This window comes from Adiantum capillus-veneris, chromosome 15 (assembly GCF_014529385.1).
Source record: "Adiantum capillus-veneris isolate H3 chromosome 15, ASM1452938v2, whole genome shotgun sequence".
Taxonomy (NCBI): domain Eukaryota; kingdom Viridiplantae; phylum Streptophyta; class Polypodiopsida; order Polypodiales; family Pteridaceae; genus Adiantum; species Adiantum capillus-veneris.
In genome coordinates, this window is record NC_140945.1 from 52,321,803 (window position 1) to 52,393,891 (window position 72,089).

The 72,089-nt window shown below is 43.2% G+C and overlaps 2 protein-coding genes across 6 annotated transcripts; both read right to left on the reverse strand.

The window, feature by feature from the left end:
* Window positions 1-26,241: 26,241 nt before the first annotated feature.
* On the reverse strand, window positions 26,242-55,087 carry LOC147440654 (uncharacterized). 5 transcript variants are annotated; one of them, XR_015184275.1, is made up of 7 exons: window positions 54,906-55,086; window positions 54,747-54,838; window positions 54,552-54,618; window positions 27,190-27,220; window positions 26,976-27,116; window positions 26,558-26,626; window positions 26,242-26,465 (listed from the first exon to the last, which is right to left on the reverse strand). XR_015184275.1 is itself a non-coding variant. In XM_086482519.1 (7 exons), the coding sequence occupies exons 1-6, from the start codon at window positions 54,945-54,947 to the stop codon at window positions 26,584-26,586; spliced, it is 411 nt and encodes a 136-aa protein (XP_086338645.1). In that variant the 5' UTR covers window positions 54,948-55,087; the 3' UTR covers window positions 26,242-26,476; window positions 26,558-26,583. The 5 variants fall into 5 exon arrangements, 4 of the variants coding, with proteins under 4 accessions (XP_086338645.1, XP_086338643.1, XP_086338644.1 ...); XM_086482519.1 differs by having other exon boundaries at window positions 26,242-26,476; window positions 26,558-26,621; window positions 54,906-55,087; XM_086482517.1 differs by having other exon boundaries at window positions 26,242-26,476; window positions 26,558-26,583.
* On the reverse strand, window positions 43,587-47,809 carry LOC147440655 (uncharacterized). Its single transcript, XM_086482515.1, has 2 exons — window positions 44,235-47,809; window positions 43,587-44,146 (listed from the first exon to the last, which is right to left on the reverse strand). Exon 1 carries the CDS (start codon window positions 46,420-46,422, stop codon window positions 45,598-45,600), a length of 825 nt encoding a protein of 274 aa, XP_086338641.1. The 5' UTR covers window positions 46,423-47,809; the 3' UTR covers window positions 43,587-44,146; window positions 44,235-45,597.
* Window positions 55,088-72,089: the final 17,002 nt, after the last annotated feature.

Here is a 72,089-nt window from a genome sequence, read left to right on the forward strand (position 1 = left end):
GTTTGTGGGCCCATGCAAACTCCGTCCTTGGGCAATTACCTGTACTTCGTGACTTTCATTGATGATTACTCCAGGCATGCATGGGTATTTCCGCTTAAAGCGAAGTCCGAAGTTTTTATGTGCTTCAAACAATTTCTGGCTATGGCTGAAAATGTCTCGAAATGTACTATGGGCACCCTCCGTTCCGATCGAGAGGGGGAGTATATGTCTCATGAATTTAATGCATTTCTGGCTAGTCGTGGGATAAAACACCAATGTACATTCCCTTATACGCCTCAGCAAAATGGTGTTGCTGAGAGGAAAAACTGGTCACTGACGGAAATGGCATGATGTATGGTCAAAAGTCAAGCTTTACCGCATTCCTTTTGTCTTGACGCCATCATGTGTGCCACTTATGTACTTAACAGGTGTCCTACGAAAGCTTTGCAGTCTATTACTCCATATGAAGTGTGGCATGATAGAAAGCCTTCTATTGAGCACATGCGTGTTTTTGGTTGTTTGGCATATGCTTTGGTGCCACAAGTGCAGCGCAGAAAATTGGATGAGAAGGCTGTCATTTGTATTTTTGTTGGTTATAGTGCTGAAAGCAAAGGTTACAGGTTGTATCATCCGCAAACAAAACGTATTCTGGTTTCTCGGGATGTAGTGTTTGTGGAAGATTCTGTTCAGCCCTTGCTGTCATGTACTAGAGACAGTAATGTAAGCTCATACGACATTTATGACACTTTGTTGCCTCTTTTCAGTGGTGGAAATACGAATGTAAGTTCCAATGAGGCAAATGTACAGCCTATGGGGGTTTCTAAAAATGTTTTAGATCAGCCTATTACTGATGCAAATGTACATGATGTACTTGATGAGGAAAGGGCTGAAAATGAGCAGGCTAGAGGTATGCCAAAATGGCTGGTGCACACTTTGCGTGACAGTAAATTGGATGCACCTTTGTCTAGTCGTACTCATTCAGGCTCTCGCCATGCATCTTATGCATCAAATTGTTATGCTTTGGCTGTGTCTAGCTTACATGATGTTGAGGAGCCTCTGACTTTTGATGAAGCACAGAATTCAAAAAATTGGATGGCTGCCATGCAATCAGAATATGATTCACTTATAGACAATGACGCGTGGACTTTATGCCATTGGTACGAAGTGGGTTTACAAGTTGAAACGCAAGCTGGATGGTGAGATTGATCGCCATAAGGCTCGACTTGTTGCAAAGGGTTATGCACAGCAAAAAGCCATAGATTATGAAGAAACTTTTGCTCCCACTTGTCGTATGACTACTGTGCGTTTTCTATGTGCATTGGCAGCTCATTTTGGTTGGGATGTACATCAATCAGACATTGTTACTGCTTTCTTGAATGGTGACATATTTGAAGAAGTTTATGTAACGCAGCCTCGCGGTTTTGTCATAAAAGGACAAGAGGACAAAGTGTGCAAATGTAACAAGGCTTTGTATGGGTTGAAGCAATCTCCTCGTGCTTGGTATGAGAAAGCTGACACTCATTTGGTCAAACAAGGCTTTCGTAACAGTCCAACAGAAAGCACATTGTATGTAAAGCGTGAGGGTGATGTATTTCTCATCGTGGTTCTTTATGTTGATGATTTGCTGATCACTGGACCAAATGAGAGACATATTGCTGAATTCAAGGCTGATTTGAATGCTACTTTCAAGATGAAAGATTTGGGGGTGTTGCATCATTACTTGGGTATACAGTTTAAGCAGTGTGATGGTGGTATTGCCTTGTGTCAGAAAAGTTACATAGAGACATTGCTATGTAAGTTTGGACTAGAGGATTGCAAACCTATTGCCACTCCCATGGAAACATGTTTGAAGTTGAGTCTACATGATGCTGGCAATCCTGCTGATGTCACTCTTTACCAAACTGCTGTTGGCTGCCTCATTTATGTATGCAACACGAGGCCAGATATTCAGTTTGCAGTCTCACAGGTCAGCAGATTTATGCATAGCCCAGGGTCTAAGCATTGGCAGGCAGTCAAGAGGATTTTCCGCTACCTTAGTGGCACTTTACATCTTGGCTTGTTTTATCCCAAGGGGGGATCATTGCCGCCAGAGTTACATGCTTTTTCGGACTCAAATTGGGCTGGTTGTTTTGACACGCGAGTGTCCACATCAGGTTTTTGTTTCATGCTTGGAAGTTCATGTATATCATGGTTGAGCAAGAAGCAACCTACTGTGGCCACTTCGAGTTGTGAGGCTGAGTACAGGGCAGACATCACAGCTACGGTTGAGTGTGTATGGCTCAGACGCCTTATGGCTGATTTGGGTGTTGGACAGGACACTGCCAACACTATCTACACTGACAGTCAGAGCGCATTGGCAGTTGCGAGGAACCCAGTTTTTCATGCTCGTACAAAGCACATTGAGGTGCATTACCACTATGTCAGGGAGAGGCTCTCAGCAGGAGAGATCAGCTTGGCTTATGTGCCAACACAGGACAACCTTGCAGATCTTTTCACAAAGGCATTGTCTCATGAGAAGCTTGAAGCTTTCTGCAAAGCTTTGGGCTTACTCCCCTTTGTCGACTGATCCTGTCCTCAGGGCATGGCACTTCCCTTTACTCATGTGCCAGCTCTCGTTCACCGCATCACTCCAGGGGGGATTTGTTACCATATACATGTGGTAGTGATGTGTGTGAACACACTAGGACCGCTGGGGCATTTTTTCCCTCTTTAGGAGGTTTTTTCCCCCGTGCATTGTATATACGCCCATCACTCTAGGGCTATCTATCTTTCCATTGCACACTAAGTAACACACTCTCTATAGTGTGCCTTGAGCTTCCTTCGTCTTCTCCAAGCTGTGTGTGTTTCTCTGCAACCCTAATTCCAACAATCCTTATCAGCGAAATCTAGTGCAAGAGGTCATCGAATGTGACAATCTAGTGTAGTAAGAGAATGGAAACTTGCCCACATCTATTTTCATATTTGAGTCTTTGAAGATTCCATATGCTTGACAATACCTTTAGCAAAGGCAACCCAATCCACCGATTGAAGAAAACCACGTGTGAAGGCCTTTGTGGCCTCCATGCTATAATTACTTGGAGGCTCTTGGTAAAAAGAGGTCAATAGGGTGTAAAAATTCCTCCAATACTCCATCTTAACCTTCTTATAGCTTATCTAGCTTTCCCTTCTAGTCACCTCAATAAACACCCACAACCAATTTGCATCTACACAATTATCCTCCAAAAGCGCTAAGGTTGTAAACTGCAGTAGTTTGTGCCCTACTCATGCAAAATTTGGACTTTCTTTTGAACTCAACATGTGGCGGGTTGCGAATGAGACATCACAAGAGGGCTACTTGTAGGACCTTGTAGGTTAAATTCACTCACCCATGCTTAGTTAATTTAATTCTTGTGTTTTCAATAACATGCTAGTTTTAAACGGACTGCATGTATGAGGTTTATCCATGACCCTAAGAAACATGCAAAAATCATGGTAAACATCCACTAGAGACTATAAATGACATCCACACTTATTTATGTTGGCTTACAAAGCCTTATAACTTCTACTAATGTACAATCTTCTTCAAAGACATTATCCGATATTGTGTTGCTAAGACATGCATTACTTTCTTCAAGGGCACTATGATGTGGTACATATCTGCTAACCTTCATACTTGACTATTTTACTCTCATTGACTTGATGAGGCAGTAGGCCCATACTCAATGGTCTTATTGCCTTAACATTGAGTATGGTGCTTGGGTAAGGGTTGGCACACACACACACACACACTTGGTCACTTCATCTACCTGTGGTTGCTACATCTGAATACATACACACACTTATAATTGAACTATTGATGTAGCTTATGCATTTATTGTCTTGTGGGTGATTACCTTCGGTAGTTAATTTGCACTTCCTCGATGGGTGATTTTGGCTCATGATATGCTTAATGGAGTTGATCAGTATAATGTCTTGTGGTGTTCACCATGATTCTTTACCTTTTAATCTCCTCTATGAATGTAATTGTTGATGATTATCATAAGTCTTTATTACCTTGCACTTTCTACCTCTAGTTGGAGTGGCCTTGTGATGCTCTGATCATAATAGTATCTCGGGTCTCCTTGATTTTAAAGCATTAGATTTCTTGACCTCTTAATTGGCTCGTATTTCTTCACACTCAAGGGTTGCATGCCCAATAGGACTATCCCCTTAATAAAACTCCCAAGCTCTTATTTTGATTCATTCTTGGCAAGAATCATGCATTCATTTTGGCCTTGCTACTTGGGTTAATGAATCCCTCCCTTGTCGTGATACTCTACAACTTGTTTGTCTACCTTGTTCTTCTACACTATGGGTACATTGTCGCTTTAATACCTACCTCCCCTCCTGCAATGGACTACTAACATCACTCTGAAAGGTAACATTCCTTCTCTACTACCATCATTTTGGAATGCTCTCACAATTAATAGATGAGATTTCTCTCCCTTGCTCTTAGCTTCCATGATATGGGTGGGTTGTCCTCTTCCATTATACATTATATTGATAGCTCTGCTCTACCCTTATTACATGGCTCAATACTTCTTATACTGCATACATGGTGTCATGCTAATGTAGGCTTTTCCTTGATGGAGTGTGCACCCACTCTCATGAAGTAAGTATATAGGCATGCATTCTCTTTAATATCCTTTGATTGGTAGCACTTATTGTTGTTGAGAAGACAGAGGAAGAGAAGAATAGGGAGACGATGTACAGAGTGTGGAATCCCAAAGTGTCTAGAATACACACAGAGGACGATATATATATAGAGGGGACCCAAGGCTATATTTAGAGTAGCTTCACATATAAGCTCAATAGCCACGCTCAATCAAGGGTCCCTAACTGTGGATGAGAAACCCTTGGGTACTCAAGGGGGGGATCCACAACCCTATATATACCCACCGTTATATTAATATATTTTTTGATTTTTTAAAAAAATATAAGGAGCTACATTACTCCTATTATTATATACAACGATGGTCTTTAAAGCTCAATGAAATACTCTGATTTACTCTTCAAATACTTCAAAGCATGCTTTAGAACATCTTTAGATTCGATGAATGTATACCATCTTTGAGATACTTCATTTTGTCTCTGAGTTGTATATAATCTCTAAGGGATATGCTAGGAACCACCGGATGTAGCAATACACCACACCGTGATCTCCGACATACCTCCCGCTTGAGACCGACACCAAGATAGGACTCCTCCAGCTCTTTGATGCCAACACAAGGGGGTGATAATATTCACTTTCGCTCATATGGATCCCTTAGCTCCAAAGCACCTTTGCTTACCGGTTCAACTTTCTAATCGAAATCATCATATAAATTTGAACTTAACCCTCCAAGGTCAATTGGTGGGAGTTCTCTAGTTCACCCTTGGTTCAAGGTCACTGACGCCCTTTTTTTTGCGGCTATGGATAAGCACAGTTGCCAGAGTGTTCCCCTATGATGAGTGAATTTAATATATTGCAAAGCCCTCATTCCTGAGTTTGATTTCTGCTTCGTAGATTGGAGTCCCTTATAACATATTTGTCTTAACAGACAACATAAAATTAGGTTCAACTTTCCGGCCAACAATTAACCCTCCAGAATCCACCCTCCCACCGAACCGTTTGGTAAATGCACCTTCCCAAGGTAGTACTATGATACTAGAAATTAGTATTTCAATCATGTCAAACCCAGAATGCATTTCAAACGTTTGAAAGGAGCATACAAATTGTTGCTTACCCTTGCAAGCGTACATTTATCAGGTCGTTCCCACCTTTTCTTTTTTAAAAATACTCACGTAATAGTGTATGAATGATTATCAAATTCTTCTTTAAAAAGGAATTTAGGAAAACCTTTGCTACCGTGGAGAGGATTATTTATGTAGCTAGAAGAGGGTTATGGTCTTGGGACTTTCCAATTGATAAGAGGGGGGGATACCTTAATTGGAAGGAAGTTCCCACTTCCAATGAAAAACTCCTTTGATTAAGATAGGGCTACCCTTTAAAACTTAAATCTCGTTGAGGGAATTCTAGTATTAACTTAATTGGTATCACTAAACAAATCTTACACACATGCTCTTTTTCTCTTTGAAAGAAGAAAAATCCTATTTCTTAAATTTTAAAAAAAACTGTGAACTTCTTACACAACGGCAACCTCTAAATTATATCACTAATTCACTACCACATGTCACTAAAAACTGAGCATGTAGCAAGTGACTCCTACAAAATAAACATCTTGTATGAGTGAGAGTCTAAGCTCTACACAACATACAAAGCTTACACAATTTGACCCTAAAAAACAAACTTCAATCAAATTTAATAAAAAATTAAGTTGATTTTAAACAAAGGTAATTTTAAACTATTCTAGATTTTAATGATTTTTGAATCATTAAAAAAAATAATTTATTTCTCTGATTATGACATAGAGTACCTTTTGTGATGAATATTGGTCTCAATAAGGCACGTTGCCCCTATATATAGATTTTTTTTTCGATCACTGTATTCTTCGATCAAAAGTGCAAAGTATTTTTTGATCGAAAATATTTTTGATCGAAGTATTTTTCAATCGAAAAACCGGAAAAATATACGATTATCCATTTTTGCTAACGTGGCATCGTATAATATGCCCGTATAATATGGTGCAATGTATAATATGCCCATATATGGCATGTTATCTATATCCTATGTAACGTATGCAACTTAGTTCAAGAGCGAACCAGTTTTCCAAGGTTTTGACATTGCATATATACCATTTGTGGATCTATCTGTTGAGACATTGAGTGTCTGTCTATGCTTTATGCGGTATTGGTGAGAATTGTTTTTAATGGTCAACAACAGCTAGAGACGAGGAATCTATTAAAACCATTCTCCCTGCAATGGGGTGTGGTAGTCAACATCAGCCAGGGACAAAGGATTTAATATACCCAACCCCTTCTTGCAGTGCGACGCGGTGGTCAGCAACAGCCAGAAACAAAGGATTTAAAATACCAAACCCCTCCCTACAGTGCGACGTGGTGGTCGGCAGCAGCCAGAGACGGGGAATCTATTAAACCCAATCAATCTGCAGGAACAATGCGATGGTCAGTAGCAGTCATTTTAGAAGTGTAAAATGGCATTTTAATTCATGATATATTTTTTTATTTGCAATTATATATGTCAAAGTTATATCTATTCTGGATCTATCTTAATTTTATTTGCTTCATGTATTTTCATACTTCAGTGATGGTAAAGACAAAGTATTGCGTCAACATCGCAAAATCATTTGTGATGCTCTTATTTTATCTCTCTATGGAGCTTCAAACAATCATTTGCATTGGGCATTTGATCCACTTAAGGCAAAGTTTGATGATTTTGTGATTGAACTTGTGGAGTAGTGTTGGTTGGTGACTGTGCAGTGCATTCCCTGTTTCACTTGACCCAGCTTTGCTCACTAATGGAGTTATGCACAACATAGTAAAGAAATTATTGGGCCAAGTCATTAGAAGCTTTGAAAGTATGGTTCATCCAAAAATCAAAGCCAAACCTAGAATCAGAGAGAGAATACAGCTTGTGTCACAGCTACATTCAAAACTGGACATCAAGGATGGATCGAAGGCTCTTCTAAATGTCCTAGGACCTAAGAGGATGTTCCTCCTCCTTCAGGTGTCGAGCCCTTAGCTGTACACCTAGATCATACTACATGTCCTCCTATCCTAGACTTACTTGGTGATCGTTCTATCTTTCACCTACAAGCACCCCAGTTAGATGAAGGACGTTTTGCAAATGTTAAACAGGCTTCAATGGCCCATCCCCTCTTCAAAGATCTTCAAGGACCAGATAGGATACAAGCCAACTTTACAAATAATGCTAGAGTAAGCAACAACTACTACAATCCAGCAACATGGCGTGATATTGCCTTGTGCTCTTCTTCGTTATAGAAAAAGGCTCATGTTGATCTTCAAGCTTTGGAATGGAGGTCACCTTGAGCACTGGATTCAGGCTTGGCATCATGATAGAAGCAAGCATGCAGTTGATGCATGGTTTTTAGGACCCCTTCTAAAGATGCAATAAAGGCACAGTCAGTTGTTGGGGAGATGAGGATACTCTAGTCCAAGGGATCTCGAAAGAGAAGAAAAATCTACTTCACAAGCACCAAAGAGTAAAAAGTGCCATGGACAGAAGATACGTGGGAACGAGCTCTTATGCATGCCTACAACCTATATCTTACAGAATAGCCCATTCTAGGTGTGAATTTCTAGTGAAATTTACACGAGGATGTCCGTGTGGACTCACAGCACAGCATACTCCGTTTTCACTTTTTTACCGACAGTAAATATTTTTTACCACAGTAAATATTTTTTACCTACAGTAAATATTTTTCACCTACATGGTAAATACAAATCACTTTTTACCTATAGTAACTTTTTTTACCCATGGTAAATATTTTTTACTGCACCATAAGTATTTGGTAGGTAACAGTTCACCGTTACTAGAAGCAATGATTGGGCATCAACAATGCAGTTACAGGAGGAGAAAAGGAGAAAATCTTATGGTAAAGGTGAGTCAACAAGGATAAAGACTTTTGAGTTGAAAAGAGACATGCTGATTTTTTCAAAGAACACATGTCAAAAGAAGCCATGGTTGAGGATTTTTTGAGAATTTGATATTCAGGAGGACCCAGCAGGTCCCCCCCTGACATGTGTAGAACCTCCAGTTTCAACAACCACCTACCTGCTCTTAAATGCTGGTCAAGGCCTTATCCCCATGTGTCACAATCAGAAAAATCAGCATTTACCCTCCCCTCTCACATCACTCTAGAGAATATCTTGATGGTGACATATCAGGTGACCTCAATCTGTTGACCACCCTAAGCAAAAAGTAACCCCAATCAGCGGATTTAAGCATGTTTATCCCTAATCCTAAACCCTCTCAGAAACCTATATAAGGAGGCCTTCTCTCACTCAAAAACAACACTTCACCCACTTCACCAAGCAATGAAGCTATGACGACATTGCTCACAACGAGGAGCTATGGATGGAGCTCTACTCTCTCTCCCTCTCTCTCTCTCTCTCCCTCTAGTATGCTACATTACTAGCCCTAAAACCTAAATAAGGAGTCTTCTCTCATGCTCCATGGCCACCATCCTCGCCATCATTCTCTAAGGTATTGATGTGTTGTTAGTAGGATCATACCTACTTGTTGGGTTGATTGTTTTTGACAAGGGATTATGCCATCCTTGGCTTGCTTCTCTATATCCTTGTTATGTATGATCAGATGCCGTTGTATTGTTAAGCTGATGTCTTGTGTATATATATGCTACATAAGGTCCCTAAGCTTCGTTTCTATGTGTTTTGCCATATGTTTTGATGCCATCATAATGCCAGAAGTCTCACTTGCCTATGTGCACTATGTGTGAGGTCCCTAAACCTCTTAATTTAGGGTGGTGCCCCCTTTGTTTTGTTCTTTGCTTGTTTGCATGAGGTGTGGTTTGTGGAGTGTGCACGAGTACAGAGGCCACCCGATTGCACTGCTCTTTTTCTCGCTATCATTTTGGTGCCCCCACTGAGGAGGGCTACACAGACCTTCAGTCCACAAGCAATGAAGATGTGCAATCTACAACATGGAAAAATGGCGTGAGGAGTTTGCAAATTGGAGAACAGAAGAGGAGGAGGCTTTAGAGGCCTTAAAAGCTTTCATCGAGGTCTTGTCACCAGGTTGCAGTGTCATTGAAATTCAAGAAGTAAGTTCTTCTACATGCCTTGTTCGTGATCGTCGCCAACGAAGGAGAGTAAGAAGAAGAGCTTGATATACCTCTCCTCTCAACCTATGAGTGCTCCAGAAACCTCCAACGCACACGATCTTGAAATATTCTACATCAGCATACACGAAGGTACTGTGACACACATTAAGGGAAGAGAAAGCATCACCAGACCTCTCTTTCCTGAGGAGCCGACTAAGAGGAGGAAGATCACCTCTACACCTAAGTGGCCCAAGGCCGCAGCGCGTGCTCAAGCGTAAGGTAACATTTGGCTTAATCTCATTAATAAGGGATTACATGACCACTACAGGCAAGAAAAAGGCTAGTGAGCAACCAACTTCAACCTCCAACTTGCAACCACGACTCTGACCCCTAAATCCTCCTGAAGCAAAGAGGCGAAGGCTTGCCTACAAGATTGCCGCCCGTCTGCGAGTGCTCCCAGTGCACTTTGTGAATCCAGACACCACCAATCCCAAGCCAACCTCCTGTCCGCGTGAAGATCACTTTGGATATTATCCAAAGTGCTTTGGAGACCGGGTGAAAATCCTCCCTGCCCTACCTTTGCTGCTAATTTTCAAGAAGTTATCTCAATCTAAGGAAACTATCTTAGTTGATGATGTGCTGCACATTAATGGTGTCACTTTCATTCGTCATGCTGATTATGGTAATAGCATCCAATTGTTGCTTGCTAAAAGGCTCAGCATTGTACAAAGTGTTTCCATCACGCCTTACGTCTTCACAGATGCATGAGGAAGAGTCGAAGTGATCCGAGGTGCTGACCTTCTGTGGCTGATCAGGCTCATTGGTCCCAAGGTGGTGCAACTAAGCTAGGCTCTTGTGTGTAAGTATGGATGCCAATAATGAGAATGATGATCCCCGCATGTTTCCTTTCCATTTTGTGCATCATATCTGTGTGAATATTTGTATTGATAGAAAAATCTTTTATCAGCAAAGAATAGCCCTGTTGTTTGGAGCCGAGAGACTTGGGGAAATCTTGCGCTCTCCTCATCCTGTCATTCTACCCTTACTAGACTATTACCATTCCTTTGATGTGTCGATCTTCATCCTATTTTGAGCTAAGTTGTGCTAAAGCTCCAAATTGTAATTACCATACTCTATTTTAAAATAAATTGGAGCTGTTTGTGTAATTGTTTACTCTCTCACTTATGGCCTTCCCTAATTTTTATGGTAAGCCTGGGGAGGTTGCTCCAGACTTTTTGGATAATTTGGAAATGGCCTTTCTGGTATCGGGAAGGGATGACGAAGCTACTAAGTTAAGGGCCTTTCCTTTGGTCTTGAGGGAAGGTGCAAAATTATGGTATCAAACTTTGGCACTTGAAGAAAGAAGAGACTGGGAGTCCTTAAAGATGGCCTTCATCGAAGAATTTCGCCGCCATGAGCCTCCAGAGGAGATATGGAGACAGCTCTTAGAGCTACGCCAAACATCACCCAATGACTATAGAAGCTATGAAGGAAAGTTTTCCAACCTGTGGGAGAAATGGTGTGCATCACTAGGTGAAGGAGAAAGGGCGCCAGAATGCCTAAAGAAGGACTGTTTCCTGGCAAGGCTTTACCCCATCCTTCGAGAAAAGGTAAAAGGTAAATTCCCAGATACCTTTGATAAAGCTATGACTTATGCAAGGGAGAAGGATAGGAAGTTAAAATTCCAAACTCAACTACAAGGGGGAATGGAGCCTCCACCACTAGCTCAACCTACGGCAAGGGTAGTAGCAGGGACAGGAGCAACAGACCTAGAGTCCTCTCAACAAGAATTACTTCAACAAATCACCAATCAACTAGAGAGCCTGTCCATCAATCTGGTGCAAAGTGTAAGGGCTCCCCAGCCAGGAAATGAACGAAATAGACAAGAAGGACAAAGGCAAGCACGTGAGTACATTTGCTACAACTGTGGAGAGGTAGGTCACGGCATGTATTATTGCCCCCATCCACGACGCTATCAAGGAAATGGTAATCAAAGACGGCCTCCTCGCCAGCAAGTCACTCCTCCTCGAGCTAGGCCACTAAATGGACAAAATGCACACATGGCTCCACCAATCCAAATATTGAGACCCCCTCCTCCACCACCACAAGCACCAGCAGAGATCCCTCCACTACCATCGGGAGGGGAGGACAGGGCTGTCTCTGTCATAAGTCTTGACAATGGTAAGGATAAAGGGAAAGAAAAAATGGAGGAAGTTGTTGCCATGCCAATAAAGAGAGTTAGGAGACAAAGAACTGATGAAATGGAAGCTTCAGAGCCGGATAAAGGGAATGAGGGTTCCTCCCAAGTGATAGGAGACAAGAAAAGGAAGAGTAGGTCAAGGAGGCACATAGGAGTAGAAGACTTTCCACTTGGGGTAGGATCCATACCTTATGACCTGGTAGCAGATGTGAGTAAGCAAGGACCAAAGATTTCATGGCAGCAACTCCTCCACCTTTCCCCAAAGATGCGTAGAACCTGTTCTAAGATGGTCAGCACCAGGAGGGCTAAGGGCAAGTCAGTTGGGTCTATTAGTGCAAGAGGCATGAAGGATATCGTGCCAGTCATTGATGCAGAGATTAAGAGTCAGCGAGTCTCCAATGTGTACGTAGATGGTGGAGCCGAGATTTGTGTTATGACAGAGAAATTAATGCACAGGTTGGGTTTGGAAGTAAACGAGCAAACTTCCTTACAAGCTAAGATGGCAAATAATGTAAGGGTGGCTTGTGTGGGAAAGGTTAATGGAGTGAAGGTTTCAGCTTTTGGTGTTGCAATCTCAATTGATGCTTATGTGATCCCAACTAAGGGGGAGGGCTATCCGCTAATCCTTGGAAGACCTTGGCTTATGGCTATGAAAGCTAGGCAAGATTGGGAGACAGGTTCCCTTGAGTTGCGACCAAATCATAAGGTAGGTGGCAAGCAGAAAAAAATTGTGTATGACATGAAGCAGGGTAGACAACAAGACCTACAGATGGAGATTTCTATAGATGAATGGAGCACAAGCAGCTGCTCTTCATCTGAGGATGAGTCATCTGAGGAGGATGCTAGCTCTTTGGAAGTCATGGGTATAATACTGCGAAACCCAGAAGGAGAAGGTGGTCAAGACTCTCTAAACAAGGAAGAAGCCACAGGCTTAGAGGAGATGCTAGCTAAGGACCTACTAGAAGAAGAGAGAGAACCCTATTTGCAGGTACTAAAGAAGCATGCTGGCCTCTTTATAACTGATTACGAGCACATTAAAGGAGTGACGGTAACCCAACACCATATCCAATTAAAGGAAGGTGCCGTCAACCTTGTTGGTGATGAGGTATTTGCACAGGTTGAAGCTCTAGTAGGTCATGTTTCTGAGTATAAAGAGATGGTTGTGGAGACGTTTACAAAGGGTTGGATACAGGTTTGAAAAGTGATCAGGTTTGCTTGGCTATGCAGCAAGTGGAGGCAAATGGCAGGGTCTTGCTATGTTATGTGATGCTATGGATACATGTGTTATTGGAGGTTGCTTTACATATATTTTTTTATCAATGGCGAGGTTTTTTTGAAGTGGACTATACCATGGAGGGTTCTGTAGCAGATGGTAGGATAGCTGCTTATGATTCAGGTTTCTCAAGTGATGGCAAGTATGCTTATAGTGGACACAAAGGATTATGGATGCAAGGTGACGAAGCTCCGTGCTATAAAGAGCTGGAAGGGTGGCCTGTCTATTGGCCTACAAGTGCAAAGGAAGGCTTGGATATACATGTTTTACAGGTTGATGGCAATGAGCAATGCTTTACTTTTGATCCAGGTGGATTCTACACCATGCGTGGGGGAGCTTTGAGCTTTCCATTTGACCCTGGAGGGTGATGCAGTAGCAGATTCTTTTTTCTCTATCTCTATCCTATCTATATAGCCACTATACTATCATTTTTCTTATACAGTCTATAGCTCTATGTTATATAATTCTCTCTATACAGTCATCTTTTACCTAAATAATACTATGGTTGAGCATGAATGCTCAACGAGAGGTTGGGCCAAAAAAAAAAAAAACAAAGGAAAAAAAGAGAAGAAAAAAAGAAAAAAATGCTACCAGTGAAAGCGGATATTGACAATGGATGGGGTATGGCTTTCAAGGGTCTAGGAGACCAGTTGTTAGTCATGGATGGATACAATTATTCATCAGAAAGGACTAAACAGGGTGCATCAGCCAAGAAAGCAGTAACATGGCAAATTCAATTGGTACCAGGTGGGTAAGTATTCAAGAGAACCCTATTGTAGCACAACCTACAGCTAGAGGCATCAAATACCTCTAGCTTAAGGGGGAGGGCTATATGATGCATGGTTTTTAGGACCCCTTCTGAAGATGCAATAAAGGCACAGTCAGTTGTTGGGGAGATGAGGATACTCTAGTCCAAGGGATCTCGAAAGAGAAGAAAAATCTACTTCACAAGCACCAAAGAGTAAAAAGTGCCATGGACAGAAGATACGAGGGAACGAGCTCTTATGCATGCCTACAACCTATATCTTACAGAATAGCCCATTCTAGGTGTGAATTTCTAGTGAAATTTACACGAGGATGTTCGTGTGGACGCACAGCACAGCATACTCCGTTTTCACTTTTTTACCGACAGTAAATATTTTTTACCTACAGTAAATATTTTTCACCTACATGGTAAATACAAATCACTTTTTACCTACAGTAACTTTTTTTACCCATGGTAAATATTTTTTACTGCACCATAAGTATTTGGTAGGTAATAGTTCACCGTTACTAGAAGCAGTGATTGGGCATCAACAATGCAGTTACAGGAGGAGAAAAGGAGAAAATCTTATGGTAAAGGTGAGTCAACAGGGATAAAGACTTTTGAGTTGAAAAGAGACATGCTGATTTTTTCAAAGAACACATGTCAAAAGAAGCCATGGTTGAGGATTTTTTGAGAATTTGATATTCAGGAGGACCCAGCAGGTCCCCCCCTGAAATGTGTAGAACCTCCAGTTTCAACAGCCACCTACCTGCTCTTAAATGCTGGTCAAGGCCTTATCCCCATGTGTCACAATCAGAAAAATCAGCATTTACCCTCCCCTCTCACATCACTCTAGAGAATATCTTGATGGTGACATATCAGGTGACCTCAATCTGTTGACCACCCTAAGCAAAAAGTAACCCCAATCAGCGGATTTAAGCATGTTTATCCCTAATCCTAAACCCTCTCAGAAACCTATATAAGGAGGCCTTCTCTCACTCAAAAACAACACTTCACCCACTTCACCAAGCAATGAAGCTATGACGACATTGCTCACAACGAGGAGCTATGGATGGAGCTCTACTCTCTCTCCCTCTCTCTCTCTCTCTCCCTCTAGTATGCTACATTACTAGCCCTAAAACCTAAATAAGGAGTCTTCTCTCATGCTCCATGGCCACCATCCTCGCCATCATTCTCTAAGGTATTGATGTGTTGTTAGTAGGATCATACCTACTTGCTGGGTTGATTGTTTTTGACAAGGGATTATGCCATCCTTGGCTTGCTTCTCTATATCTTTGTTATGTATGATCAGATGCCGTTGTATTGTTAAGCTGATGTCTTGTGTATATATATGCTACATAAGGTCCCTAAGCTTCGTTTCTATGTGTTTTGCCATATGTTTTGATGCCATCATAATGCCAGACATCTCACTTGCCTACGTGCACTATGTGTGAGGTCCCTAAACCTCTTAATTTAGGGTGGTGCCCCCTTTGTTTTGTTCTTTGCTTGTTTGCATGAGGCGTGGTTTGTGGAGTGTGCACGAGTACAGAGGCCACCCGATTGCACTGCTCTTTCTCCCGCTATCAGTAGTCAAAGATTTTTAGCACACATTTGGAACTGTACAACAGTTCATATACAACATTTTACCAATTTGCAACGTTCTTTTGCATACCATGAAATTCATGCATATTCATTATTTCATTCACAACGATCTACACACTAGAAATATTCTACTACATTTTGGCAAGCAAGGAGTGTATGTTGGGATCGCGGACTGGGGACAAAGTACACCATCGAACACTTTGGCAACATTTTCCAAGCTCCCAAATCTCAACCATCAAACTAGAGCTCAATTTGAGTCAGATTATCTATGGACTGCCCGTGAAAATATCAACACCAATCCTCCTATTTTCACTAAAGTGTGATGTATATAGCCTGTCATATATTCTTAAGCACTTAGTTGTGTGTATTCTAGAGCCTCCTGAGGTCCCCAAGCATGAATTTCTGTGAACTGTAAAAAAACATCTTACTAATGGAAAATTCCCCAAACCCTTAGATAGGCCTAAAATATGGTATTTAAGCCTTTGTTTGAATGGAGCCCATAACGTTCGCTACCATGTTGTAAACCGATTCTAGCTTGAGGCATGTTGATAATTAAACAAGTAACAATATTTGTTTTTATTGATGGTGTACAATGTGTGGTGTTATTTCATACTAGATCTTTGAACTTATTTTCAGTTAAGTCTTTAAAGTTCTTCAAGTTGGGGTTTTAAAGGATTTCAAGTTGGAACTATAAAATCCTTTAAACTATCTCTCTTTTTGAAGTACATATAAACTTGGCTCATTCAAGTTTATTATGCAATTTAGATATGGAATATATTGCTTTCAACTAGAATGCACAACAGCCTGATGATCCTTTGCTTAATCACACATTGGCACGACAAATTTACAAAGAGGAAGAAATCCATATGGCAAAAGGAGATCTTAGGGCTTTGGCTGCGTCCTAAGATGACGAATGAGAACTTCAAGGGGAGCCATTGAATTACACGCAATGCAGGCTACTCTGCTCAAATCATTTCGTACGCAATACATTGTTTTGACTTAGTGGAAATGCTAAGGTATCTTCTCCCTTAAGTTTCAGATTTGCAACACACTGTACTCGCAAGAGATATGCTTTCAAGATTTATCCAAGTATATAGATTGCCACCAAATAATTGTCAAGTGGCAATTTACTTTGTGTAACAATGCTATTGTTATTATGTATTGCGGCTCAAAGTAAATTGGAATGATCGTCCAACTACAGGAGGCATTGACAAAAGATGCCCGACCAAGAAGATTCAAGCCCTTCTTCATGTCCCATCATATGAGAGTGGTCTTCATGGATATATCATGGAAGGGATGGTGTACGAGAGGGATTTGAATTTTTAAAAAAAGAATTTAAACTTAATTTGACTAAAGTACTAGTGTGTGTGTGTGTGTATGTGTGTGTGTGTGTGTGTGTGTGTGTGTGTGTGTGTGTGTGTGTGTGTGTGTGTGTGTGTGTGTGTGTGTGCATGTATATATGTACATACATATATACAAAAGTGCTTTCTCTAATTTTTCTCATAGGCCATTTGCATTACATTGGTATCAGAGCATTTGGTTTCTCTTTTCTTGCTTAAGAAGAGAGGTCCTTAAGTAGCCTATAAATGGTTGATTTTGTTAATTATATTAGGGTAAGTGGGACTGGGATCTATTATCGATTTTGTTGAGCTCACTATGTGGGATATGGTGCACACTTTGGGAGCTTTGGTTTTAATAATGGGGTCTTTTTAGACTTGCCTACGGCTTTATCATTATCGAGCCATAAGAAGTCCGAAAAGAGCTAGCCCTCGGCAATTCTGCAATATTAGACCCACTCCACTACTCTCTATTATTAACCAATTCGAGCCGTGGGTGTAGATACTTAAGTGTTGATTTTCAAAGGCTAAGAGGAGTAGCAACTAAGGTTTTGAATTTCCAAAGAATACACTAAGTAAACACTCAAATTCTATTAACATGAATGACAATAACCAAGAGAGTAGAATGAACATTGATAACTTTGATTTTGCACATGAAAGTGCTAATGATGATGCCTCCATGTTTGTCAATTATCTTGTTACTAGGTTGCAGCAAGCTATGGGCAACCCTGCTTTGCAAGCCGAAGTTACTCAACAACTTCACGCTAATGGGATTTCCCTTCCTCTCCAAGAGGAGAAAGAGCTTAGGAGGCTTCTTGAAGCGACCCCCAGAAGAAGCATCTCTTTCATACAAGAGGAGGAATCCAAAGAGCAAGAAAGTAATGAGTCTTTAAGTTCCTCTGAAGATATGTCTCCACAAAGACGGCGGTCTAGACGGTCGTCAACTCCTCCCAAGAGGAAACGTTCAACCTACAGTCCTTCTCCTTGTCACTCTGAAAGGGAAGAGAGGAAACAAAGGAAGAAAACGGCAAGAAAGAGGTCACCCTCTTCTCCTTCTTATTCACGTTTCTCCTCTTCCAATGAAAGCTATGACTATTCTCCTAGAGAATACAAGACGGGAGGACATCGCAAATTTTACCCTGCATGATGAAGGACAAAAGCTCAAGAAGTTCAAAGAGAGAGGAAAGAGTATCTCTTTTCTCACCTATGATGACACCTTTGGTGCTACCAACAAAGTATTCGCCTTCATCCAACAATTTCATACGGCCTTTGGAGACGAGGGCTTCACGGAGTCCTCCAAGCTACACCATGTAGCTATGCACTTCCAAAAATTGGCTCGTCAATGGTGGGCTAGCCTTCGTGGCAACGGCGAAGCCCCAAAGACATGGAAAAATCTACGAGTTTCCATCATGAAGCAATTCCTTGCAAGCGATTCAAAGGACAAAGTGCTTACCAAATGGTGCAGTTTGAAGCTTCTCTCTCATGAGTCTATCCACAAATATGTAGATAAGTTTTAGGATTTACATCTCAAGGCTACTGTCCTCCAAAAGATAGACTTTGCCAAGCAAAAGCAACAACTATGTGCGAGATTACCTGAAGAGATGGCCAAGTAAGTCAACTCTCAACAGCCTTATTCTATCACCGAAGTAATCCACCACACCATGTTTGCTTCGCGCATTAATTTTCAACAAGGGGCTAGAAGGAATGTCAAGCCCATGGAAACAAAGACAAGAGTGATGCAAAGGGGAAAACCAATGTCCAAAATTCTTCCCAAGGCAATTCCAACAACAACAACAACAATCGGTCCAAGGAGAAGGGAGTTTACAAAGGTAAAAACAAACTCTCTCGTGAAGATCTTGAAGCTTTTCGCATGGACCTTAATTTTTTAAGTGTGGGGAGCAAGGACATGGCTATTGTTCTTGCCTCAAGAGAAATGCTTGCAATGAGACTCCTAAAGCTTCCACCATTGAAGCTCTAAAAGAGGATGCTCATTGCAAAGAATCACTTAGGTAAGCTAGGGTTGAGTTTGATGTGGGAACCCAACCCAAGCTTGAGGTGCTTGTCGTGCTTAATGACTAAGGTGCTTGTCGTGATTGCCGACTAGGGAGCTTGAGGTGCTTGTGGGAACACTACCCAAGCTTAAGGTGCTTTGTCATGCTTACTAACTAAGGTGCTTGAGGGTAAGGTGTTCGAAAAGTCAAATCCAATCCCTATTCAAGAGGGGGCGAGCCTTAAAGCTAGGGGGATGAGAGAGAACACACACACACACACACACACACACAAAGAAAGCCCAAGCCTCAAGAGACAGCAAAGACACATGTCAAGCCCCTATCCATGTTGCCCTAATGGTGTGCCTAAAGCCTGTTGGTTGGCCTTCCAAGGGGTCCAATGATAAATTAGTTAATTTAATTAATTATTTTTGTATTTATCAAGTCCTCTCTTGTGAGCGTGCGAATGTCGTGCGTGTACAGAGAGTGAGAAGAGGAGAGATAGAGCACAACATAGGGATGTGGATGGCGCTCCCAAATCTCACTGTATGAGCACAATGTGAGAATGAGTGAGAGCTCCTTATTCTTTGTATATATAAAGAATAAGGAGATAAATGTGGGCAATCGGACACTGGCCGATGGACACAGGAAAAGCACGATGAGACACACGGCCTTTACCTAACATTCTCCGACTAAAGGCTGTGTGCCAATAAGTGGCAAGAAGACTAGCCTACAACTAGTATATACAAGAGGTGAGAGAAGACGGCTCTCAACCTATGCCCACTGGCTCACTCTGTAACCACTCTAGTGTAGATGCAACATGCATACCACTAGGGCTAGAGCTACGATGACACTCCTAATGCAGGTATCAAGTGGCGACTTGCATGGCTCCACAATGCACAATGCCAGTGTCAATCATCACACAACTGACAACTCCCGCTGCAAATACACCAACCGCATAAGCAAGATCGGGTCTCGAGACCAAAAGGTCAGACATGAAAGACCTGAAAGCTGACGAAACATGCATTATGTGTGTCAACCTATCCTTGTCAGCAACCTCAGTGCCATATGCATCTTTATCTTAGGAACCACCTGACTAAAGGCATATCTGTTGAGAATGACTGCAAAACCAAAAAATCAGCACCATTGCAATCACGCACAGCTGTCTGAAGGACATTGTCGTCCTCAAACATATCAGACGCATCATAGAACAATGCATCGGTTTCTGGCTCAACTGATGCCACCTCAACTGATGACTGACAAATTTGTGCATCCCCAGAGATACCATTGTCTGCGTGAACGCCACCACAAGACAAATGCACAACCTGCTCTCCATGCAGCACATCCACAAAAGAGACACGCCTCGTCTCTCACTCCAAACATGGCTGCAAATACACAAACTACATCGCCTCGTGTGTCAAAAATATGCAAAGGGTATACTAGACCACTCCTAGCACCTCTGGTTATCACCAATGATCCCCAATGCATCCGAAATGACCGCTCTCCAAGCAGTACACAATGTCCACTACTTTGCAAACTGATGCACTGAAATGAGACTCTAGCTGAGTCCTGGTACATCACGTACATCTTGTAGTGTAAACAATGCACCGCTAGGTAAAGACATGCATACATCTCCAGCACCTCTATGTTATATATTGAACCATCAGCAAACTACACACAATCAAGTCTCCCACTATAGAAAGAGAAAAACAAATCACGACGTGGCATCACGTGAAAAACTACATGCTCGTCTAATAGAAAACGTGTAGACAAGGTGCTATCCCAAGACACAAAGTAGTCTGAAGGCAAGCTAGACTCAAAAGTGACATGCCCGTCACATGCATACTCTTTAGCATCTGTCCGCATAGTAGCACCATGCATCTGCCTCTTCTCCTACCTCATACGCCTGAAGCAACAACATCTAATATGCCCATCGTGGTCGTAGTGCCAACATGTCAGTCGTGATCGTGAGCGAGAACCGTCTCTAACATGAAGTGTCTCCATATCCATGCCAAAACTATAGCAAACAAAGTGGGAGATAACTCGACCACTACACAATGCTCAAAAGCATGATCAATCCAATTACATTAAAATCAATGCTCACATATACATAAAACAACTCCACAATCTGCAAACTCTACAAGCATAAACTGGGACAAATTGCTCAACCGAGCGTAAAGCACATAACCATATATGCAAGTAGAGAGCAAACTAACTCAAAACGCGTCCCACAAGAGAAACTGCCTACAGAAATCCGCAAAAACCTGTGAAACATGTGACTAGTCTGTATTGTAGCCACACAAGCATACACAAATCCTCACTCCTACGAGATGGGTACAAGAACACCAAACCGTGTCCAAATTGACAAAACCTTTCAAAAGTGAGAGTCAACACTCGATCACTGTCAAAGTGGATATATATCGACCATTTGTACAAGATGGCATAACACTGCAAACTTTTACGCGAGAAGATGGGAAAAAACGAATAGAATTTTCTTTGCAAAATGAGTCAAAACTCAACACAAACCGCAAGCCAAAAAACTGCAGATAACTGCTAGAGTGGGAGTCAACTCAACCACTAAACCATGAGAGAGCAAACTGCGAATACGCATAAACCATGGCAAAAATTGGGAAAAAATCCGACAACGTTTCCCCTGGAAATTGAGCAAAAACTCAAAAAAATATCGATAGATTCTGGGAATGCAATGGCTTGAAAGCATCCATTTAAACTTAAATGGGACAAATTTGCAAATTCTTGCTTCCGCCGTGGCAAATTTGGTCATATGCAGTCCGAATGTCCGAAACCAAATCTGCAACCACCTCCTTCAGCTGTCCCTTCCCCTCAACCTATCTTCTACTGAGGTTCAAAGCAAAGGTGCTTCAACCTCCTCCCCGACAGCTGGGGTGAATAAAGGCAAAGGGAAAAAATTACAATTGTCTAGACTTTCTGTTTCTCCAAATATTAAAGACAAAGGAAAAGAACAAGTTTCAACCTCTCAAACTTGGATAGTGCCCAAGAAAACCGCTAAAGCACGTATTCTCGAATCTTCTCGTGATTATGTGTCCCCTTTGAAGAATCTTGCTCAGAAAAAACTCCCTTGTAATGACAACACTTTTTGGTTGAATTTTGGGACAAGGTTGTTCGCTCTTACAAGGAAGTTGTTACAAGAGAAGCCTCTTCATTGCAAGGTGCCTGTATTTTCAATCATCCTAGTCCTGGTTTTGACCCACCTCCTCAGGTATCTATAGCCGGGGAGGATGTTTCGATGGACATTGGTATTTGAGTTTTCCCTTTTTCCTGTTTCCTCACCCACTATATATACCATATAAAATGCATAGTTCTTTGAATTGCATCTCCTATCATGTGCGTGGGTTATGCAATCACGAAAAGTGGCGGCTTACCTGGCACTATGTACCTACATGTAAAGCGGACATTGTGGTTCTTCAAGAGCATAATCAGCATCAATTTGCATGACAGCTTTGCGGGCTACTAAATAGCTTATGCAGGATCAATTGGCTATTTTGGAGTGCTTATGCTTGTTCGACATGAGCTCTTCCCGACCTTGGTCTTCAATGACCCGACTGGGAGATGGATGGTCATCCAATGTATTGTTGATGGGGAAGTTTTCGAGTTTGGAGGACTATATGCATACACAGCTTCTACAGATAGGGTACGATTGTGGAGTGCTATCTCCTCTTATTGTTGGCGTTCCAGTGCATTTCTCTATTGGGGTTTTAATAATGCACCAAACCTTGCAGATAATACTACTCGGCATTCTCACATGCTTCATATGGAACGACAATCATGGGATCAGTTTATGTTGACATGTAATAAGCTTGATTTGTGGCCCTTTTGCATGCGGCTGATCCAGGATTCACTTTTCCACATAATGCTCAACCTATGTATCGCGCTCGGCTGGATCGCTCGTGTTCTTTTCACATGCAATAGTATGATGACTTTGTATATGAGATGAGGATTGATCATGCTATGTGTCTCTCGGATCGTTTTCCCCGCATGTTTGAAACTTCATTTTGGTTCTTTTGATGTCAATGACTGCCTACCCACGAAGAGACTTTTGCATGTGAATAATGCTCATCTCAAACATGAGATTTTTCGCGCTATGATTGTGGATATCATTCCGCCTTTGATCTCTCAAATGTATATTGATATGGACATAGCCTAGTTTTGATTTGTTATGTGTTCAATGTGTTATCCAGGATTACAGCAGGGATTATTTGTCGCAATTAAGGGAACAGGTTAAACAGGCAAAGGATACTTGTAGCAGATTAATGCACTTAGCTAATCATTCTTCTCTTACTGACGCTCAAATGACTGAGTTGCTTTCTGCTCGCACTATGTTACGGCACAATGATGAGAGAAAATTGGCCAAATGGCAGACTTGAGCTCGTCAACAGGCTTTTGCAGATAAAGGATGTGCTTCTTAACAATTCTTCCCGCATTTGCATCACTCCAGGCAATCTCAAGCTATACAGAGAGTTAAATTACCGTCGGGGGAGTGGACCTCCACTTTACGGAAGCTAGCACTAGCCCTACACTCTCATTATGGCAAGATTTTTGAGGCCCCTTCTTCTCCCACGAGAGAACCTCGCCAAGCGCGTCACATCTTTCTATCGCATGTTGCTCCCATTCTTTCGATGCAGCAAGCTCAAGACTTGGAAGCTGTTTTCACTAAGTCGGAATTGTATGCCAGCTTGCTTGATTTGGGCCGATTGAGAGCTCTTGGTTGGGATGGTGTCTCTGTGGAATTTTTCTTGTCTTTCTGGGATTATTTGAAGTTGCCTCTGTTGTTCATGATGAATACGGCTTGGGAACAGCAGGAATTAACCTCCTCTTGGAAAGTAGGTTGGCTCAAGTTGATACCTAAGCATGCATTATGTGAAGAATTCTCTCATTGGCGGCCTATTACACTCATGCCTATGGTATATAAATTAATGGCAAAAATGCTTGTTAACCGACTCAAGTGCTTTCTGCATGAAGGCTTGCATCAATCTCAATACGGCTTCATTCCACGACGTCAAATTACTGATAACCTCGCGAATGTCATCATTGGTATGGAATATGCAAAAGACACTCGACAGGATGTCTTGGTTACGCAGGTTGACATTTGATATTGTTCTTTAGGATTACATCGCGGATACCATGCAACACTTGGGATTTGGGCCTACGCTATCTCGAGTCATGCTTTTCTTGTATGTACACAGCACTTCTGCAGGCTTGTTGGATGGATCTCTCACAGAATCTTGGCCTTTGGGACGGTCGGTAAGGCAAGGATGCCCTCTCAGTGCTTTGCTTTATGCAATCGCTACCCACCCCTTGTTTATGTATTTGGATTCCTGGATTTCCGCTAGTAGATTACATGGCTTGACATTACCTTCTCGACGGCATTTTGCTGGTCAGGCCTATGCGGATGATTCTTTGTTTATGTCTCGCAACCACTATGATGATGTACAGCAAATTATGCATACTCTTCAATTGTTTCAATTGGCAGCACGTCTCAAAGTTAACTTTCGTAAATCCAAGCTATTGCCTATGAAAGAGTGTGACTGGAATAAGATATTGTGGCCTGGGGAGATTGTTCCTCCACACGTTGTGGTTCGCCATTTGGGTTATACGCTGGGTTGGAATGTATCGGCCATGCAGAAACTGGATTGGGTGCTCCAACGTCTGCATTCCAAGTTAAATTATTGGAAACTCTCCATGTGGCCACTACATGTGCGTCTCAAGATTGTCCAATGCATCCTTGTGGCTTATGTGCACTTTTATTTGCCTTTGCTGTCCTGGTCTTAGTTGCGCTTGCAGTCCCTCATGTCCAATATTTTAAAGCACCTTTTACGGACCTCGTCTAGCACGAAGGGTCTTCGGATTTTATCGATGGACAAGCTATGTTCTCCCAAGCGGCTTGGAGGGTAGAATATTTTAGACTTGTGACGACATGTTTTGGCTTGGAAAGCTTTGCTGTTGCCAGTTTTGGTGGAGTAGCGGCAACCCTGGGCTCTCATGGTCACACATTTGTGTACACACATTGTCACCCCATCTTTTGGCCATTGGAAACCGACTTATTGGGATGTTGTTTTTTAGAATCTTGAAGGACACATTCCTGGATGTCCCTTTACCTCTTCTCTCATTGTTGCTTGGAAGGTTGTCACTTCGCATTTGGCATGGCATGGTGGACAATCATTCTCTCTAGGTAACTCCCTTCGTTTGGAGAGTTTGCATTGGAGCAAGGCCTTCGCTTCGACTTTGGTTCGACGGTCTCCTCGCCAAGCGTATTTTCTTTCCCAAAAAGGAATCTGTCAGGTATATCAAGTAGTTGATGACTCGGGTTATGTTCTTTCGTTCGCTGATGCGGTGTCCCGCTTTCGGTTGGGTCCTCACTATTCTCCTCTGGCAAGAAATTCAAAGGATGCTTGCTGATCACTCACCCATTCCTCCTTTGGCTGTGAACTCCCTTTGATAGGAATCTGGCTACTACCAGATTGGACTGCATTTCAGCCGGCAATGTCTATGCCATCATGCAGTCTAATGTATGGATTGTGCATCATGGTAATCAACTGTGGTCGCTTTCCGAGTCATCCTTCTGGTGGCAACACACATTGTCTCGCATTTGGCAGAGTTGTCTACCTTTGAAGGAACGTGTTTTCTTGTGGCGCTGCTTGGTGGGAGCTCTACATGTTGGAAGTGTATTACATGCACGGCATATTGCGCCTTCCTGCTGCCTAAGATGCCTTGAAGTTGAGGAGATCGTGCCACACTTACTGTGGGGTTGTCGCCACTCCAAAGCCTTCATTCGGCAAGTGTGAGCTGCTCTTTGGCTGCATTTTCCTTCCGGCACTTTTTCCCAAACGCTCTTGGCTTTTTGGGGTGCCCCAATCACAGCAATCTCAGCTTGCGGTGTTGTTTACCTAGTCAGATTTTGGATTCTATGGGCCATCTGGCACCATAGGAACTCCTTAATGTTCCAAGGCACTTATGTTGAACCCTTTCCCTATTTCAAATTATCTCGTGGTCAAGCACTGCATTTCGCTCATGATGCTGGAGACATCACTTTTGATGCCTACAAGATTTACTTTGCCTGTTTCTAGCCTTCAGAGCCTCATATGTGCTCCGCTTTTTGTATCCCTTTCTTTCTGTGGGTTCCCTCGCTTTGAGGTTTCCCACCTATAAATTCTATCAAACAAGATTTACAAAAAAATGTGTGTGTGTGTGTGTGTGTGTGTGTGTGTGTGAGAGAGAGAGAGAGAGAGAGAGAGAGAGAGAGAGCCTAGATGAATCCACAACAAACTCAGGATGAAATAAAAGTTTTACAATGGCCACAAAAAACTCCATCATGAACACAACAGCATCCACAGTACATTATCAATGCCCAACAGTGGGTGTCGAAGTAGATATCAATAATTGCTTCCAAAAGCACGGATGTGCACTAGTACAAAGCTTGATAGTAAATAAGAGCATACCAATGGGGAAATTATGTGGTTACAAAATGACTTTGATATAGAACAGGAAACGAGAGTGTCTTGTAGGTTCTAGATGTCTTCTGTTGTGTCAAGTGATTTGGAGTCTAATTGAAATGCCAGAGGCCCACTGTTCACAAGAAACACCTGCCAGAAGCCTCAAACATGACCACAACGCCAGAATAAGAGAATAGCTGACACGAAAGACATTCCATTTAAATTCAAAGTTTATCGCCTACCTTTCGCTTGACTCCAAAAATGCCATCTACATTAGGCAAACACCCTTGATAATCAGAAAGGTAACTGTACTACTACCAATACAGGTATGTTTTGAGTAAATGTATCCAACCATCAATAAACCCATTGAAATCAATCCACACATGTAAGTCCACATGTGACAATACTACTACCAATATCGATATGCTTGTGTCTATGTATACAAACATAAACGGCCACATTGCAAATCATTGCACACACATACATACATATGCAGATGTATGCACGCGCAGGCATGCACAAGTGCCTAGATGAATCTGAAAATGCAGCTGTATAGGAAACCACACTTCATAGCCTCACGATAGCTCCATCATACAATTTATTGACATAGAAAATAACTCCACAAGATAAGACAACATTTTCAAACTTGAAAAAGATAACCTTTTATCCTATGAGCGTTGTAATGCTGGCCAAAACATTCCAGCAAGGCTTCATAGAGAGGCTTGGCTTGCTGAGGAGGCATCGCATCATGAAAATCTAGGCGGTTCCCTTTGAAAACTCCATACAAGGAGAACTGGCTAACTGAAATACACCATTACTCCATTGAGCATCATTAGAAACTTACCAACTGGAACCAATAAGAATGAGAATAAACCTAAGAGAAGCTCGTAGTTCTTCTGCATCACCTATCATATAAAAGTGCAAGTTTAACTCCCAATATGAACAAACTTCTCCATCATATGTGAAAAAAGCACCTCATATTTGATGTGAAAGCACACACTGATTGATAGACTTGCTTACCATCATTGGGTGCGTTTACAGGGAAATATAGTACAATGTTATACTGAAAAGTATGGAGTATACAACTAGCACTGAAGTTTAGGGTCAATTTTTGTCCAAGTAACATGCATAAATCGAAAATGGAAAGTGATTCATCAATGACACGATGTTTCATTTTCCGTTTGGGTCTGTACTAAATGCATTTTTCATGCATGAGCATTCCATCTACAATTCTCTCATATGAACCCTTTTGCAAAAAGAAGCAAATACCACTTGGGGCCTTTGAAGAGTTTGATGGACCCATTGTGGCCTCTCTTATTTTTCCGTTTTTTTTAAAGCACAAAAAGTGGTTGTATATTGTGTACAAAGAGACCTCTGGAAATGCTCAAAGGCCTATCACCTAGAGGTTGTATAAAACGAGGAATACAATGTGAGGGCTATGTATACATCAAGGTGGCCTGTATGAAGAATGCAAAACTAACCATTGTGGAGGTGTGTAACGCCATGTGATGTGTCCATGGTCCAGACTGGAAAAAAACTGAAGATCTCATCCATGTCCAGAGAAAAGAGTATCAACGCCACTCCACTTCCCTAGAAACCCACTGAAGTATCCCACTGGCTATAAAGAGTATGTAGGAGCTCAGTCCAAATAGCTGTCAGAGTGGTGGATGTAAGGGGAGACTATAAGCCCAGAATGTGAGCACAACGATTCTTCTACATGGTCCAAAGAGTGATGCTACAGATCATAGTAAAATCTACATCCCTTTAAGAGAAACCCAATGATGACTTGTATCTAGAATCATTTGTACAGTGCCCAATCTATATCCCAATGAAGTAAGCATGAAGACCAAATCTGTCGAAGAGCCCTGAAAAAAGTGTGTGACCCCAGTTATCCCAAAATCCATGCAACTACCCCCCACGTCATTAACCCATCATGGATGCCCACTCTGATCAGCAACAAACAAACGACCCTCCACACTGACTCAGCATATGGACAAACCCAGCAAGAGTGCCCCAAGGACTCAGGCTGCAAAGTACATCTCTGGCAAGTCAAATCGTAACTAGTAATCTTGGCCCCAAGTGCCAACAAGCCATCCTCCATGCGCAACCGTCCACATGAAATAGTAGATCCTATCATCCTATGGCTGATCTTGAGAGTCCAAATACATACCAGAGCTATCATTGAGAAGCTGGAGAAATGCATTGATCTCACCATGCTTGTGATTAACATTCGCCTCTTACTTATAGTTGACATTTATCTCATGTAGACATGCTAATAACAATCCGCATTGGACAATAAAACTCTTGCATAAGTTCAAACCATCTAGCCTTCCAGCCTCGGAGATCACCATGACCACAGACATAGCGCAAAGAGTGATGATCTATCCATGCAACAAAGGTACAGCCATACAAATAATGCTGCCACTTCCTCAAAGCGTGGACTACGGCATAAAGCTCTTTCTCATACGTTGGATAATGCATTTCAACATCGGAAAGCTTCTTGCTTTCACACACAGCAGGACGCCCATCTAAATAAAGCATTGCACAAAGCACATAACCGCTAGCATCCATTTCAACAACGAATGACTTGCTAGGTTCCACAATATGCAATATTGGACCTTGGTGCACTAGTCACCAAGTGTGTTAGGTGCAGCGGAATGAATGTTTGCGCTTTGCTCAAGATGAGTGCTCCGAACTGTGCTCAAGGTTCCTTTTGTTCTTATGGAAGGGAGAGCCTTCCGTTCTTAATGAGAGAATGCTATAATCACAAACAAGTGAGTGGACATTGTGCATGCAATTGTATGAGACTGAGAGAAATAGAGAGAAGAGAGATACGACACCAGAGACGTTGTAAAACCCTCCTCCGAAGGCCCCACTCTCATCGACGAGAGTGGTCTACTTATGATTGCACAATCTGGTACAATGGTGATGCATGAGACTGATGCAAGTCTAGGCTATATCGACGATGACGACGGTGATGACAAAGTCAACCTAAGGGCTGAAATCTGCAATCTTTCTACTGCTGTCCAAAAACGCTATGGGCTGAAATCTGCGACTAGTCCAAAAACGCTGATTTGGGGGCTATTTTCTGTGGTTCTTTGTTGCTGAAATTCTGCAGGTTTAGGGCTGAAAACAGAGGTTCCTAAAGGCTGAAAACCGATGGTCTTTCCGGGCTGAATCTGCTACTTCTTGGGGCTGATCTTGCAAGTCTTCTGATGCTGAAAATCGCTATGGAAACGCTGCATATGCTGGGATCTACAAACGCTGGATCTGGGACCAAAAACTCTAGAGATGCTGATGACAAAAACACTAGGTCAGTTGGTTTCTGCTGGCGGTTCCTTGTTGATGCAAACGCTAGGTATGCTAGGGGTTCTGGCGATGGTGTGATGATGCAAAACGCCAAGCTGTGATGCTTCTGTCAAAAACGCTAGGCTTAGGATGTTGAAGAAAACGCTAGGGGATGAAGTTCTTGCTTGGAGGGGGAAACCGCCAAGTTCTTGTTGAGAAGTTGTCTGCTGAGCTTGGCTCCTGTTGCCTCTTCTGCCAAATAGTGCTAGCTCTAGTTTGCTTATATGCAAACTTAGCAAAATTGCCCTACCTACTTTCCAACAAAAGTCACTTAAAAATAATAAGTGAAAAATGTCAAAAATAGGTAAAATAGGCTAAATGCACTGGAAAATTCCCCTGATGGAATCTGATGGATTCTGATGGAAATGCTTATGATCATGCTATGTGCAACTAGAGGATATGCATCTACACTAAGTGACTAGGCATGCACGGTCTACGAATAGACTAACAAAAGTGCCAGATCACTTCTAAATCTAAACTGACTGGACTGACTGAACCCTTGTCGTATTGTAGCTTGTCCACGGACACATAGGGTTGGATGTGTCACGTGACATCCCCTCCTTTTCAAAGTGAGGTACTGGCACCGAACTGTATGGCGTCGAGGGAGATCGCCAAACATCCAGAATCCTGGAAGAAACTCTTCGCCGGCCCACTCTGATGTGTGGGTCGTGCGGTACTTGAACTTCATAAAGGTCTGCAATGCCTTCTTTTTTGGTCCGCGCCGAAAGCGGCTCCTTCAATGCTTCTACTTTGTCGAGAGTCATGCTTCTTTCTTCTTCAAGAATCTCCATGGCCGAAAATTCATGAAGCCATTTCCAACACAAAACCATGAACATACCTATTCCATGTAAAGTGACTGGAAAAAATCTTGTCTTTCTCAAATACTGTGCATGCAATGCAGATGAACAAAGAGACGTAGTGCCAAACCGTTCATCAAACACATGCAAACAATGAGATCGAATCTTTCTCTTTGGATCTAGAGCAATCAACTGTGGCAATTCACAACGGAAATGCCCATGCTTGGTGCTCATACTTTCATGTGCTCTTTCGGGTACTGTGTCATGCCAAGGAAGAGTCATGGAATGTGACTTCCTTACATACATACTTTTCAACTTTTCATGAAAAATCCGCACACAGTCGTGCTCATCCATGAGGGAAACGTCCTCAACGTACAATATGTCATGCCTAGTAAAAGTGATCACATAAAGGCGCTGACTAAAATACAGGAAACGATCACGAATGAAACACTCGAACAATGCGTGCGTATCAATCACATAATACTTCTTGTGAGGGTTCTTTGGACCTAGGCTTGAGAGCAAAGATCGGTTCTTCGGGATCTATCGAATCTTCTTGTGGGGGATCTGTGGACCTCGACTCGAAAGCCAAGATCGATTCTTCGTGATTGATCGAATCTACAACGAGGTTAGCTTCGCTAGAAAAAGCATCCACTAACACATCATCCTTGTGAACAATCACATCATCTTCATGCAACTCATCATGCTTGTCAAAATCATGCAAATCCTGTGTGTCATGCTTTGGAGAAAAAGAGACTGAGAGAGTCTCCGTTCCCCAAATCTCTTGCATCTGTGCCTGAACTTGAGAAAAGAGTCGCAAGAACTCTTTCATGTGTTGGTCGCTCTTTTCTTTGATGGCTTTGTTCTCGCCAGCAAATTCTGCTTGTCTTGCTTTGTTCTCGCGATCAAATTTGGCTTGACTTTCTTTTTCTTCCAAGTCGTACTGACGATCTATGGCTTCCATTCTTGCATCGTATGCACGATCTATGGCTGCCCTTCTTTCTTCATAGTCACGATCTATGGCTTCTTTCTTCGTGTTCTAACTTCCTATCCATAAACAACTGCGGCAAATCCTTCATAGGAGTGAGTGCAATCCTTGTCGTAGATGAGAAAGGGGGAGGGTCAGAAAAACCTCCTGGTGGCGAAAATTCTTCTTCGCCTCTTTCATGCTCATCACCTCCAAGCGAAGTATCCATTCCACTTCGAGTGATGACCATTCTAAATTCGTGGGTTCTTGTGGGTTCTTGGGGTCTTGGGTTCTTAAGTTCACGAGGAACTTGGGTTCTTGAGGGTCTTGGGTTCTTAAGTTCAAGAGGAACTTGGGTTCTTGGGGGTCTTGGTTCTTGAGGTTCTTGAGGTTTTCTTTCCCTTGCAAACCGTGTTTGAGAAGGATCTTCTCTTCACCCGAGTTCTGCTCTTTTCCGCGGGTGCACCCCTTGGCGGCCTTGCGCTCACACCAAGGTTGCTTTTTCCCACCTCACGTCGATTGGCCGGCCGCTAAGTACACGGTCTGCTCTCATTGAGTGAAAAGAGACAAAGGCTAGACAAGCCCTTCTTTCCTGGGATTCCTCTCACTCTTCAAAAACACGAATAGGAATCGACATGCCCAAGTGAACTTGGGTTCGTGCGACCGCAACAAGCAAAAAAAAAAAAAATCTTGTGATTCTTTCCTTGAGTGATACAGAACACTGCCAAAGCTCTGATACCAATGTTAGGTGCAGCGGAATGAATGTTTGCGCTTTGCTCAAGATGAGTGCTCCGAATTGTGCTCAAGGTTTCTTTTTTTCTTATGGAAGGGAGAGCCTTCCGTTCTTAATGAGAGAATGCTATAATCACAAACAAGTGAGTGGACACTGTGCATGCAAGTGTATGAGACTGAGAGATAGAGAGAGAAGAGAGATACGACACCAGAGACATTTGTAAAACCCTCCTCCAAAGGCCCCCCTCTCGTCGGCGAGAGTGGTCTACTTATGATTGCACAATCTGGTACAATGGTGATGCATGAGACTGATGCAAGTCTAGGTTATATCGACGATGACGACGGTGATGACGAAGTCGATCTAAGGGCTGAAATCTTCAATCTTTCTACTACTGTCCAAAAACGCTATGGGCTGAAATCTGCGACTAGTCCAAAAACGCTGATTTGGGGGCTGTTTTCTGTAGTTCTTTGTCGCTGAAATTCTGCAGGTTTAAGGCTGAAAACAAAGGTTCCTAAAGGCTGAAAACTGATGGTCTTTCCGGGCTGAATCTGCTACTTCTTTGGGCTGATCTTGCAGGTCTTCTGATGCTGAAAATCGCTATGGAAACGATGCATATGCTGGGATCTGCAAACGCTGGATCTGGGACCAAAAACGCTAGAGATGCTGATGACAAAATCGCTAGGTCAGTTGGTTCCTGTTGGCGGTTCCTTGTTGATGCAAACGCTAGGTATGCTGGGGGTTCTGGCGATGGTGTGATGATGCAAAACGCCAGGCTGTGATGCTTCTGTCAAAAACGCTAGGCTTAGGTTGTTGAAGAAAACACTAGGGGATGAAGTTCTTGCTTGGAGGGGGAAACCGCCAAGTTCTTGTTGAGAAGTTGCCTGCTGAGCTTGGCTCCTGTTGCCTCTTCTGCCAAATAGTGCTAGCCCTAGTTTCCTTATATACAAACTTAGCAAAATTACCCTACCTACTTTCTAACAAAAGTCACTTAAAAATAATAAGTAAAAAATGTCAAAAATAGGTAAAATAGGCTAAATGCACTGGAAAATTCCCCTGATGGAATCTGATGGATTCTAATGGGAATGCTTATGATCATGCTGTGTGCAACCAGAGGATATGCATCTACACTAAGTGACTGGGCAGGCACGGTCTACGAATAGACTCACAAAAGTGCCAGATCACTTCTAAATCTAGACTGACTGGACTGATTGAACCCTTGTCATGCTGTAGCTTGTCCACGGACACATAGGGTTGGATGTGTCACGTGACAAAGTGCTTCAGTGTTTTAAAGCTCTCATGAGACGCTCATTCCAAAGAATAAAAATGTTACCTTTATGGTGAGGTCCCGAAGTCTTCGGTCCTTTCATCCCTCCTTTCCGAAGTTGCGTAAGCGGAGCAGCAACTTTCGAGTAATGCTTGATAGATTTGCAAAACAGTAAACCGGACTTTACTTTGCGTACATACTTCAGAATGGGCCAATTTCACACTTTGTAAAGTTTTGTCAAGATCAACACGGATTCCATCACGAGTAATAATATGACCCAGATAAAGAAGCTCTTTCTTAAAGAACTTGCACTTAGAGGCTTAGCATAAAGCTTCTTTATTTTCAATACTTCAAGAACAGTGCATATGTGCACAAGAAGTTCAGATAGACTCCAACTATAAATCAAGATGTTTTCGTGTCACGTGCACATCTAACCCTATGTGCATGTGGACAAGCTACTTCAGGTCTAGGGTTCAGGTCAGCTAAGGAAGTGTTCTGGCACCTTTGTGAGCCTGTGAGCAGTAACCCAAGTCCACTTGGGCGTGTCGATTCCTAATCGTGTTTTTGAAGAGTGACAGGTAACCCAAGAAAGAAGGGTTTGTCCAGCCTCCACTTGTTCCTCTTTCACTCATTGAGAGCGGACAGTGCACTTAACGGCCGACCAATCGACGTGAGGTGGGAAAAAGCAACTTTTGGTGTCCGCAGGGAAGAGTCGAGCTCGGGTAAGAGAAAAGCCTTCTCTAACACAAATTGCAAGCTAAAGAAAGAACTCAAGAACCTCAAGAAACAAAGAACCTCAAGGCTCAAGAACCCAAGTTCCTCGAAAACTTAAGTACGCAAGATCTCAGTATATGGTCATCCCCCAAAGCGGAATGGATACTTTGCGTGAAGGTGATGAGCATGGAAGTGGTGAAGAAGAATTTTCCCCACCAGGAGGATTTTTTTCCAACCCTCCCCCCTTCCCCATCTACGCCATGGGTTGCAACAAATCCTATGGAGGCTTTGGTCAAGACGATGATGGACATGATGCTACAACAAGAGGCGCAACGTGCCACCTTGGATCGTGAGCGTGAGCAAGCATGCTTGGTGGCCGAAGAAAGAACGGCAAACTTGGATCGTGAGCGCGAAGAAAGACGGTTAGCCTTGGAGCGTGAGCGCGAGAAAGCGCACTTGTTGGCCGAAGAAAGAAGGGTAGCCTTGGAGCGTGAGCGTGAGTAAGCGCGCTTGGCGGCCGAAGAAAGACGAGTGAACCCACAGAATTCACATCTTCTATTCATGCAATCAGAGAGCACACTAATGTGTCCCAAGTTTCTCACGATCATGCCGATGCATCCCTCGTGCATTGTTATGGTTATGTGAATGGTCAATGCAGTGCGGTCTTCTTTGATTCTGGTAATATGCATGATGTGATTAGCGACTCTCGTGAAGAGCGCACGTCTAGAAGCTCGACCCATTGATCCCATTGAGGCCTCTGGTTTTGCTCCGGGCATGCACTCTTCGTTTACGAATAAATGTCCTGATGTGACCGTGTCCATTCAAAATGTCCGTTTTCGTCAAAAGTTTGTGATTTCTGCTCTCTCAAGATGCGATGTGATTTTTGGCATTAAGTGGTTTAAAGGTCATAGTCCACAAGTTTGTTGGAAAGAAAACACTCTCAGTCTCGCAATTGAAGGAGCACCTCGGTCACAAACTGCTGACGTGTCAAGTCAATAAAGAGCAGAGCCAACCTTCAGATCACGGCCGAGGGACGTAAACCGTAAGAAGAACAAGCAACAACAGAAGAAGAAGTCCTACCAACTTATGGGACCCCATCCGATGGGGCCCAAGTGACATAAAGAAATTAAAATAAAGTTCGACCTTCACACATAGCGTAGAATTCGATGACGTGGTAGCTATACGGAAAACCCTGATTTTTCGTTGATTGATGACGTGGCAGCTATACGGAAAACCCTAATGTTCCCTTGACTGATAACGTGGCAAACTGTACGGATTTCCGCGTTTTGCACTAGCTGCTGACGTGGCAGTTGTATGGATTTCCGTGATTTACGCTGGCAACTTTTGGATCAAATGCTTTTGAGTTTGAAGGCTTTTCGTGTGAAACTGCTTTTGAAGCCTAGGGCCTTTAAATATGAGGCCATGGGCTCATTCTATGGCATGCTTCTTGGAGAAGGTGCAGAGTCTGGAGTACCGGCTTATACTGAGTTGATGCAATATAGAGAAATACCGAAAGGGGCGCCAAGGTTTGGGGCCAATACTCTCTGGAGTGGAATTCCGCCACTCTGTGTCGCGTGTCACGTGTAGTCTCTCTCTTTCAGTTCAGTTATTATTGAAGTGCTAAAAGTCTGTTCAGTCTGTTCTTTTCTATTGGCATGTGGTGCCCGTCTTGTGACAACCTCTCGTGGTTCTTCAATGTGACACTAAGATTCCATCTATGTCACTAATCTCTCACTCTCATGTTTTGGACGAGGATAAAACACGTAGTCTCATTCTAGAGAAGCATGATTTGTTGCATGGCAAAGAACATGAAAAGACACATAAAACGAAACACGAAAAAGAACAAGAAAAGGAGACTCTCTCAGTCATTTCTTTTCCAAAGCACGACACACATGTTTTGCATGATAGAGATGTGATTGTTCACAAGATGGTGGTCAAGCTTCCATGTACCCACACTTGCGCGCGCGCACACACGAAAGCAAGCTTGAAGACGGCAACGAAGGAACACAAACACTCGAAAGGCAAGCCTCAACACGCACACCCCCGAACGCACACACCTAGAGCAAGCCAAAAGAGGGACACACACACACTCCCACAAAAGAGAGAAGAGGTGAAGCTATCCCGACAAGCTTCGTGTTGAAGACGGTAGGGCAGTGACTAGGGAGCCGAGTAAGGAGGCGAAAAAGGTAAAGGGTTCACCACGAACCAAAACTGTGCAAAAGCAGCAGAGGCACCACCTGGACCAGCTCGGACAAAGCAACAAGTGAAAGATGGCGCATGGCTGAACTTGCACAGACATCGGCTGCGGGCCAGGGAAGGAACCACCAGAATCGATGGTTAGCTTGGGAAGCAGGGCTGCAGCAAGAGAAAGGGCTAAGGTCACAGCAAGAGAAAGGAATGCGCAGGCTAAGAGCGAGGGGAGGCTGGTCCAGCAGGCGCGGCAGCTCCACACAAAGGGGCTGATGCGCAACAGATCGATTCCTTGGCTAGGGTTCCCAGCGCGCTCCTCTCTCTCTCTCTCTCTCTCTCTCTCTCTCTCTCTCTCTCTCTCTCTCTCTCTCCAAGTTCAGTGATTTTGCAATTTTTGTTCGTGTGTTGCTATTGATTTCTGGCTTGGAGTCTCCAGGCTTGTAACATATTTTTGGAAGTTTTCAGGTTTTGGGTTGTGGTGTCTCCCCTGTCACGTGACACATCCAACCCTATGTGTCCGTGGACAAGCTACAGGATGACCAGGGTTCAATCAGTCAAGTCAGTCTAGAATAGGAAGTGATATGGCACTTTTGTGAGTCTGTTCGAAGACCGTGCATGACCAGTCACTTAGATTAGATGCATATCCTCCGGTTGCACACAGCATGATCATAAGCATTCCCATCAGAATCCATCAGGGGAATTTTCCAGTGCATAAGGAGCAGAAAGAATGGCAAAATTTGATCATGAATGTGCAAAAAGAAAAGCAGAATGGATCGCGAGAACAAAGCAAGAAAAGCCATGAACGACCGACACATGACAGAGATGTTGCGACTCTTTTCTCAAGTACAAGCACAGATGCAAGAGATTCGGGAAAAGAGACTCTCTCAGTCTCTTCGTCTCCAAAGCATGACACAGGATTTGCATGATGATAAGCATGATGATTTGAATGACAATGATAAGCATGATGATTTGCATGATGATCAAAATGTGTTTTGTCACAAGCATGATGATTTGTAAAATCAAGACGTGATTGTTCACAAGGATGATGGTTTAGTTGATGCTTTTTCTAGCGAAGCTAACCTCATTGCAGATTCGATAAATCACGAAGAACCGGTCTTGGCTTTCGAGTCGAGGTCCACAGAACCCCCACATGAAGATTCAATAGATCCCGAAGAACCGATCTTGGTACAGGAAGTACTATGTGTTCAAATGATTCGTCAGCACGCATTGTTCGAGTGTTTCATTCGTAATCGTTTCCTGTATTTTAGTCAGCGTCTTTATGTGATCCCTTTTCCTAGGCATGAAATACTATATGTTGAGCACGTTTCACTCATGAATGAGCACGGATGTATGCGGATTATTCATGAAAAGCTGAAAAGTATACATTCAAGGAAGTCACATTCCATGTCTCTTCCTTGACACGACACAATCGCAGAAAGAGCACAAGAAAGTTTGAGCATCAAGCATGGGCATTTCGGTTGTGAATTGCCACAGTTGATTGATTTAGATCAGATAGATACTATTCGATCTCATTGTTTGCGTGTGTGTGGTAAACGGTTTGGCACTCCGTCTATTTGTTCATCTACATTGCATGCAGAGTCTTTGAGGAAGACGAGATTTTTTTCCAGCCACTTTACATGAAATGGGTATGTTCATGTTTTTGTGTTGGAAGTGATTTCAGGAATTTTCAGCCTCGGAGATTCTTGAAGAAGGTAGCCGCATGACTATAGACGAAGTTGAAGCATCGAATGTAAGGTGCAGCGGAATGAATGTTGTATTTTCTCAAGATGAGTGATCCATATTTGCTCAAGGTTCCTTTTAGTTCTTATGGAAGGAAGAACCTTCCGTTCTTTATGGAGAGTGTTGTGATCACGAACAAAGTGAATGGATATTGTGCGTGCAAGTGTATGAGACTGAGAGATAGAGAGAAGAGAGATACGACACCAGAGACGTAAAACCCTCCTCTGAAGGCCCCACTCTCGTCGGCGAGAGTGGTCTATTATTGATTGCACAAAGTGATACAATGATGATGCATAAAAGCTGATGCAGATCTAGGCTATGTCGACGACGACGACCGGGATGGCGCTGGCGACAATGGGGGCTGAATTGGGGGTGGATCTAACTGCTGTCCAAAGACATTATCTGCTGAAAATCTTGCTGAAATCTAGTTCGGACAAATTGCTGAATTTCCGGGCTGTTTGGACTGCTGAAAAACGCAGATTTGGCTGCGTTTTCGGGGGCTGATTTGGCTTGACAAAAACGCTAATGGCTGCTGTGTGGATGCTACGGTTATTCATTCTTGGTTGAAGATGAGTGCTCCGAACTGTGCTCAAGGTTCCTTTTACTTACGCTCTATGGCTACCATGCTTTCTTCGTTTTCACGATCGATGTCTGCCATTTCTTCTTCGTAGGCCTTTCTGTCTGCTTCTCTTTCTGATTTTCGTGCTTCGTGTTCGAACTTGTTGTCCATAAACAACTGCGTCAACTCCTTCATAGGAGCATAGTTGACACGTACGGTCACGTACGACGGGTACACGTACGAAGACGTGCGGTACTAATCGAACTAAAAAAAATTAGACGTACGGTGACGTAACGTACGATGCAAAAAAAAATCATGCGTCTTACACATGATAGATCATATGAGTCATGACATCGACCTTAGTACTTAGTACCAGGGCTAGAAACAAACATTTTTCCTAACCGATCAAAATAAGGGAAAACTTGAGTTTTCAGGTCAAAATTTGAAGCTTTTGCCGGTAATTACACTAAAACTTGTGTAAATTGCCGGTTTTCTTAGAGGCAAGCTCAAAATCTAGCCGGGATTTTATAATTTCAACCGGTTAAAATACACTAGACCCCTGCTTTTTTCTAACACTGCTTAGTACTAAATACTTGTAACTTAAGTCTTACAAGTTAGAACATGAAAGATCTGTCCATGGACATTGGAAACGACAATGTCCGAAGAAAGAAGAATCATGATCTCCAAAGTGGTGGCGGCCATAGTAGATCCGCGACCCAAGCCTCGTCGCACATAGGTCATGGTGGTTTGAGCCAATGCAGCCATTGGGCTCTTGTTCAAATGCAGTCGAGATGCAGAACATTCCCACACCAAAAAACGCCCCGCGAAAAAAAAAAAAAAAGGCCGACGGCTCATGTACGGAACGTACGAGTCGTACGGTACGGTACGGAACGTCCCGTACGTCGAACGTGGACAACCCTGCATAGGAGTTAGTGCAATCCTTGGCGAGGGAGGGTCGGAAAAACCTCCTCGTGGGAAAAATTCTTCTTCGCCTCTCTCATGCTCATCACCTCCAAGCAAAGTATCCATTCCGCTTCAAGTGATGACAATCTACTGAAGTCTTGGGTTCTCGTGGGTTCTTGTGGTCTTGGGTTCTTAAGTTCACGAGGAACTTGGGTTCTTGGGGGTCTTGGTTCTTGGGGTTCATGAGTTCTTGAGGTTCTTGCGGGTCTTGAGGTTCTTCTTTCGCTTGCAATCTGTGTTAGAGAAGGATCTTCTCTTCAACCGAGTTCTGCTCTTTTACGCGGGCGCACCCCTTGGCGGGCTTACGCTCACACCAAGGTTGCTTTTTCGCACCTCACGTCGATTGGCCGGCCGCTAAGTGCACGGTCCGCTCTCAATGAGTGAAAAGCGACACAAGGGGAGGCTGGACAAACCCTTCTTTCTTGGGATTCATGTCACTCTTCAAAAAGACGATTAGGAATCGACATGAACAAGCGAACTTGGGTTCGTGCACCGCAACAAGCAAAAAAAAATTCTTGTGATTCTTTCCTTGAGTGATACAGAACACTTCCAAACCTCTGATACCAATGTAAGGTGCATCAGAATGAATGTTGTATTTTCTCAAGATGAGTGATCCATATTTGCTCAAGGTTCCTTTTAGTTCTTATGGAAGGGAGAACCTTCCGTTCTTTATGGAGAGTGTTGTGATCACGAACAAAGTGAGTGGATATTGTGCGTGCAAGTGTATGAGACTGAGAGATAGAGAGAAGAGAGATACGACACCAGAGACGTTGTAAAACCCTCCTCCGAAGGCCCCACTCTCGTCGGCGAGAGTGGTCTACTATTGATTGCACAAAGTGGTACAATGATGATGCATAAAAGTTGATGCAGACCTATGCTATGTTGACGACGACGACCGGGATGGCGATGGCGACAATGGAGGCTGAATTGGGGGTGAATCTAACTGCTGTCCAAAGACACTATCTGCTGAAATCTGGTTCCGACAAATTGCTAAATTTCCGGGCTGTTTGGACTGCTGAAAAACGCAGATTTGGCTGCGTTTTTCTGTGAGAGGTGTGGAAGGAGAGAGCTTGAGAAAAGGTGCAAGAAGAAGAGAAATGCACAGAAGTAAAAAATGTCAAAAATAGGAAAAATAGGCTAAATGCACTGGAAAAATTCCCTAACTGATTCTAATGGATTCTGATGGGAATACTGATGATCATGCTGTGTGCAACCAGAGGATATGCATCTATACCAAGTGACTGGGCATGCACAGTCTACGAATAGACTCACAAAAGTGCCAGATCACTTCTAATCTAGACTGACTGGACTGACTGAACCGTGATCATGTTGTAGCTTATCCACGGACACATAGGGTTGGATATGTCCCGTGACATCGAAGGAGCCACAGAAGACTCTGTCGCTTTCGACGCGGCCCAAAGAAGCAAGCGTTGAAGACCTTTATGAAGTTCAAGTACCGTACGACCCACACATCAGAGTGGGCCGGCGAAGAGTCCCTTCCAGGATTCCGGATGCTATTGGCGATCTCCCTCGACGCCATACAGTTTGGTAAGAGTACCTCACTTTGAAAAGGAGGGGATGTCACGTGACACATCCAACCCTGTGTGTCCGTGGACAAGCTACAGCATGACCAGGGTTCAGTCAGTCAAGTCAGTCTAGAATAGGAAGTAATCTGGCACTTTTGTGAGTCTGTTCGCAGACCGTGCATGACCAGTCACTTAGATTAGATGCATATCCTCCGGTTGCACACAGCAGCATTCCCATCAAAATCCATCAGGGGAATTTTCTAGTACATAAAACCTATTTTTCCTATTTTTGACATTTTTCACTTATTATTTTAAGTGACATTTGTTGGGAACTAGGTAGGGCAATTTTGCTAAGATAATATATAAGCAAACCAAAGCTAGCACTTTCTGCAGATGAGGCAACAGGAGCATTGCTCAGCAGGGCGACTCTCAACAAGAACAAGAACCTCTCTCAAGCAAGACTTCCCCCTTGGTGCCGTTTTCCCCAGCAATCCCAACGTTTTTCCCAAGCTACACCAGCCCTGGCCTTGAGCGATTTCAATCAAAAAAGGGACAGTAGCTTCAGCGTTTTTTGAAGAACCCCTAGCGTTTTTCAGCCAGTTTGTGCAGCGTTTTCAGCCAGGTCATTCAGCGTTTTCACATGCTACAGCATTCAGTGTTTTTGTAGCGAAAAACTCAGCCAAGGACAGCGTTTTCAGGCAGCAGCAAGCAGCAATTTCAGCGAACACTTTAGCAAGCAAAACAGTAGCAGATCAGCCCAACAACTTCAAACCCTTGCAGATTCATCAAGCATTCAGTTTTCATCCATAGACTCATCACCGTCGACCTCGACATAGCCCATTAGACTTGCATCAATTAGCTTCCACATACACTTGTACCATATTGTGCAATCAATAGTAGACCACTCTCGCCATCGAGAGTGGGGCATTCGGAGGAGGGTTTTACGTCTCTGGTGTCGTATTCTCTTCTCTCTCTATCTCTCAGTCTCATGCACCTTCACACACAATGTCCATTCACTTTGTTTGTGTCCATTGCACTCTATCATCAAAGAACGGAAGGCTCTCCCTTCCATAAGTAAAAGGAATCCTTGAGCACAGCTCGGAGCACTCATCTTGAGCAAAGTTCTACATTCATTTCCGCTGCACCTTACATTGGTATCAGAGCTTTGGCAATGTTCTGTATCACTCAAGGAAAGAACCACAAAAAAAATTTTGCTTGCTGCGGTCGCACGAACCCAAGTTCACTCGGACGTGTCAATTCCTAATCGTGTTTTTGAAGAGTGACAGGAAACCCAAGAAAGAAGGGCTTGTCCAGCCTCCCTTGTGCCTCTTTTCACTCATTGAGAGCGGACCGTGTCACTTGACACATCCAACCCTATGTGTCCGTGGACAAGCTACAACATGACCAGGGTTCAGTTCAGTCAGTCAGTCTAGATTTAGAAGTGATCTGGCACTTTTGTGAGTCTGTTCGTAGACCGTGCATGCCCAGGCACTTAGTGTAGATGCATATCCTCCGATTGCACACAGCATGATCATAAGCATTCCCATCAGAATCCTTCAGGGGAATTTTCCAGTGCATTTAGCCTATTTTACCTATTTTTGACATTTTTCACTTATTATTTTTAAGTGACTTTTGTTGGAAAGTAGGTAGGGCAAATTGAGTAAGTTGTATATAAGCAAACCTAGACTAGCACTAAATGGCAAAAGAGGCAACAGGAGCCAAGCTCAACAGGCAGCTTCTCAGCAAGAAGCTTGGTGGTTTTCCCTCCAAGCAAAGACCCCCATCAACCTAGCGTTTTCATCATCAAGCCTCGCCATAGACCTCCAATCATTGGCGTTTTCAGCAAGAGGTTCATCGCCAGCAGATCCCATCTTCTAGAGTTTTTCCTCCCAAAGAAAGCTTTGCAGTCTGGCGCTTTTCAAGAGCCTAGCGTTTCTAGATTTGCAACCTTTGTGCATGGCGATTTTCAGCAAATGAAGACTTGCAGTTTTCAGCCCTAAAGCCATCAGTTTTCAGCCCTAAGACCTGCAGTTTTCAACCACCAAGGCAGCGTTTTTCAGCAGCAGAAATCAGCCCCAATTCAGCGTTTTGATTTGCAGCAGATTTCAGCCCTTAGATCGGTCTCGCCATCCCCATCGTCGTCATTGATCTAGCCTAAACTTCAAGGTTGTAAGGTATGTAGTATTCGGTACGTGTTCGATACGTACTGTACGTTGTTGTGTATGGATTGGGCCATAAGGTACGTAAAATTCGTAGTATATTTTTTAAAAGCTAAAAATACAAAGAATTTCAAATTTATATACAACCTATCTAGTTTAAAAACATTGCACAATACTTAAACATAGCCACAACTTTCAAAAAACACTTAAAATCACCCCACAAGTTAAGTAACCGCTAGAATCGAGTCCATACCACATGGCATAGTGTAGGTCAAAAGTACATAACTGAATGTTGAATCCTGATACAAAAATAACATAGTCACTCAATAAAGAGTCTGGGTGGCTCAAGCAACAAAATAAAAAGCATAAATGAGTCATGACAAATGTCCAAGTCTCAAGACCCAAAGCACTGGGCAATCACTAGTAAGTACTACTCATAAGCATCATCAGAGGCTGATGAAGACTCAGAGAGCATGTCTCCATCTGTCAAGACATTGCCCTCATCATCATAATCGGGTTCTCTCTCTCCTCTGGCACAGATGCTAGGGGTGCATCACCCTCATCTGGATCATCAACCTCTGAACTCTGGGTGTGGATGAGTCCAACAACCTCATTGGCTCATCTACGAGCAGGCCGAACGGGTAACTTTCCTCTGCGAATGCTCTCTCTGTGTGCAACCTCTGAATCTGCAGGCTGCAGCAACAATGCGAAGAGGAATACTGTAAGCTCGAGAGCGAGATCTAGTGACCCGGCGATCCACGCTCTCTAGCTCCCTGTGCAACTCTCGAAGGATCTCCTCCTGCTCATCTCTAATCCGTGCATCGACCTCCTCCGCAGTAGGATCTGCCACCATCTTCAACTCTGTGGGATCCACCTACAATGACAAGACAAAACATAGTCCATGATTCAACACTGTCTTTTGATCATTGACTTGTTATCATAAATGTGCATGTAAATCTCACCTGCTTGGGTGTCCCCAAGGCATGAAAGCTGCGCACAAGCCTCATGTTAGCACGGCAATAAACCAGTCTCTGTAACTGCTTGGTGCTAAGACAATTGCGGATCTTCGTGTAAATAAGAGAGTATGCACTCGAGTTGCGCTCGCATGCCCCAGCTGAGCAATCCTACAGCAATTCAATAGCGAACACTCATGGGTCACAAGTGTCACGTGTGACAATATAGATTCATCATTCAATAATTTTGAATTATAATTCAGACTTCAGTATTCACCTGAGAAAGGATGCGCAATGCAAGGTGGCACAACTTGGGAAGGCCCTGGCGTCCATAGTTCTGCCACCATGTTAAAGGAAGCTTGGTAGCTTCCTTTCTCAATGCTACGGACCGCACAAAGGTGGGTCCTAAACTGTTCATGTAGCTACTCATCTCTGAATTTAGAATCAATTGCTCATCCTCATCATATATAATGTTCAGATATTCAGAGCATAGTGTGAGCAATGCAGCCTCCTCAAACAATTCTTGGCTCTTGTAGAGAGGATGGAGAACTGCAGCCATCCCATGGATGGGACGACGCATGAACTGCCATCGAGTCTCTACAATAGCCAAAATATCATCACGACTGCAAACAAAATAGTCACAGTAAGTATGTGTTTTAAAAAATTATAAATAGACATGTCACATGAGGACATTAGAGCACTTTGTAGTTTGTACTTACCGATCCTGTGTATCCAGAAATGTGTGTCTTCATCTGCATAAACAGATGATACACCAACCCAAGTGTAGAGCCCTTCATGTCTGTGACCCGTAGTAGTACATACACTGGCTATAGAGCCACTGCCAAGGACTGCACCTATGTCCAGAAGGTCTCATCAAGAACCTTTCTTTGAATGTACTTGGTTGCCTCTGACTGAGCGTGGTACATCAATCTCCACTTTGGATCCACAACTGTCTGCAACAGTGGATCTCTCAATCTGAACAGCCTCTGAAGCACCAGAAACATGTATGCAAATCTCGTCTTCGAGGGACGCACCATGTCTATTGTGCTGTGGCTCCTGAAGATTGCCAAGGCCTAGTGTTTTTTGCGGAAAAAAGTGGTAAGCTTGGACGTATCAGACACTGTAGGATGCACCCAGGGAAGTTTGCCTATGTCCTCCATGAGAAGGTCTAGGCAATGTGCAACGCATGGTGTCCACACAATGTGCTTGAACTCAGCCTCCACCATATCCTCCATGGCCTTGCAATTGGAGGCATTATCAGTGACCACCTACAATGAGTCATGACAAGATATTAAATGAAGTGTGGACATTATTACGTTGGACAATGTATGCAAAATTCAAATGTGCATGCCACATGGTCAGGAATCAGTATCTACCTGCACGACGCTCTTCTCCCCAACCTCCTTGATGGCCTGGCGAAGATGAACTCCGCAGAAATGCGTTCTCCAGCTTTCCCTGCATCCACGGCTCGTAAGAAGTATGTGCCCAAGCAAGAGGAAACAAGGATATTGATAATGTGGCGCCTCCGCGTGTCACTCCACCCATCAGAAAGAATAGTGCATCCAAATTGTTGCCACCCAACCTTCACTGGAGTCAATGCTCGGTCTATGATCTCTTTTTGGTCGTCAAGCATGGTAGTGCGCATCTTTTGGTAGTCAAGACCATTCCAAGAATCTGCAGCACCAACCTGTGAAATAGCTCTCACCATCCTCTTCCATTGATCAGTCTTCAACACATTGAATGCAATGTTGCACTCTATGAGAGTCCACGCAATCTCCATCTCTGCAACTTTCTGTCGCTCTTTTACCCATGAATCACTATGTACACGTGATGGCAATGTGGTTTGCCTTGGGCCACGTACACCCTCAACCCCACTTGCACTTGCTACTGAAGCACTAGCACCCTCATCCTCAGCCTGTGAAACACGAGCTCTCTTTCTACTAGTGCCTGCAAATGATGGCGCTGCAGACGCAGAGCCGCCAATATCTCCAAGTAATGCATCCTGCAAGGCATCCTCTGTTGCTACTGCTGCTGCACGTGCTCCCCCTGATTGTGACGATGTAGTAGATCCTGGAGGAGAATGCTCCAAAATCAAGGCATCCCTCAATGCTGGCGGGATAGCCTCGCAACCCCCACAATGTCCAGTGGTGCCAATACCAGTGAGGTGCTTCAAAACCCTGGTAATTGTACTCGTCATCTGCTGTCCGTAGTACTTGCACACCCAAGTGCGAGTCCCTGAACCTGCTTGGCCTCTTGTGTTGACAACTCTCAGGACATTGGTGTGCTCGGCCCAAAGAGGATTAGGTCAACGAGGCATGATAACTCTGCAACACAATTAACTAACACTTCAAAGTTGAATACAAAACTTACAATCTTTCGCGAGGTCAGGACTCTAGAGTGCCTCCTTGCAGACTCCAAACACAAAGGGAGGGAGGGAGGGAGAAAGAACCTTATCGGTGGCGGCAAATCCTTCCTTGGTCTCTGTGCACAGTTCTACTCTCTGGTTCTCTGTTGTAACTTGTGATAATAGCCAATATAGGATAGGTGGACATATTAAAGGCCTCGCCCAAGCAATCCGACCAAGGCGTATTAGCAACTGTAGGCGGATTTTTTTTTTAGCACCTGGAACGTACGGAATCGTACAGTACGTACGGATACCGTACATATGTACGGTACGGTACGGAATCAGTCCGTACGTACGTACAGAAACAACCTTGCTAAACTTGCATCAGTCACATGCATTCAGTTTGTACCAATTTGTGCAATCATAAGTAGACCACTCTCGCCGACGAGAGTGGGGCCTTCGAAGGAGGGTTTTAAGTCGTCTCTGGTGTCGTATTCTCTTCTCTCTCTCTCTCTCTCTCTCTCTCTCTCTCTCTCTCTCATACACTTTCATTCACAGTGTCCATTCACTTTGTTTGTGTCCATTGCACTCTCTCATTATTAACGGAAGGCTCTCCCTTCCATAAGAACAAAAGGAACCTTGAACACAATTCGGAGCACTCATCTTGAGCAAAGTTCAAACATTCACTCCGCTGCACCTTACATTGGTATCAAAGCTTTGGCAATGTTTTATATCACTGAAGGAAAGAACCACAACAACCACAGAATTTTTTTTGCTTGTTGAGGTCGCACGAACCCAAGTTCGCTTGGGCGTGTCGATTCCTAATCGTGTTTTTGAAGAGTGACAGGAAACCCAAGAAAGAAGGGCTAGTCCAGCCTCCTGTTGTGCCTCTTTTCACTCATTGAAAGCGAACCGTGCACTTAGCGGCCGGCCAATTGACGTGAGGTGGGAAAAAGCAACCTTGGTGTGAGCGCAAGGCCGCCAAGGGGTGCACCCGCGGAAAAGAGCAGAACTCGGGTGAAGAGAAGATCCTTCTCGAACACAGATTGCAAGCAAAAGAAGACCCTCAAGAACCTCAAGACCCGCGAGAACCTCAAGAACTCAAGAACCCCAAGAACCCAAGTTCCTCGTGAACTTAAGAACCCAAGACCACAAGAATACACAAGAACCCTCGACTTCAGTGGATGGTCATCACTCGAAGCGGAATGGAAACTTCGCTTGGAGGTGATGAGCATGAGAGAGGCAAAGAAGAATTTTCCCCACCAAGAGCTTTTTCTGACCCTCCCCCTTCCCCATCTACGCCAAGGATTGCACCAGATCCTACGGAGGCTTGGTACAAGACGATGATGGACTTGATCACAACGTGGCACGAAGCAAGAATGGCAACCATGGAGCGTGAGCGCGAGCAATTACGCTTGGAGGCCAAAGAATTTGATCGCAAGTACACAGAAAGAAAAACAGAATTGGGTCGCAAGAACGTTGTTCATTCTTCCTCTCTCATTTCTAATGTGCAGGCGAAGATTGAAGAGATTCGGGAAAAGGAGACTCTCTCAGTCTCTTCTTCTCCAAAGCATGATACACAGGATTTGCACGATGATAAGCATGATGATTTGAATGATAATGATGAGCATGATGATTTAAATGACACTGACAAGCATGATAATTTGCATGATCAAGATGTGATTTCTCACAAGCATGATGATTTGCATGAAGATGACGTGATTGTTCACAAGGATGATGAGTTAGTTGATGCTTTTTCTAGCGAAGCTAACCTCGTTGCAGATTCGATCAATCACGAAGGATCGATCCTGGCTCTCGAGCCTAGGTCCAAAGAACCCTTACAAGAAGTATTATGTGTTCGCATGATTTGTTAGCACGCATTGTACGAGTGTTTCATTCGTGATCGTTTCCTGTATTTTAGTCAGCATCTTTATGTGATCCCTTTTCCTAGGCATGACATATTGTACATTGAGCACGTTTCACTCATGAATGAGCATGGATATATGCGGATTTCTCATGAAAAGCTGAAAAGTATGCATTCAAGGAAGTCACATTCCATGTCTCTTCCTTGGCATGACACAGTTGTAGTAAGAGCACATGAAAGTATGAGCACCAAGCATGGGCATTTCTGTTGTGAATTGCCACAGTTGATTGCTTTAGATCAAAAGAGAAAGATTCGATCTCATTGTTTGCATGTGTACGGTGAACCGTTTGGCACTCCGTCTATTTGTTCATCTACATTGCATGCACAGTCTTTTAGGAAGACAAGGTTTTTTCCACTCACTTTACATGGAACAGGTATATTCATGGTTTTGTGTTGGAAATGGTTTCAGGAATTTTCAGCCGTGGAGATTCTTGAAGAAGAAAGAAGCATAACTCTAGACGAAGTTAAAGCATTGAAGGAGCCCCAGAAAACTGTCGCTTTCGGCGCAGCCAAAGAAGCAAGCGTTGCAGACCTTTAGGAAGTTGAAGTACCGCACGACCTACACATCGGAGTGGGCCGACGAAGAGTCCCTTCCAGGATTCCGGATGCTATTGGCCATCTCCCTTGACGCCATACAGTTTGGTAGCAGTACCTCACTTTGAAAAGGAGGGGATGTCACATGACACATCCAACCCCATGTGTCCGTGGACAAGCTACAGCATGACCAGGGTTCAGTTCAGTCAGTCAGTCTAGATTTAGAAGTGATCTGGCACTTTTGTGAGTCTGTTCGCAGACCGTGCATGCCCAGGCACTTAGTGTAGATGCATATCCTCCGGTTGCACACAGCATGATCATAAGCATTCCCATCAGAATCCTTCAAGGGAATTTTCTAGTGCATTTAGCCTATTTTTGACATTTTTCACTTATATTTTTAAGTGACTTTTGTTGGAAAGTAGGTAGGGCAAATTGAGTAAGTTGTATAAAAGCAGACCTAGACTAGCACTAAATGGCAAAAGAGGCAACAGGAGCCAAGCTCAACAGGCAGCTTCTCAGCAAGAACCTTGGTGGTTTTCCCTCCACGCAAAGACCCCCATCAACCTAGCGTTTTCAGCATCAAACCTCGCCATAGACCTCCAATCATTGGCGTTTTCAGCAAGAGGTTCATCGCCAGCAGATCCCATCTTCTAGCGTTTTTCCTCCCAAAGGAAGCTCTGCAATCTGGCGCTTTTCAAGAGCCTAGCGTTTCCAGATTTGCAGCCTTTGTGCATGGCGATTTTCAGCAGATGAAGACCTGCAGTTTTCAGCCCTAAAGCCATCAGTTTTCAGCCCTAAGACCTGCAGTTTTCAGCCACCACAACAGCGTTTTTCAGCAGCAGAAATCAGCCCCAATTCAGCGTTTTGATTTGTAGCAGATTTCAGCCCATAGCGTTTTTGGACAGCAGATAAAGAGTAGCAGATTTCAGCCCTTAGATCGGTCTCGCCATCCCCGTCGTCGTCATCGATCTAGCATAGACTTGCATCAGTCACATGCATTCAATTTGTACCAATTTGTGCAATCATAAGTAGACCACTCTCGCCGACGAGAGTGGGGCCTTCGGAGGAGGGTTTTACATCTCTGGTGTTATATTCTCTTCTCTCTCGTTCTCTCGGTCTCATACACTTCCATTCACAGTGTCCATTCACTTTGTTTGTGTCCATTGCACTCTCTCATTAATAACGGAAGGCTCTCCCTTCCATAAGAACAAAAGGAACCTTGAGCACATTTCGGAGCACTCATCTTGAGCAAAGTTCGAACATTCACTCCGCTGCACCTTACATTGGTATCAGAGCTTTCGCAGTGTTCTGTATCACTCAAGGAAAGAACCACAAGAACCACACAATTTTTTTTACTTGTTGAGGTCGCACGAACCCAATTTTGCTTGGGCGTGTCGATTCCTAATCGTGTTTTTGAAGAGTGACAGGAAACCCAAGAAAGAAGGGCTTGTCCAACCTCCCCTTGTGCCTCTTTTCACTCATTGAGAGCGGACCAAGCACTTAGCGGCCAACCAATCGACGTGAGGTGGGAAAAAGGAACCTTGCTGTTAGCGCAAGGCCGCCAAGGGGTGCACCCGCGGAAAAGAGCAGAACTCGGGTGAAGAGAAGATCCTTCTCGAACACAGATTGCAAGCAAAAGAAGACCTCCAAGAACCTCAAGAACTCAACAACCCCAACAACCAAGACCCCCAAGAACCCAAGTTGCTCGTGAACTTAAGGACCCAAGACCACAAGAACCCTCGACTTCAGTGGATGGTCATCACTCGAAGCAGAATGGATACTCCGCTTGGAAATGATGAGCATGAGAGAGGCAAAGAAGAATTTTCCCCACCGAGAGGTTTTTCCGACCCTCTCCCTTACCCATCTACGCAAAGGATTGCACTAACTCCAATGGAGGCTTTCGACATGATGATGCAGGACAGGAAGTTAGAACGCGAAGCAAGAAGAGCAGAAAGAATGGCAGAATTTGATCGTGAATGCGCAGAAAGAAAAGCAGAAATGGATCGCGAGAACAAAGCAAGAAAAGCCATGAACGACCGACACATGAAAGAGATGTTGCGACTCTTTTCTCAAGTGCAGGCACAGATGCAAGAGATTCGGGAAAAGAGACTCTCTCAGTCTCTTCGTCTCCAAAGCATGACACAGGATTTGCATGATGATAAGCATGATGATTTGAATGATAATGATAAGCATGATGATTTGAATGACAATGATAAGCATGATGATTTGAATGACAACGACAAGCATGATGATTTGCATGATGATCAAGATGTATTTTCTCACAAGCATGATGATTTGTAAAATCAAGACGTGATTGTTCATAAGGATGATGGTGTAGTTGATGCTTTTTCTAGCGAAGCTAACCTCATGCAAATTCGATCAATCACGAAGAACCGGTCTTGGCTTTCAAGTCGAGGTCCACAGAACCCCCACATGAAGATTCGATAGATCCCGAAGAACCGATCTTGGCTCTCGAGCCTAGGTCCAAAGAACCCTTACAGGAAGTACTATGTGTTCGAATGATTCGTCAGTACGCATTGTTCGAGTGTTTCATTCGTGATCGTTTCCTGTATTTTAGTCAGCATCTTTATGCGATCCCTTTTCCTAGGCATGAAATATTATACATTGAGCACGTTTCACTCATGAATGAGCACTAATATATGCGGATTATTCATGAAAAGCTGAAAAGTATGCATTCAAGGAAGTCACATTCCATGTCTCTTCCTTGGCACGACACAGTCGTAGAAAGAGCACAAGAAAGTTTGAGCATCAAGCATGGGCATTTCCGTTGTGAATTGCCACAGTTGATTGATTTAGATCAAAAAGACACTATTCGATCTCATTGTTTGCGTGTGTGTGGTGAACGGTTTGGCACTCCATCTATTTGTTCATCTACATTGCATGCACAGTCTTTGAGGAAGACGAGATTTTTTCCAGTCACTTTACATGGGATGGGTATGTTCATGTTTTTGTGTTGGAAGTGGTTTCAGGAATTTTGAGCCTCGGAGATTCTTGAAGAAGGTAGCTGCATCACTATAGACGAAGTTGAAGCATCCAAGGAGCCACAGAAGACTTTGTGTTACTTTCGGCGCGGCCCAAAGAAGCAAGCGTTGTAGACCTTTATGAAGTTCAAGTACCGCCACGACCCACACATCAAAGTGGGCCGGCGAAGAGTCCCTTCCAAGATTCCGGATGCTATTGGCGATCTCCCTCGATGCCATACAGTTCGGTACCAGTACCTCACTTTGAAAAGGAGGGGATGTCACGTGACACATCCAACCCTATGTGTCTGTGGACAAGCTACGGCATGACTAGGGTTTAGACAGTCAAGTCAATCTAGAATAGGAAGTGATATGGCACTTTTGTGAGTCTGTTCGCAAACCGTGCATAACCAGGCAGTTTAATTAGATGCATATCCTCCGGTTGCACACAGCATGATCATAAGCATTCCCATCAGAATCCATCAAGGAAATTCTCCAGTGCATAAAACCTATTTTCCCTATTTTTGACATTTTTCACTTATTATTTTAAGTGACTTTTGTTGGGAACTAGGTAGTGCAATTTTGCTAAGATAATATATAAGCAAACCAAAGCTAGCACTTTTTGGCAGATGAGGCAACAAGAGCATTGCTCAGCAGGCCGACTCTCAACAAGAACAAGAACCTCTCTCAAGCAAGACTTCCCCTTTGGTGGCATTTTCCCCAGCAATCCCAGCGTTTTTCCCAAGCTACACCAGCCCTGGCCTTGGGCGATTTCAGCCAGCAAAGGGACAGTAGCTTCAATGTTTTTTGAACCAGAACCCCTAGCGTTTTTCAGCCAACCTGCCAGCGTTTTTCAGCCAATCTGCACAACGTTTTCAGCCAAGCCATTCAGCGTTTTTGTAGCAGAAAACTCAGCCAAGGACAGCGTTTTTAGGCAGCAACAAGCAGCAATTTCAGTGAACACTTTAGCAAGCAAAACAGTAGCAGATCAGCCCGACAACTTCAAACCCTTGCAAATTGATCAAGCATTCAGTTTTCAGCCATAGACTCATCACCGTCGACCTCAACATAGCCCATTAGACTTGCATCAATTAGCTTCCACATACACTTGTACCATATTGTGCAATCAATAGTAGACCACTCTCGCCATCGAGAGTGGGGCCTTCGGAGGAGGGTTTTACAACATCTCTGGTGTCGTATTCTCTTCTCTCTCTATCTCTCAGTCTCATGCACCTTCACGCACAGTGTCCATTCACTTTGTTTGTGTCCATTGCACTCTATCATCAAAGAACGGAAGGCTCTTCCTTCCATAAGTAAAAGGAATCCTTGAGCACAGTTCGGAGCACTCATCTTGAGCAAAGTTCAACATTCATTTCCACTGGACCTTACATCCCTCTTGTTTTCTCATGCTAATTTTGGCCCTCAACTAGCCTTCTGTACGCCTCATCATGCTATGGCAACCTTCTAATGTTGTCAATTTTGCACATAGTTATGTGAAATTTTGAATTTTGCCATGTTCATCACTTTTGTTGCAGAAATTTAAAAGAATTTTTTTAAAGAGAGTTGTGAAAGCCTACATACTTTATGAGGTATGTACAATTTGAAGGTTCTCAAGAGGGATTTTATGTAGGGTTGTTCTTTTTCTCACTTGCATGGTTAGCGTGTGCCATAATTCCATGCCAAGAAAGGTGTTTCCTAGCTTCTACGGTGGTCTTTCAGGTCAGCATTTGTCAGGAATAAATTCCTAGAGCACCCTACATATTTGGTGTTGTTGGTCTTTCAGGTCGCCATTTGTCAGTAATATATTCCTAGAGCACCCTACATATTTGGTGTTGTAAGTTGTTGAAACTTGAAAGTTCTTCTAGTGTGTGATGTGTGTGAAGCAATATTGGAGAGACATTGTTATGTACCTTGGTTTCTTGTTTTCCCAACAACGTGTTACCAGTGTTAGCTCTAAGCATACAAATTTATGGCTTGACACTTAAAGATTTTGACGAAACTTCTACTGCGGTGATCATAGACTAGTGAAACCATTTCGAAACGTTTGAAACACATTTCGTACGAATCACTTCGGTATGAAACGCTTTGAAACTTCATGGCTACTATGGTCCTCATGACCCGGTTTCGGAGGTGCCTAAGCAACTCCACGGGCAGAGCGGGTGAAGTCTCACATGAAATTTACATCAAAATTCCGTACATGAGCGTGCGTACATAACCATTTCACCTAGCTTTCAATGAAGACCTAACTCTTGATAGTGTCATTATGTCACACCATGATCACCAGTTGCATAAGCTATTAATGAATGCCATCTTTTTCACTTTTTCTCCACCACTTTTGTCACACCATGATCAACAGTTGCATAAGCTATTATTAAATTCCATCTATTTCACTTTCTCTCCGCCCACTAAGATCAAGAGTAAATGTGGGACAGCTGGATTTGGGACGATAAGTTTCTACTGTAGGTCTGATTCCTACCCAGTAACCTCATTACTAAGACCTAGTAACAATATTAATAAATGTGCTCAGATGCTGTAAAACTTACATTCACTTTTGAAGACCGATCAGCCTCCTCGGAAACAAACACAGGCAAATTCAATAATTTTTTGCACCTACAAGAAGCTGACACTCAGATCAAGAAACAGGTGGTCATGTATTCCTCTACTTTGTGTGTGTGGGTTGGGTGTTTGGGGGGTTTTTTTTTTTTTTTCTTGAGAAGGGTCCGGGGGAGGTTACTTACATGGTGTTTGCCTCAACCAGGGAATCGGCATTTGAGAAACCCACATACACAAGAAGACCAGGCCCGATTTCAGCAGCAACTAGACTGTCAACCTGCCATAGGAAAGTAATGAGGCGGAACTCAAGGAGCTTATTGCAGGCTGCGCAGAGGAGACCTTACTTCAACACGAGCTGATTGAACTAGCTGCACTAGCGCCCTCATAGTTTGTTTGGTCAGACAATCCCCCCCGAGGACCGAACCTGAAGGCGGTTAGAGACTGCCGAAGCCTCTGTCCATCCCCTCAGGGGACGGGCGGGGAGGCTTTACACACTGATATGCCCAAATTGCAATAAATTAATAAAAGCGCCTGCCCCGTGCACGAAAGTTAGCATGGCCTATTGGTTGTGCCCTTAATCTTTTCCGGCGAGGCCTGAGGTTCAACCCCTGGCCGTGGACTGCCCGCGGGCATGGGCAGGTGAGCCTGTAATCTTTTGGCAGCTGGCGGCCAAGTCAGCTCACGTACCTGCCGCCCAAGTATATGGGCAGTCGGTCTGTAACCCCGCTGAGATCACAATAAAATGTCGGGTGTTGTCACCTCAGCTATATCTATCAAGGGCAATGGGCATCTTTTTTCTTTTTTCTTTTTTTTTGCAAAACTCACCTAAAACGGTGAGTGAAAATTATATTGCATAACCAAAAAATTACATAGAAGTCTCATGCACAGATCCTACCATGAGAGACAAAAAGAATCAGCAGATTGTTCAATAGGATACACCATCCCAACATCGGCCGAACGGGGGAGGCCAGCCCTGCATCGATAGCTAGACATCAACTAGAACCAGACAAACATCAGCTTACCCTAATCCAGAGAGAGTATATTCGAATACGGGGGAAGCCGCTAGCTCCATCATCGACGGGTTAACAAGAGGATGCCACCATAACCTGCCACATGCGCAGGTCATGTCCTCCTGTTGACACACAAACACTGACAAACGATAACCAAGAACCAAAGACCAACATCAAATCTGGACCACAGACGCCCACAGGCTCTTGAGGTGAGCCAAACACCTTCTCAAAGGGACCTGACAACAGTCCACATGGCAACCACCGATCGAAAACCAAGCAGCACAATGTCACCACGTACTAGCTCCTGCCACAAGCCATTCAATGTCGTGTCGCATCCACGCAAAGTGCTGACCTTATTGGTTTCCCAAGGAGAAGTGGGAAGGAAGGTCGCCCTCGGATGCCAAAAATGTGTCAAATCTGCACTACCAAACACCAAAGAAGAGGAGGTCCATCGATTTTGTTGGCTCTCAAATGTTGCTTGGATAACTTATTTGATGTTGAAAGCTCTCTACATCTTACACAATTCTCATTGTCCACAAAAAGATCCAAATGAAAAGGGCTTCCATATACTAGAGTGCACCATCTATAGATTCTTTATGATACCAATGTAAAGGAAATGGCCTATGAACTTTGAGAATAGCGGAATTAAGAGAATTAGAGTGAGCATTTTGTGAGATTACTTTGAGAACACTGAGGGTGAACTTAATTGAAGTTAGCAACATGAACATAGTACTTAATTAACTTGGCATGAACAGTACTTTTGCAAGAGAGAGAGTATTAGAGAACATGACAATAGTTGAGGACCGGATTTACTTGGAGCCGGTCCCCCCTCCAAAAGGCATTTGTATTATAGATTCTCCCATCAAGAGAGACTTGTTACAATACAATCTTTGTGTTCCTTGTGACCTTGGTGATGCTATGAAGATGGAAAGCTTCATGCATCACGAGCATAACATAAACTTTGCAAAAAACATTAACTATCCCAAGCCTCAGTCCCAAGGCCTCAAACACCTTTGAAGGTGGAGAGAGCTAGCGGTGAATGACGGCAGGGAAGAGGAAGAAGAATCATCCATAGGAGAAAGAAATAGTTCCTCACTTATCATCACTCTTCTTGCTTAGCATAGTAATGAAGATGAAGAAGATGGCAAGCATAAGCATTAAAGCATGGCTCTTGGTTGGATTCCATAGCCAAGAGTGTTGGTGTAGGCTCTCCACTTCTGTCCAAGCTTGGAGAAGGACATGGAGCTCTTGCACTTTGCACTCCACACAATGAGAGAATGTGTGTGTGTGTGTGTGTGTGTGTGTGTGTGTGTGTGTGTGGGAGAGTATACCTCCCTCTCATGCTTGGTCCACACCTCTCTCTCTCTCTCTCTCTCTCTCTCTCTCTCTCTCTCTCTCTCTCTCTCTCTCTCTCTCGTGTTATTTAATTGTTTCATTTGGACATGTGTCCTCTTTTTCCTCTTTGAGAGAAAGAACTTAATTATTTATTTTTATGTATCTAAATTCTCATTGGACCCCTGTAAAACATATCCAATAGCATCAACCACATCATGAGGGCCACATATGGAGGATCATTTGAACATGTGTCTTTTATGTTTATTAAGTCATTTGGTTTGAATTGAATACTTCAAGCACTTAGTCAATTAAGCATGGAGACGTTGATGCCTCTTGAGAGTTTATCTTTGAATTAAACGCTTCAAGAACCTTAATCATTTAAGCATGTGAGAAGCACCTCAAGCTTTTGGGCAAGGTTCCCACTAACACTTAGCAAGCCAACAAGCACCTCATGCTTGGGTAGGATTCCCACCTCATGAAAGGACAGGGGAACTGAACATGCTCATCACCACCCAGCCATGCCCTATATAGGCCCTTGGCTTTCTAAATATAGGGACCCCCTTGACTGCATGTCCGTCCTGGCCCTTGGCCCTTGGCCCGGACTGGTCCTACCCTTGTCCTGACATTACTCCCCCCTTGGAGAAGCGTTTTCGTCCACGAAAACACAAGTGATGGTATCTTCATAAGAACACTAATGTTTTCTATCGTAACATCCCACATGGATCCAACATTTCATTTGAGCGGAACCCGGTTTGGTAGGAAGTTCAATGAAACCAAGAGTAACATCTTGATTTTCTGCATTGTTGTCCATTTGTAACCATCTGATGGTACCGGTTCCTATTCAAACGTAGTGTGTAGACTCCATTTAGAACGCTCATGACCATGGTAAACAAGTTTATCACAACACAGGTGTACCAAAAAGAGTACCTCTTGTCACTTTCCATGAAAGTAACTTGCTGACATAACTCATCAGTCAATTTTAAGTCCTTGACTTGGTCCCAATTTTCATCATCAGTAAACAACCCCACCCTAACGAGTGTTCAAGGTTGAGAACCCGAGTTATACATGAAGAGACTACCTAGTCGCAACATGCGTTAAGTGATAGTAAGTAAACTCCAAAAAGAGCAATAAATGCGTATGAATTTGATTGCTTGGTGCTAATGTACGCACTTTGCGTATCCTCTAGCCCAAGATTACACTGTAATATGTCAAATCCCCTTGGATACTGACAGTACTAAGGTGTGTTTTTCCCACGGTTTACAGACAGTCGTCCCAGACGACTGGTAAATGGGGAGTCACAATAGGGTATAACATTGTTGAGGAATCAACAATGTCGGGAATAACTGTCGTGGTTATTTTGAAAAATCCACAACCACCCAAACCGAGCCATAACCTCTATTGGTGATTAGTAGACCCAAAAGTAATCTCATAGAGATAGTGCACATAGAGTGCAAAATGCTTCATAAGCAACAACTTAACGAATATGCGTGTCGTTCCAAATCAGCCTTTGCCAAACACTAGGGCCCATAACACCTAGTGTGCATGCATTTAGCAAAAACAAATCCAAACATGTATATCCATGGTGATCCTTGCCTTGAACTTGTGGCAAATGTGATGCACCTAGCACACATTAAAGAGGATTGTAAATAGTTCTGAAAAGAAAGTAAATACTTTCAGTTGCAATCTTTTGCAAACCTTGTTGAAAATGTCTGAACCATAATAGAAGGTGAAACAGTGATCACGTCTAGGTACAAACAATGAAACTTTTTCATTTGCTATATATATAAACAACCATCTGTAATGTTGTTTAGTAGTACTTGTATCTTAACAAATCATTCTAAGTATCCGACAATTTGTTGGCCACGAAATTGATCCTGATACGTCGTGCTAAAAATGGTCTAGAAAACAGATGTGACCAGCACCTAGGGGCTTTGTCATGACACATAATTGAAATAATGGCACCTGTGTCAGCCCAGAGACTCATATTCTCCACATGTGGAATACGTCTCATGTAAGGATGTGTAAAAAAAGAACATCCTTCAAGTACAAGATGTACTTGTGTGTGGAGGTAACTCTAAACACTCTGCGACAAGAGTGAGAGGGACCCTCATTCATTGCTCCACACTGGCTAAACCGAACTCCTTGAGTTCCTAGACCATGTTGTATCCCATGTGACAACATGTGCCAAATTGAACCTATAAGTAGGTTCGTAACAGCATAAGGCAGAAAGATAGATTGGATACTTGGCCCAAAATACTTTGTGCCGACATGCCCTTGGCATGACTCTGTAACATTCAAGCGTACTTATACGTCTTGAAAAACCAAGCAAAGCATACTAAAAATAGAATAACACCAAATCAATAGATGCATACCTGGAGATTTGAATGTAATGTTCACTTACCCGTATTCAAATGGAGAGGAGCACGTCCCCTACCTGAAAAAACAAACAGCGTTTCACTGGGAAGCCTGGGTGTTGCCTTTGCAATCCAAGCTCTTGGATTATAATCTATGTAGTCAAAACCCTTGATAAGACTCTTTGTAGAAACTGCTCAACTAGCAGATAACGATAACCAACATAGTTAACCGTGTACAGATTGAGTGGAATCAACTTGAAAAGTGTATTCGTCTGCTACCACGTGGTAGATTGTGGAATTCTTTCCTTGAAAGTATAACTGGGAGAGATCAAATGTGATCCTCAATGCAGATCAAACTGTGATCCTTAATGCCTATGGGGTGATGTAGCAATCACCTGTCGGGTCTCACCCCAAAAGAGTATGTCCATAGACACTCCGTAGTGCTATAGAGAGAGCAGGAGACCCACACAAGTGAACTACCAATCTCTTATGGACAGCCATGCTGTCACAAATGATTGCTGCGTCTATACTCCGTGGTAGAGAGCAGCTGGTGTGAGTTTAAGATTATCAAAAACTCAACTTGAGTGTCGCACTGAAAACATGTAGTGCAAAAATGACACCCTAAACATCCGTAATGACAAGAGTCTTGCTTGTCCATTAACGTCGATGTGTACTTCCGTGGGTATATCTTGAAAACAATCACCCAAAGAATGCCAGAAGTTGGGTCTTACCCTTGTCCGGACATCGGCGCTTAGCCTGTTTGGCTCATAGCCCTTATGCAAAATAGTGTTCAATCGACGAACCGATTAAGACTAATTTGAGTAGCATCTTAAGCATGTGCTAGCTGTGAGTTAGAGCACCTTGGCTCAAGCTGACTCACGAGCATAATATGTATCAAAAGCTTGTTATATTATTCCCTTAAAGAGAGAGAGAGAGAGAGAGAGAGAGAGAGAGAGAGAGAGAGAGAGAGAGAGAAGAAGATCATGTTGGGTTGAGGAACTTTCCTTAAGGTTGTAGAGTGTGTACCCAAGGTGTGTGTCCTGACGCATCTTATGCCGGACTTGCAGCTTATCGTATAAGTAGTCCACTATTTTCTGGTATAACTCTCTCATCGAGAGAGGTAATAGAAAAACATAAAACTCATTCCGACCCACCTACCTTGTAGGGGTCGTGATTGTATGAGGATGACTTGGCATTGGCACTTTGCCTGGGAATCAAGTCCAAATTTTTGGTTCTTTTTAGTGCGGTTGTTGACAGCAACCAAGAAACACATTAAACAATCCATCATGTAGTCTGTCCTTGACAGAGTTGCGAGTGCGATAGCGGAAGCGTAATCCATGAAGCGGTGGAATTCATGCCACTTGGTTAGCATGCTGTGCATGCAAAATTGTAAGCCCTTGGTTACTATAAAGGCCTCAAGCATGAGAGCCGAAACCAGAAGTGCCTTGCAGAGTCTGCCTTGGTAGCGATGCATCATAACGTGTTGTTGCCACACATAAAATGGGAGCGAATTGCAATGGTAACAGTTTCCCAAACTGGCGTGCCAATGCCCTTGATGCCAAGTCAATGGGCAGTATCGTGGCACGTGTGAGAAGCCTTGTGTCATGTGAATTTGTCAAAGCACTTTGCTTTACATGACAGACAAGGTGTTCCAATGACAACATGAAAAACAAACAAATTTAAAATTAGACTAACCTGGTTATCCTGCTGTAACCAGTCATCCTGAAATTTTGATGGAGAAGAACTCGTTCCATAACGGCTCATAGCCTAGTTTGTTGCACGAGAGAGAGTTGTCGCGTGTATATATATACGTCCCTTGTATCATATACATCCATTTGGCATGTAATGAAAGAACCTCAAGCAGATTACCCAATACCTCCCAAGTTTGTATGCTCATAGCATATGCCAAACGTGGGGAGTCTCAATGCAAGATGCCTAACTTGAAGCCTTGCTTTACAGAAATTGAAGCCTTGCTGATAGCCAATTGAGGCGATTGTTGACATGCAGAGAGCATGACAAAAAGTATCAACCTTGTCGAGGAATTTCAACTGAAATGAGCTAAGACTGTGTGACAAGCGTATTTTGGCAACGACTAGAAACAGTGACAAGGAGTCCACCATGCCGAACAACGTGCCTCCTGCATCAAGTCAAGCAGTAGGATGTGCTAATCTCCTTGAGAGTACAAAACATGGCAAATTGGCAAAAACGAATCGACCTTGTCGAACACTTTTAGCTAAATGACCATGTCAAATATCTTCGCATCTCGAGAATTATAAAAAAGTATGCATAATTGATGTATTCTCTGCTAATTTCTAGAAAAGGTGACAGTAGGCGGTCATACCGAGCAACTGGGCACCGTACATCAAGTCGATCAGCAAGCCGGGTCAATCTCCTTGAGATTCCAGAACAATGACAACTTGCTATGCTTTTGCATCAAACCGACCCACAGTTGCGGCCATGTTTGTTCGTGTACATGGTTGACCTTGGCAAGCGATATGCGAGGGCGTAAACATTGAAAGCACTTTGCTTAGTCCCAAAAAACTTGTAGAATAGAGGCAACAATTGCTTGCCATGCCAAGAGTACGAAGAGATTTGCAAGATTTCATGAATGCAGAATGTAAAACACAAACATGAACTGGCTTATCGATTCTTATAGCCCGCTTCGAGTGGTGGAACGAAGTCATCATAATCCCGACTCCGCTGAATTCAAAAAACAAAATCTGCAAACTGCTGTAGCAGATATTGGTAACTTGGTTCGGCCTCGAACGAGAATTCCTTGAATCGCTCCCTCTTCCTGCTTATGCGTTCGGTGTGGACGTTAACTACAGATCTGCTAGAGATCAGGTCCGTCTTGCCCCCAATGTAACTGGTGCCCTGGCAACCACGTTCAAAATTGTCGAAGCTGGTAAAACCTTGTTGATCGGAACCGTGGGCCAAAGCCCTTAATTGGGGGGTGCCCAAATTTAGGGCGAATTTACTATTTTAAAAAATAAAAATAAACTGTAAGCTTCCATGGTGGTTGCCGCTACAGTGGAGGGGGAAAATTTCGAACGCAGGGGGCAATGGGGTCCTCCCCGAGGCTTGGGAGTGTGTTGAAAAATGATCGCAATGGCATGGCACTCCTGTTTGGAGCCAGCGCCAGTCGATTCTCTGAAGTCGCCGAAGGCGGACCCGGTATGCAGGGGATGGTGCCCGCGCGGCCCTCTTCTTCATCGTCCTCCATGCAAGCGGCCTTCAAGCGGCCTTTCCTGCCATGCAAGTTTGCATGCAACCGCTTGGACCCTCGTGGGTCATGCCCCCCTCCTTAGCGAAAGCCATGCTCCGCTCCTTGGCGAAAGCCATGCTCCGCCATGCCAAGGTCCACGAACAAGAGAGGGAGAGAAAAATCCGAGAGAGAGGGAGAGAGAGAAGAAGACCATGCTTTCTCCTTGTCATGGCTCCACCCTCCTTCCTCCTCTCCACCTTGCTCTGATACCAGTGAAAGGACAGGGGAATTGAACATGCTCATCACCACCCAGCCATGCCCTATATAGGCCCTTGGCCTTCTAAATATAGGGACCCCCTTGACTGCATGTCCGTCCTCGCCCTTGGCTCGGACTAGTCCTACCCTTGTCCTGACACCTCAAGGTCAGCCCCAGCTTGTCTAAGATCAAAGGACTTTTTAACACTAACTTTTGGAGGTCTTTAATGAAGATAACCCTAAGGTCTTTAAGCTCCATTAGGTAGCATTTCTCTTTAACAGACCATCTCTTATTTGGACCCATTTAACCTTGGCCCTGTGTTGAGACAGATCCATAAGCACATGTCTATATTCTAACCCTTGTTCTTGTTTATTCTCCCACATTAAATGATCAGTTTAATATGAGAAAATCATTTGGGTTGGTTAGATATTAGATTTTATGACATTACCTCTCTCTCGAAATCATAGTCGTCCTCAACTATGAGGTAGAAGAGATAAAGTCTTAGTCATTAGTCTACGTTTCTTAGCGGGTAGAGGATCCCTTTTCACCCTGCGACATCATTCCAGAATGGATGACTAGTCCATTTGGTGCTTGGGAGACATAGTTGTCGCAAGCATGCCTGCTCTTTAGTCCATATCATACTCCCAAAGTAGAGTGACAAATTCTACTTGGTGTTTGAGTGACGTCGTCATCACAAACATGATTCTAAGCATCCATACTATTAAATTTGTGCACAAAAGAGGATTAGACTTATAAGACAAAAATATTGATCATTTAGAAAGCATTTACATTTGCTTACTCTAGTGCAACATTGTAAGCATTGACAAGGTTCATACTATCCTTAAGCCGTATTCCTTGCATCCATTTAGCATCTTCAAATGGATAATTTTTAAACTTAATAAGATATCGTCGGATAATCTTACCATGCCATAGTACCTTGTCTTCATGCCGAAGGATAGCTTCGGGTTATAGCACCTCTTCTTGGTCTTCGATTTCTGGAGGGTCTTCAATAATTGGTTCTATTGGTGGCTCTCCTTTGTAGGGATTAAGTAGGCTCACATGAAAATCATTGTGTATGAGCCAATGGTTGGGCAACTTGAGTTGATAAGCCATGTCATTGATTGGCTTCAAGATTTGAAAAGGACCACAATATCTTTTTGCTAATTTAGCATAATACTTTTGATGGCCCGTAGGATTTTTGCCCGTCGTTTGCTTCAATCGAGCCTTGGGAAACTTAAGTAAGACCCAATCATTTTCTTTGAACGTTAAGGCCCTTCTGTGCTTGTAAGCAGCAGCTTTTTGCCTTTATTGAGAGATGCATATAGCCTCCTTAACCTTTTGAAAAGATTCTTGTAGGTCACGGCTATACTCATCAGCAGCGAAGATCTTCCCATGTACTTTAAGTAGCAAGGGACTTTTAGGTCTTCCCTCTATGATCTCAAAAGGCGTTTTTCTTGTAGTGGTATGGACAGTATTATTGTACACATACTCTACAAGGGATAAGTACTTCTCCCATTGTGATCGTTGATCTACTTCTGTAACATAAGTCTTTAGTAGATCGAGTATCGTAATATTAGATATCTCACTTTGGCCATCCGTTTGTGAGTGGTAGACCGAAGAGAAATTCAATCTCGTACGTAGGTTTTCAAAGAGACCTTTCCAAAAATTATTGGTCATTCTAAGATCTCTATCTGACACGATGGATGTTGGTAATCCATGGTGTTTGAAAATCTGAGATATGAAGATGGTTGCCATTTGGTGTGCCTTAATAGTCTTTTTGATAGGAATAAAGTGTGCTTGCTTGCTAAACCTATCGACTATTGTTCATATTCCCGTATTCTCATGCATAGACTTGGGTAATCCAAAGATAAAATCCATGGATATACTCTCCCATGATGAATTAGGGATGGGCAATGGCTGGAGTAATCCAGGTTTCTTCCCTCTATCATACTTAGTCTTTTGGCATACCACACATTTTGAAACATACTCTTGTATGTCCACTTTCATGGTAGGCCAATAGAAGTACGTCTCTACTCCTCAAAGAGTAAGTTGAATGCCTCTATGCCCCGCATAGGGAGGAGCATGGGATTCATACATGAATTTCTCATCACAAAGGGAGTGGGTAACACATAGCCTATTGGCATGGAGAAGATAACCATCGTGCAAGGTGAATGGTTCCTCTTTCTTCCCCAAAGCAAGGGCTGACATTACATCGTAGCATACTCATCTATCATAGAAGATAGATCATTGTGAGTTGCTATAGACACCACATTGACTTTTGGTTGTCGTAAAAGTGCATCGGCCACTTGATTGTGCTTACCAGCAACGTGAGCAATATGAAAATAAAATTACGAAAGGAAATTTGCCCACCTCATTTGTTTGTAGGAAAGCTTGGTTTGCGCCATGAAGTACTTGAGACTTTGGTGGCCGGTTCGTAAAATGAATGGAGTCCCTAATAAATAGTGCTTCCATTTTTCTAGGGCATGTAGAAGAGCTAAAATATCTTTCTCATAAATGCCCAAGACCTGTTCATCCGTATTGAGCCTTCGTCTCTCATATGCTATGGCATGCCCTTCTTGAAGCAAGACTGCTCCAAGGCAATCACCATAAGCATCACATTGGACCTCAAATGTACGTCTTTGAGAGATCCGAAAGCATGAGGACTGGTTGAGAGGTAAGATTCTCTTTGAGCTTGTCAAAAGCTTTTTGCTCCTTAGCAATCCATGAATACTTAACGTTCTTCTTTTTTAAGTCATGTAATGGTCCTGCTATTTGAGAAAATTTTGCTATGAAGCGTCTATAGTATGCACACATACCAATAAAGCTTCTAGCTCATGTAGATTCCTTGGATTAGTCCATGCTTTTATTACCTCTAACTTCGATGGATCCATACGAATACCATCTTGAGAGATAATATGGCCTAAGTATTGAATCTCTTGAAGGAAAAAATTTGTTTTTCTTTTCGTTGAGAAAAAGCTTGTTCTCCCTCAATGCTTGAAAAATCAGTTGGAGATGTTGCTTGTGTTCCTCCAAGGACTTGGAGTAGATGATGATATCATCAAAGAACATTCTAGTGAACTTGTGGTAGGATCTAAATATTTTCTCCATCAAACGATTGAATGTGGCTGGTGCATTGGTCAAGCCAAAATGCATGATTAGATATTCATAAAGACCAAACGTTGTACGAAATGCGGTCTTTAGGATATCTTCATCCACTATCCTTATTTGATGATAGCTACTTTTTAAGTCAATCCTACTGAAGTAGGTAGAGCCTTGTAGCTTATCAAACAGATCTTCTACCTGAGGCACAGGAAATCTATTTTTGATAGTGATATGGTTTAGTGCTCGATAGTCGACACACATACGGTATGTACCATCTTTCTTTTGCACTAAAAGGACTGGAGAACAAAAGGGAGAGGAGCTATGCCTCACCATCCCTTTGTCTATCAATTCTTGTACTTGCCTCATGGTCTCCTCTTGCTGATCTTGGGAAACTCGATAAGGAGGCTTGTTAGGCAGTGAGCTTCCTGGTAGGAGCTCAATTCAATCGTCATCATCCCCTAGTTTGGAGGTAAGTCCATAGGGATGTCATCGATGAAAACATCTTGGAATCCATTTAGAGAAGTAGAGAAGTCTAACTCTTCTTGATTCCTACCATTTTCATTTGATAAACCATTAGCGTCATTGGTGGATTATTTGACAAAAATCATGTACGCAGAAATCGAGCTTTTCATTGACTTATCAAAAGCTAGTGAATTTACAAGTGGTATAGTACGACCAGACTCATTAGCATCTATATACATGCTCTTTCCCCTATAGGTGAAGTAGATTCTCCTTTTAGGGAACTTCACGTTGGCAACCATGCGACCAAACCATGGCGATCAAACCATGGCGCCCCTAGGATAGCATCCTCATGTTGGAGAGGAGAGATTAAAAAGTCTTCTTTCTTGACATAGCTTTGGACATGAAGCCTCAAGTTCCCAATCAAGGGAGTAACGGAGGCCTTGCTGTCCCTTGCAAACTGTGTCAGCCGTTACAATATCTCCCATCTCGAATGCCCAACTTGGTGGCCAACTACGTTGATATGAAGTTGTGAGTAGAGCCAGGGTCAAACAAGATGAAGGCATCATGCTCCCTTACCTTTCCCCAAGCATACGAGAGAGATGATCCTTTGCAATGAGCATCCTGTTTTGGAGCTTCGATGGTAGAAGCCCTAGGAGTCTTATTGCGAGCATTTTTTTTGGGGCAAGAATGATAGCCATGTCCTTGCTCCCCACACGTAAAACACTTATGGTCCTTGTGAAAAGCTTCAAGCTCTTCACAAGAGAGTTTGTTTTTACCTTTGTAAACTCCCTTCTCCTTGGACCTATTGTTGTTGTAGTTGTTGTTGTAGGAAGTGCATTGGGAAGAATTTTGGGCATTGGTTTTCCCCTTTGCATCATTTTTGTCTTTGTTTTACATGGGTTTGACATTCCGTCTAGCCCTTTGTTGGAAATTGATGCGGGAAGCAACCATACACTACAAGAGGTCACTTGAATTCCGGTGCCACATTACCGGCGTCATTGGCCGGCGTCAATATATGTGTGTGTATTTATGGAGGAAGCTAAGGTTTTTTTAAAATTTTGATTTTCAAATTTCCGATGCTTCTTCCGTCGTCTATTCCGATGACAACGCGAATTGACATATCGACGCCTATTTCGACTGTACCGACAGCTGTATCGACGACACCTGCAAAAATCAAAACCGCGGGCTTTTTCTACGCATTTCTCTTGTTCTTGTCGTTTTCTCAAGCTCTCCTCCTCCCCATCTCTCACAGATCTGGTGCGATACAAGCCGTCGGTGCTAATCTTGCTTGTGGGTTAGCACATAACACTAAAGTAAGATTGTTTTCATGTTTACTTGTAGATTTAGGGTTTAGGGTTTAACTTTGTGTTTTTGTGTGCGTTTTTGCAGGTTCCAAGACTTTTACAACTTTCATTGCTCAAATAGGACGAATGTGCGTGCTCAAACCTTTAAATGCATATTAAATTTATTTAAATTACTTTGTATATTAAGAAAAGAAAATTTCATGCTTTAAACTTTGAATGCTTTAAAAGAAATTAGGGTTTGTTATGTGAAATTTTATTTTAAATTATCAAAAAAATTTGTTTAAGTTTATGAAAAAATCTTGTTTTGAAGAAATTTTTTATTGAATTATGTCGTTTTTCAAATTATGCAGTTGATGGGGTTTATGTTTCAGGTTAAGTTTAGGTTATAAGTTAAGTTAGATTAGGTTAGCTTACGTTAAGTTAAGCTACGTTGTTAGGTTAGGTTATACGTTACGTTAGGTTAGGTTATCTTATACGTTAGGTTAAATTAAGCTACGTTAGGTTAAGTTATATTAGGTTAGGTTAGGTTAAGCTACGTGAAGTTAGGTTAGGTTATCTTATATGTTAGGTTAAGCTACATTAATCTACATAACTCTCCAAAACTTAAGCTACGTTAGGTTAAGTTATATTAGGTTAGGTTAGGTTAAGCTACGTTAAGTTAGGTTAGGTTATCTTATATGTTAGGTTAGGTTAAGTTAATCTACATTAGGTTTAGCTACGTTAGGTTAGGTTAAGCTACATTAGGTTAAGTTAGGTTAAGCTATGTTCGACAATACGGCAAGCCATAGAGCTTACCCACAACATATATTAAAAACAACACAATGACGATCCGTTCATCAATACGGCAAGCCATAAAGCTTACCCACAACACATATGCATTGTGGGCAAGCTCTATGGCTTTCCGTATTGCCAACGGCTCGCCATTGTGTTGTTTATATGTCCGTGAGCAGTTTTCAAGTCCTGAAATAGCTAAGCGGCCCTGAAAATAACACCATGGCAAGCCGTTTGGCAATACGGAAAGCCATAGATCTTGCTTACAATGCATATGCATTGTGGGCAAGCTCTATGACTTGCCGTATTGCCAACGGCTGGTCATGGTGTTGTCTATATGTTTGCGAGCGATTTTCAAGCGCTAAATTGCTTCGTGCCCCTAAAAACAACACAATGGCAATCCGTTTGGCAATAGGGCAAGCCATAAAGCTTGCCCACAAGGCATATGCATTGTGGGCAAGCTTTATGGTTTTCCATATTGCCAACGGCTTGCCATTGTGTTCTCTATATGTCTGCGAGGGGTTTTCAGGCCATAAAATCGCTTCGCAACTCTAAAAACAACACAATGGTGAGCCGTTTGCCAAATTGGCAAGCCATAGAGCTTGCCCACATCGCATATGCATTGTGGGCAAGCTGTATGGCTTGTCGTTTTGCTAAACGCCTCACCATTGTGTTGTTTTTATGTTATGTTATGTTAGGTTAGGTTTAGGTTAGGTGAGATTATAGGTTAGGTTAGAGCTATTGACGGCATAATAGTCGAAAAAATACAAACGGACTTCGAAGATGACTCGTGTACTTCTAAAAACGCAAACGGACTTTGGTTAGGTTAGGTTTACGTTATAAGTTAGGTTACATTAAGTTAGGTTAGGTATATGTTTTAGGTTAGGTTAGATTATAGGTTAAGCATAACGATTATAGATTAGGTTAGAGCTAGCATCAAATTAATAGTAGAAAAACACAATCGGACTTCGAAGATGACTCGTGTACTTCTAAAAATGCAAACGGACTTCGATTATGTTAGGTTATAGGTTAGGTTTAGGTTATAAGTTAGGTTACATTAAGTTATACTCCGGCCGGCATGTCACCTAAGCAGATGGGCTCATTTTTGTCTCAGTTCACACTAGAGCAGATCGCAATGGCACAACACCTTTGGGGTGCAGGTCCCTCTAGACCTACTATGGCCGACCCTACGCCCGAGACTAGTGTGGTCCCTACACCGAGCGGCCCCAAGCCTTAGTCTAGTGTGCCCCCTACGCCTAGGACTCATGTACCCCCTACACCGATGGGTGGTTCATCCTCGAGACGACATAGGCATCGTTCTCGAGGTGGTGGTTGTTGTGGTAGCGGTTCTACCGATGCGTCCACAACACCGAGAGAGCGTCCACCACTCTCTTCAGTAGATAGTTCACCGATGGGCACACCACGTACACCTTGGGGATCACACGAGCATGATCCTAGCAAGGTGTACACGAGCAGGGATGGGGATGTTGTGGCAGATAAGGTCGGAAAGGCCATGCAATAGAGGATTTGACAACTTTGTACAATTCTGTTTGGTCACTCTGTGATGGAGATTTGGGAAAACCTCGATGCTGAGAGAAAGAATTATATCGTCGATGCCATTCAGAGAGAGTACACATCGACAGAGGGGTACGATCAAGTCTCCAACAATTGGATTTTGAGCGTGGTGAAGTCCACAATGTCACACCGTCGGTTAGAGGCGAGAGACAGGTACAATGACGGTAGTCGCAAGCCGGCATGGTTTGATGTAGAGGAGTGGACGAGGATTGCACGAGAGACACAAGACAATCCTGATAGATTTCAGCAGGAGAGAGATGCAGCCAAAGCACGTTTGGAGTCTGCTGGAGCGTCACATCTTGGGAGTGGAGGCTACGATATGCTTCGACATGAGTTTGTAAGTATTATACATATGCTTCAAATTATTGATAATATATATGTTATTTGAAGATTTATCTAATGATTAAACCATAATTTTGCAGGAAGTTGCCGTGAAGCGCCTTCCGACACGCCAAGAGGAGAAGTATGGGTACAAGCATGGACTTGTGGCCCTTTTGACCCAGCTGCAGGAGGAGGGAGAGGACGTCGATTGGGCGGCATTACCATGAGGGTCTTCTCACTCAGTGATTGTTTGCATATGTACAGTTTTGTAGTGCTTATGTTTATGGTTTATGGTTATGTTTATGGTACGTCACAGATGTTACGGTTAAGGTTTGATAGTCAACTTAAGATTATGGTTTTGCTATGATGGTATGACAATCATCTGATGGTTATGGTTGTGCAATGATGGTATGGCAATCAGGTGATGGTTATGGTTTTGCTACGATGGTATAGCAATCATGTGATGGTTATGGTTATGGTTATGCAATGATGGTATGGTTGTTATGGTTATGGTATGACAAGCAAGTTATGGTATGGCAAATAGGTTATGTTTATGGTTTTACAGTTTTCGACTCATGTTTTAATTATGTTAACAAGTTATGTTATTCTTACAATTTTGTTAATTTCCATACACTCGCTCTTTAGCGTTGTCAAGAGTTTTTTGGAGCAAGGGATTGCGCATATGTACATACACATGCATGGTGCATCGAATAAAGGATTGCCCATTTTCCAGAGCCAGGTGGTTACATGGGGCCCACGTGTGGACAGGTAGGACATGGTGTACATAGTGCATCGATTTTCACTATTACCAGTACCAGTGTGTTTGATATATAATAATGAGGAGTTGGTAGAGCATAAAACTTCTCAAGGAAGCTATCCGCGGGCCGATGACATGAGGTAAGCAGGTGCGTCGGATGACATCTAGTGGCGTCAGGAGGCCGAACGGGGTTAATACTTGCACGCGGAGAAGTACGGACGTAACGTGGGTGTTTTCTTGTGATAATTATGCAGAAAGGTCATCATGAGGACCACTTTTTGGGGCCACTTCACGTGGTTGTGGGATGCATTATTGGGAAAAGCTGAGTGCCAGGTGTGCCGATGATGGAAAAAGGTGACAACTATGCATTGCGAGGTAAGTTTTTGGCTTGTTCGGGGTCCGTTTGAGGTCATCTAAAAGGCCAAGGGTTCCCAAGTAAAAAATCTAAGTGTGGGAACTAAAAAAACTAAGAGAAGACCAGAAAAAATGTGGAAAAGAGAGGAGGAACAGCCGCAACTGTGTTTTTGGGGTTTTTGGAGCTTCTTTTGGCCGTAAACTGCTCACGGATTTGAGCACTTTGACATTGTAGACTGGGGTTTTGGGCCGTTCTGGACGCGATGGCGTTGTCCATTTTGCCAAATTACTCACTGTTTTTTTGTTGTTTTGGCTGTGTAAGTTTCTTCTATGAGCTAAGCCTCCAGTTTGTGATTGTATCTAGCTTATTTTACCCATACTGTGTGAGCTATTTTCCCCCTTGGTGTTGGCCCAAGCTCATTTGTATCTAAATATCAGAAATTCTCCTCTTTTGAGCTGAATTTTTTGGGTGTGTGTGTGTGTGTCTCTCTCTGTGTGGAGTGGGCAAACGGATAGTCTCTCTTCTCTCACTCCATTGGTGTGTTCCCTGTCTCGGCCAGGTGTGTTGTGTAAGCCGAGTGGTGCCCCATAGTGTGTGTGTGTCTCTTCCCAAGAGTGTGTGTTGGGTTGTTATAGAGGCGGTCTGTGTGTTTTCATCCCGCTCACATTCTTTTGGTGCCCCCACTGAGGATCTTCTTCAAGTACCTTCTGCTTCGAGCTTC

Bases quoted from the DNA above. Each gene is read 5' to 3' on its own strand.
- LOC147440655 (XM_086482515.1), bottom strand. From the start codon at position 46,422: ATGACGAGTACAATTACCAGGGTTTTGAAGCACCTCACTGGTATTGGC.
- LOC147440654 (XM_086482516.1), bottom strand. From the start codon at position 54,947: ATGAGGGCGCTAGTGCAGCTAGTTCAATCAGCTCGTGTTGAA. The intron at 54,839-54,905 runs GTAAGGTCTCCT...TTCCTATGGCAG, and splicing joins TTCAATCAGCTCGTGTTGAA to GTTGACAGTCTAGTTGCTGC. The intron at 54,619-54,746 runs GTAAGTAACCTC...AGCTTCTTGTAG, and splicing joins CTGGTTGAGGCAAACACCAT to GTGCAAAAAATTATTGAATT.